This window comes from Phodopus roborovskii, unplaced genomic scaffold, assembly GCF_943737965.1.
Source record: "Phodopus roborovskii unplaced genomic scaffold, PHOROB, whole genome shotgun sequence".
Lineage (NCBI taxonomy): Eukaryota > Metazoa > Chordata > Mammalia > Rodentia > Cricetidae > Phodopus > Phodopus roborovskii.
In genome coordinates this window covers 5,135,565-5,207,653 of record NW_026126638.1, presented here as the reverse complement: position 1 = coordinate 5,207,653, position 72,089 = coordinate 5,135,565, and the positions used below count along the sequence as shown (strand labels likewise).

The window sequence follows — 72,089 nt, the reverse complement described above, 5'->3', positions numbered from 1 at the left end:
CTAAATATTTTGAGACCATGTGGGAAGATTCACTAAATACAGCAAAGTAACATTTGGATCTGTTCAAGAAAAGCAAAAACAAAAACAAAAACAAAAAAAACACAGATAAAATTTGTGCTATATTTTCTGCTTCTTTTACTTTGCTTTACAAATTTGTTTTCACATTTTCATATATATGGTTTTCATTTCATACTCTTTCCTTCCAATGAAAACATTTTTCCAGTACAAATAATATCCCAAATGTAACTTTTATGAGATGCATTGCAACAAAATTTAAGCACTTCTTATGGAATTTATGAATTTTTTTTTTTATTGCTTTACTTTCCCCCAGTTCTGGTGATCAAACCTGGCCTTCAAGTGCTAGGCAAGTTCTTACCACCAAGCCAAATTCCCACCCATTATTCCTAACCTGTAATCTCTGTAAGGTAAAAATCTAAGTCTTAATTGAGCTTATTTGTTTAGTAGATAAGGTTTTAGGGTAATTGTAGCTCAAAAGATCGGCACATCCCTGTTTCTCTTTGATCCACTGTGGTTCTTTCTCTGGAGCTCTGGAGTTTCAGGAGTGATCCTCTAGCTCTGATAACCTGGTTTTAGAGTTGTCTGTTATTATTATTAATATTATTTTTAATGCCTGCTTCTGTCTGGAAAGAGGGGATATATTTGTTTTTCTCATTAGTACTAATTAACTCAGAAGAAAAAAATTTTTTTTCTGTTGATTCAGATCAGATTCTTTCCTTGCTTTCTGGAGAAGAGAGCTTATTTTATCCATTGTTAGACATGTGACTTGCACGAGTTAAGTACAGAAAAAGAAGAATATTTTTGAATATATGCTTACCTATACAAACTAAGGAATGTCAATAATTGGCTGTCTTATCTAGGCAATACTGTTTGGATTCCTTGAGGTCCAGTTTCCCCATCTACAAAGCAGTTGTAGATGTACAAAGAGTTGCCATCACTGTGTTTGTTGTTAGAATTATAGTCAGAGCAGTTCTCTTGGTTGCTTAGCCTTAGGTGGCATGATTTCCTATTTTTATCATGCTGTAAGACAAGAACCATAAAGTCCAGTGATTACAAAATTAACAAGATAGGAAAATGAAAGTAGGCTTGATACAATGCAGTAACAAAATTCATATAAGAGTGTGCCTTTGCTAAAAGTGATTCATACAAAGTCTACTATTGTTGCCATTGGGGCTAATTCAAACATTTAGTGATCAGATAGAATTTTTCAACACAATATGTAAACCCCAGTTTCTGGAAATGATGTACATCAATTTCTAAACTTTAGCAACCAATGGAATTAAATTGTCAGATAGCTTAAGATAACATATTTGATAACTGTCACAGACCATAACAATTATGTTAAATTTCTGGTCTAAGGTATCACAGAAAAATTTTAAAAACATCATTTAGGTTCATGGAGAAATTCACTTTCGTCTTGTTACTCAGCTCTCTATTGCTTCATGATACATGTTCCCATTATTAATTGGGTTAATTATACCTTGTGAAACACTGGTAAGAATGTTTGTTGTGTTCCTGCTTGCAGCCATCAAAAATGAGGGAGGAAAGAAAGGCATATGCAGAGCTGACATCATCCCTTAAGAGTAAGGACAAAAACCAGACAATTAACATAAAAAGAGGTAACACTTTTCTGCCTTGTATGTGTGTGTGTTGAAAACACAATATTAAATATGGAAAACGTGAACTCGTAATTACATTAATAAATATTTGATATCATATATGTTATGTGTCTGGCTATTTCTATTATTTAAAATATATTTCTGGGTAAATAGCCAATGGGTTGACTGACCTTAATTTTAACCTCAGGCATAAAGATCCATTTTTCTCTAATTATGAGGTTTTCCTATGTTTGTTATGTATCTTGCCTTTTGATCTTATGTAGACACCCCATGGCATATGACTGCTGTGATCCTGGGAACAGTATGTCTTTGTCTTCTGATGTCAAATGCAGTCTTGGGATATCTGTGTGAATATGATATACAATACTTTATGGCAACAATGAGGTATAAATAACATTACAACTGCTGAACCTTTGTGAGCTTTGACATTCCTAGACATCCTAGTGATTATGGGAATTAGTGATAATGGTGATGATGATAAAGAATTTATTATCTTAAATTTCTGCTTTTATGACACATAAAACATTATACTGCTATAATTATACAGAAATAAATAATGAGTATAATACAGATCAATATATAAAAAAATAAGTATTGCATGAACACATTTGCTTATAATCAGTGAGTTGAGAGTACTTGTATATCCTTACTAAACTCTTTTAAGTGAAAATACCTGTTATCGTATCATGTAGTAAACACAAAGATGCATGTAGTCAAATTCTCCTAGATGTAGTCATCAACTTAAAATAAGCACAGAACTGAAATCCGTATGCAGTCTCATTGTGTAAAATTTCGGTGGGCTTAGATTAGGTAGATTGCTCTTTTTGTTTCTGTATTTATAATTTGGACATTGTTTAAATTAATTTCCAAACACTTGAGACTCATACAAGAGGCTGGAGAGATGGCTCAGTAGTTAAGAGCATTTGTTCTTGCTGTGGTAACAGAGCAGAGCTCTTGCAGAACCTGCGTTCAGTTCACAGAACCCACATGGTAGCTCACAACCCTCTGTAACTCTAGTTTCAGGGGGTTGGGTCAACACCATCTTCTGGCCTCCAAACTCACTGAATTCACATGGTACACATACATACATTCAGGCAAGACACTCATACACATAAAATGAATATTTTAAAGAGTCATGCAAATGTTTAACAAAAATCTCCATTAGGCAGGATATACATTTGTATGGCAAATTGACAATCTAGTAAGTAAGTGTGCTATTCATATGCACTTCAAGTACTTAGCTTCCTTTGTTACTGCTGGAACCACAAAAGAGAATAACCATGACCTCTTTGCTCCATGAATACAACAGCATTTATCAGTTTTGATACAACTTTCTATTTTTGGTTTTTCGAGGCAGGGTTTCTCTGTAGCTTTGGAGGCTATCCTGAAACTTGCTCAGTAGACCAGGCTGGCCTTGACAGTTTTGATGCATTTCTAATCGATTAGTTTTATTATTTACTTAGTTCATTTGGTTATTGTTTAATACTAGGTCCTGTTTTGTAGGCCTAGCTAGACTGGAATTCACTGAGATCTACCTGCCTCTGACCCTCCTACCCCAGTGCTAGGATTGAAGGCTGGCTGAAGTTGTTTCTTAATTACTTAACCCCCTGCCTTCACCTCCTAGTGCTGAAATTACAGATCTGCAGTGATACACCTGGCTCTAACAGATCCGAAAACTTGCACCGGATTATTTCTATCAGTAGCCTTGTCCTGTTTGTTTAAAAATATTTTGGGTTAAATTAAACTATTTGATTCATTGATTCAATAAACAACTTTGGTTGTCTCCCATGGGTCAAAAACTATGCATAGCATCAAGATCTCAGAAATTTAAAGGGGAAAAATGCTTTTAATGAGTTCACTTGAAAAAAAGAATACATGAGAGAGGAATAGTTTTAAAAATAAAATGAATGCAATGAAATAAGGTTATATGGGTGACACAACATCCTTGCTGAGGTTGAGACAGCAATTGAGGTTAAATAAGACAAAGTAAGAATTAGGACACAGGTGGAGAAAACCCATTTAAGTTGAGTGGGCAGTGTGAGAATGGAACAGATTTAGAGAGTCACAGACAGGTCCTGCATAATGAAAGAATAATCTAGATATAAGTTTGGGCAGATGATACTAATTAATAAAGATAGCTCCCATCGTTCCAGCAAGTTTAGAGTTCATATGAAAGCAAAATGAAATAAAAAAAATAATTATCTGGTGATTGTAAATTGAACAGTCCTATGACTCACATCATATGGACAGGTAAGGCCTTTGGAAGGGGCATGCTCAGCAGACTGGAAATAAATATGCATGTGCATAGAAGTGATGGTGATTGTCTAGATTAGCATCATGATAGAAGTCATGAGATCATGCAGGGAAACATGGGAGGCGTGGGTGAGCTGCAGAAAGGCTAGCGCATGTATTCAGCTGAGGAGGAGAGGAGAAGGCATCAGTGATCCCATTTCATGGCAGGCTCATATATATCTTTGTAGGCAAAATCGTATTAAATGTTAAACAAAGTAGGAGAACACTAAGCTAAGGTGTGTGTGTGTCTGTGTGCTCCTGAGAGAGACAGAGAGAAAGAGAGAGAGAGAGAGGGAGGGAGGGAGAGAGAGAGAGAGAGAAGATTCAGCAGTATGTGGCACAACAGTGGACATACCCACAAAATTTAGGTTATTTCTTCATAGTTGTGGTTGGGAATAGATTCAGAGTATCAGTACACACACGAGCTCAAGGCAGATATCTAGATTAGGTATACAAAATATGTTTAACTACACTCAATTAATACAGCAAATTACTTGAGAACACGAGAAAAGGAGATGGGAGGCAGCTCATACAGAAACCTTTCTAAACCAGTCAGGTTACCACGTTAGAAGACAAGAATCCTTAGAGTAAATTAACATAAAATTATGCGCATATGATTGAGGGTAATAGAAATGGAAATCTGATTAGTGGAAACATGGCCATCTGGCATCAGGCACAGTGTACTAAGGATAGCCAGTGCTGAAGTGAAATAACAGTATAAATACAAAGAACTTTGATCAAGAGGAAGACCACTAAAACTTCTTGCTGGTGTAGATTTGGTAGAATGATAAATGATCCAAACTAGGTTGCAATGGCTGAAATTTGGGAAGATTGTTAATAACTGAGCATGGAAAATTGTATTATTTAAACTATGGTTAAACAAGTGTTGAAAGTGTGTAGATTTACATGATCTCTTAGATGGAGTCACAAAATGGAATTTTTGCAGTAGTGAAAAAAATGAACTACAGGGATATGAAACAAAAAAGTGGCCATTTTTTTTCCATGTCACGATACACTTTTATAAGATCATAGCTTTAAAGGAACAAAGTAAGAACAATTATAAGGAACAAGAGACTCTAAAAGTAGCTGTAAACTGAACCAAGTGAATAATATGTAAATAGATACATATGATGAGTAAGATTCTAGTAACAGTTTGGACAAACACTAAGTAGGGTAACTAAATAAACAAAAGAAAATTCATGGAGCAATGATGAGAATGTCCTATATACAAAGAGTTACAAACAATGAATTGTTCTAAGTACCTATGACAAGAAAAGAATTATAAATGAGGAAACACAGTTGCTTGCTTCATGCTCTCCAGTTCTCCAGTTTTTGGAAAGCATCTTGTTTCCTTTATTTTTTTAAATTTTTATTTAAATTAGAAAACAATCTTATTTTACATACTAACCCTAGTACTCTTTCCCTCCTGTCCTCCCATTTCCCCTAACACCTCCCCATCCCAACCCCCATCCACTCCTCAGGGAGGATGTGGTCTCCCGTGGAGATCATCAAAGTCTGTCCCATCATTAGGGGCAGGACCTAGGCCCTCCCCCTAGGATCCCTCCATAGGGAATTGGCCCCCAAAGCCCATTCCTGCACTAGGGATTAATACTGGTTCCACTGCCAACTGCCCCATAGACAGCCCAAGTCACCCAATTTACCATCATAAGACCCACATTCATTCAGGGTCATGTTCTGGTTCCTCAGCTGTCGGTTTGGACTCCCTGAGCTCCCACTTGCTCAAATCAGCTGTTGCTGTGAGTTTCTCCAAGCCTATTTTACATGGCAATCCCAGTTCCTTCTCCCTCCCCTCCTCTCCTGTCCTCCCAACCTATCCCATTCCCTTTCAGCTCCCAGGGAAGATGAGGCCTTCCATGGAGGATCGTAAGAGCCTCTGTCATATCATTTGGAGCAGAGCCTAGGCCCTCCCAGTGTGTCTTGGCTGAGACAGTATCATCTATGTGGAATGGACTCCCAAAGTCCATTCATATACTAGGGATAAATACTGATCCACTACCAGAAGCCCCATAGACTGCCCAGTCCTCCTAACTGACATCCACATTCAGGGGGTATGGGTTGGTCCTATGCTGGTTTCCTAGCTATCAGCCTGGGGGGTCCATGAGCTCCCCCTTTTTTAGGTCAGCTGTTTCTGTGGGTTTCTCCAGCCTGGTCTTGACCCCTTTGTTCATCCCTCCTCCCTGTTTGCAACTGGATTCCAGGAGTTCAGCTCAGTGATCAGCTGTGGGCATCTGCCTCTGCTTCCATCAGCTACTAGATGAAGGCTCCAGGATGGCAAATAAGGTAGTCATCAATCTCATTACCAGGAAAGGGCATTTAACATAGCCTCTCCACTATTGCTTAGATTGTTAGTTGGGGTTGTCCTTGTAGGTCTCTGGGCATTTCTGTAGTGTGAGATTTCTCTTTAAACCTATAATGGCTCCCTCTATTATGGTATCTCTTTTCTTGTTTTTTTTTTTTTTTTTTTTTTTCTATTCTTCTCCTGACTCAATCTTCCAGCTCCCTCATGTTCTCCTGCCCCTCCCAATATACTCAGGATATCTTGTCCCTTTCCTCTTCTGTGAGGGACAATGTATGTCTCTCTTAGGATCCTCCTTGTTTCCTAGCTTCTCTGGTGGTGTGGATTGTAGGCTGGTGATCCTTTGCTCTATGTCTAAAATACATATATGAGTGAGAACACACCATGTTCATCTTTTTGTGACTGGGTTACTTCACTCAGAATAGTTTCTTCTAGTTCCATCCATTTGCATGAGAATTTCAAGATTCCATTACCCCCCCCCCCGCCACCCCCCCGCCACTGAGTAGTAATCCATTGTGTAAGTGTTCCACATTTCTTTATCCATTCTTCAGTCGTGGGACATCTAGTCTGCTTCCAAGTTCTGGCTATGACAAACAATGCTGTTATGAACCTAGTTGAACAGATGTCTTTGTTGCATGAATGTACATCTTTTGGTTTTGTGCCTAAGAGTGGAATTGCTGCATCTTGTAGATTGATTCCCATTTTCCTGATGAACAGCCATGCAGATTTCCAAAGTGGGTGTACAAGTTTTCACTCCCACCAGCAGTGGAGGAGTGTTCCCTTCTCTCCTCATCCTCTCCAGCCTAAACTGTCTTTGGTGTTTTTTATTTTAGCCATTCTGACAAAAGTAAGAAGGTATCTTAGAGTTGTTTTGATTTGAGTTTCCATGATGGCTAAGGATGTTGAGCACTTTCTGAATTGTCATTCAGCCATTTTAGATTTCTCTATTGAGAGTTCTCTATTTAGTTCTGTACTCTACTTTTTAACTGGATTTTTTGGTGTTTTGGTAACTAGCCTCTTGAGTTCTTTGTATGTTTTGGAGATCAATCCTCTATCAGGTATAGGGTTGGTGAAGATCTTTTCCCATTCTGTGGGCTGCCATTTTGTCTTATTGACTGTGTTCTTTGTCTTACAGAAGCTTCTCAGTTTCAGGTGGACCCATTTATTAATTGTCATCTCAGTGTCTCTACTACTGGTGTTATGTTCAGGAAGTGGTCTCCTGTACTAATTAGTTTAAAATATTTCCCAGTTTTTCCTGTAAGAGGTTCAGTGTGGCTGGATTTATGTTGAAGTCTTTGATCCATTTGGACTTAAGTTTGTGCATGGTGATAGATATGGATCTGTCTGAAGTCTTCTATATGCCAGCATCCAGTTATGCCAGCACCATTTGTTGAGGATGCTTTCTATTTCCCATTGTATCATTTTAGTTTTTGTCAAAAATCAGGTGTTTGCAGGTGTGTGTGTTAATATCATGGTTTTCAATTCAATTCCATTGGTCTACCTGTCTAATTTTGTGCCAGAATCAAGCTGTTTTCAGGACTACAGCTCTATAATAGAGCTTGAAGTCAAGGATAATGACGCCTCCAGAAGTTCCTTTATTGTACAGGGTTTTTTGGCTATCCTGGGTTTTTTGTTTTTCCATATAAAGTTGAGTATTATTCTTCCAGGGTCTGTGAAGAATTGTGCTGGTATTTTGATGGAGATTACATTGAATCTGTAGATTGCTTTTGGCAATCTGTAGATTGCCATTTTTACTATGTTGATCCTACCTATCTAAGAGCATGTGAGATCTGTTTTCTGATATCTTTAATTTCTTTCTTTAAGGACTGAAAGTTCTTGCTATACAGGTCTTTCACTTGCTTGGTTAGCATTGCCCCAAGATATTTTATGTTGTTTGTGGCTATTTTAAAGAATGATGTGTCTCTGATTTCTTTCTCATCCCCTTTACCATCTGTATATACTAGGCATTTTACAAAATTAAACATAATAACTTCAATGAAAAAAATCTTTTAAATAACTACAAGCATCTCCAAATTTGAGGCTTGTTTTAACATACTTTATAAAGTTCATTTGATACTGTGACATTATAAATTTAGTGTATCTTGACTTTGAACCTTATGTATAATATCTTATATGATATTATTGGTACTATAAGGAATACTAAAATGCTATTTTTTTCCACAGAACTTTATTCAGTCACAACTGAATTACAGCTATTGGGTTGGATTATGTAACACTGGAAATAAATTTCAGTGGGTGAACCAGAAGGACAAAAGTCCTTCTTTAGACTTGTAAGTTTTTATTTCATGAACTTTCTTAAAAACTGATTCATTTCCTATAAGAGAAGATCCTTGTGAACTAGATCATGTTGTTAGTTTACTACTATAGCTTTTCATGCACAGAACCTCATGGGAAATTAAGACTTAATTATATCAGAACAAAGCAGTATTTCTCTCCATATTTCTTATTTTTTTACTTGTTATTTTATTATTTTTTAAAATACATATGCATGTTTCACATGTGTCTGTTTACCATGTGCATGCCTGATGTACTCACCGTCCAGACAAGGACATTGGAATGCCTAGAACTGCAGTTACAGATCATTGTAAGCAGTCATGTTGGTGCTGGGAATTGAAACAGTCCTCTCTGGAAGAGCAGTAAGCGCTGTTAACTGCTTGACCATCTCTCTAAACCCTCCATTAAGAAACGGACTCTAAATCCCCATACTAGGCCTTATCATTTACAGCTTTTTCTTAGGTTGTGGTGCCCACTGAAATAATCACATTTGTGTATTTTTATATTGTGATAAGAGTTTTGCTTAATGAGTGATTTGTCTTAAGTAAACTTTTTTTTTTTGGACACAGGGATTTTCACAGAACACATCCAACACCTGCAGATTGTGGATACATCAAGCCAATGTACCTCAGCAATGGTGTATGTAGTAGGTATTTCCATTACATTTGTGAAAAAAACTTTACCTGCCTTGTTACTTCAAAGAATCGGTAAAAATCAAGTTTTCCTGTTTTTGTTCCTTGGTGATATTAGTTAAATAAAATGCAATGCTTAGAATATTGACCCAAATCAGTAAACTCTACATGATTAAAGAAGCTTTATTGTCTTAAAGCAAGGATAAAGCAAAGATTTTTAGGCAGTAAATGAAATAAACTCAAGAAGTACATGTATATTTTAAAATGACAAGAATTAGTGAATGGAAAAACATGAAATGCTTAGTTTGTTTGGGAAGATTTTTTATTTATTTCTTCTAATCATTTAGGAAGCTTTATTTCAATAAATAAGTGATATATTTATATTGAATGGAATATAAGAGAAAGGCAAATTGAACCGTAAAACTGCTCATTCTTTCCTTGTATTCCAAGAACCATTTATCAGACTCCAACAACTAGATGTTAGATATCATCCCAAGGATATCATATGGCGATGCATTCTACTTATAAAGCAAATTTTGCAAATGCATAAAGTGCAGTATAGATTTTTCATTTTTGAGGGTGGGTTTTATATGATGCCTCACACTGTAGTTGTGGTTGGAACTCATGTAGCACAGGCTAACTTGAAAGTGGTGGAAGTCCTCTCACCCTGGGCCTCCAGGACGTCAGGACTGTGAGAATGCACCACCAGCCTCAGTTTTGCTTTCCAATATTTAGACATCTCAGACTATTTCTTGTCCAAATATAAAGGAGATGTATTCTTTTCGGAGCATCTTTAAGCATGTGATAGTAAGAGATGTACCAAAATGTGCTTGTCCAATCTTATTGCAATGGGTATTTGGGTGTATTCTAGAATTTACAATTGCACAAAACCTGGAGTGAGCGATACTTTACACAAATTCATGTAGCATGGAGAATAGCTCCATGATAAACCTCTGCTACTGTAATTTCTATGTCAAAGTTCCATATTTTAGCAGATATTCAACAAATATCATTCACATTGATTGTGTCTTTATCTTTCTCCAAATAATAGTTTTCACCAATACTTTATTCTGCACGTTTTTTTTTTTTTTAACACAAGTATGCTGCCAATAGATTTTATTTGGTTAAGAAAGTGTTCTCCAAAAGAGATACCATTCATTATTTAAATTAATAATTCATCATTAATTTGTGGTACTTAACCTGTTTTGTTTAAGTAGTTCATGTGTGTCTGTACAAATTCTTTTTGGAACAAAAATATTTTCAATATTAAAGCTTTTCGGTAGTTTTAAGTTCAAATGCAATTTATAAAGCAACACATTACTTCTACATATTTATGGGTAGTAGTTAATTCGATCCCTATTATGATGTACAACAACCAACCCAGTTATTACTACTTGCCATGTCTATGTCTTAGAACACCTTAGAATCTTCAGTTTACAAACATAATTTTGAGTGGAAGGAAACAGACTCAACATGGATCATCTTCTAGACTTTCACTCACCAATAAATGTCACTGGGTGACTTTTAATTCATGACATTAGAAATTAGGGAAATGCTTTCTTATTGCAGCATGGGTTGAGCACTGGGTAATGGGACCAAAGGGTAACTGTGGGAGGTCACACAGTAATCTTCCAAAACCTGTGCTTTTTAAAAAACTCTTTGGGGGCCCAGTAAACAAATGAATGAAGACTTATTCTTGCTTATAAAGGGCTGGGGTTGGCTTGTTTCTAGCCAGCTTTTCTAACTCAACTTATCCCGTTTCTCTTTAACTATATTTTGCCTCTGGGATTTTTTACCTTGTTTTATTATTATTATTCTATATATGTCTATGTCCTTCTTACTGCATGGCTGATTCTGTGGCTGGGTGCCTTGTGTCTGGCCCCTGGCATCCTCCTTGCTCCCCCCCCCTTCACACTTCCTTCTTTTTCTTCTTCTCTAGCCTAGATTTCTATTCCTGTTCATTCTCTCTGACTACCAACTCTGCCTGTCCTTTCTCCTGCCTGGCTATTGACCATTTATCTCTTTATTCGATCAATAAGGTCTTTCGGGCAGGAAAAGTAACACAGCTTTACAGAGTTAAACAAATGCAACATAAAAGAATGCAGCACACCTTTACATCATTAAGTAAACATTCCACAGCATAAATCGATGCAACGCATCTTCAATTAATATTCCACAACACCATGCATTCTTTGGATTTAAGATAGATAAAATCCTCAGCAAGCATGCTCACCAGAACCATGAGACCTGGGAAGTTCAGCCTTTCATGGCTGTATGTTTTATAAGCCAGGCCCTTTCAGATATGAAACTTAGCTTCAAACTCTAGGCTAAGTACCACAACATGCTACGCCCACTTTATTAACTGTAGCCTCTGACATCTTTAATAGCTGGGAAGAGACTCTGAGATCCAGAGGGACAAAGAGAGGAAGTAGGAGAAAGAGACAGTAGGCAAACGCTATATGTCTGTGGCACTTACATCCCCATCTCAGGGAACACTAGAGCTCCATCTGGTGACCACCAGTCCAGTCAAAGTCATCTAACCCAGGCTTAGATTAAGAATCCTTTTGAGTGGTTATTGTGGTCAGCCAGGACATTATAGCCAAGAGTCCTGTCAGATATAGGCCTATAAACCCCCTCTGCGCCATGTCCAAGCTACAAAGCAATGGTCAGTGGAAGTAGGAATGTCCCCTCCATGACCCCTCATGAAGGAAGCCCAACCTCCATTCAAGGAGGATTTCACAGTCATTTCAAACCTGAAGATGAGTAAATACCCTGGATTTTTTTCCTGGAATGTAAGAAGCACAAGGAAAAAAAAAAAAAAAAAAAAAAAAGGACCCTTTTTGTGAGAGGCAGCGGAAGCCTGAATCTATACTGAGGCTCACTACGGCCGACTCTCTCCTAGCCAGATGCAGCAGGAATAAAATTGCAGTCCTTACAACACCAAGCAATACTTTTTATCCTGACTTCTTTCGCTGATTCAACTCTGCAGTCCTGAATGCCACTTACTGATATTTTTGGCAAGCCTGAAGGCCCTGCTTTAAAATTCTCTTAAACTGATCATCTTTTCATTTATTCTGGTCTCATCCTTCCAAGATACCCCCATCCCTGCTGGGAAGGGAAATCATATGTAAACTTCAGAACACAAAAAGAAAAGCAAACATTAGCAACCCAATCCTGAGTGCTTGGATTTTGTCTCTGGTGATCTGTGATGTCTTACACAGACTCCTCAGGGTCAAGGGCACTCGACCCCAGTTGGTCATTCTCAAGATACACAATCAGTGCTGTTTTTTACTTATCAAGATAGAAGTTTGTCTACTCATCTACCCATATGTGGATCCACAGAAATAGCTAATGGTGGATTTGTTCTCTCTGGAGCAGATTTCTGTGATGACTTTTTTAAATACCTGTTCTAATCTGGTAAATATTTTTATCTCTTTTATCTTCAGCTTCACAGGGACTAAGATGGAATTTATGCTTTTATTTTTGGTGTTTTTGTTTCTATGTTTTTCCAGTGACAGATCAGCAAGGTCAGAATGTATCAAGGAATACATGTCATTTTTCTGGAGGTTTGTCAGATAGTCCCTGACTCTTGGGTAGAGCATAGTCATTCCAAATCATGTGAGTTCTGTTTTCCACCAAGACACAGAGATGCCCTCCTTCTTTTACTGCATATCCATGATTGCTACATTTTTGCAGGGCAAGAAGATTCAACACAATAAGTAGTTCTGGCTGTTTTTGAACTCGCTGTGTAGACCAGGCTGACCTAGAACTCAGAGAGACCCATCTCCCTCTGCTTCCTGAGTGCTGGGATTGAAGGCAGGTGCTACCATGCACAGCTTTGAACGCTACATAATTCATCTTTCCCTTGTTGCTCATTTTCATAGTATTTGTATCGTGTACTAAAATATAATACTTAGACAATTTCCATCATTTAAAATGTGTCTTAAATATTTCATGAAGTCTTTTCCTGCAGAATCACATCACACTACGAGTCCATTTTTTCATGGTAGTCATATTACTGCCTGGAATTATGCTGTGTGGTACTTTCTCCATGTCACAATCCCTGCACACTCTTTGGGACATACGACACTCAGTGGATATGTCCATTTACTACATTAGGAATCACACATCATGGAATCCCAAACTGAGCTCTATTCCCTTATAAGCCTTAAGGATGATTATCTGTGTAGAAAATGCAGTTCAGTTGGCTTAGATAGGAGTGGCCGCTACTTCCCATTTGTTTAAAAAGTTTCTACTTTCCAACACCTATGTGTGTAAGAAACATTCGCTAAGCATAGCAAGTACAGGGAACCCCACACTGACATTTTTACCCATAGAGGGAGATTTTTAAAACCTTCAAATTACAGACGAATAAGAAAAAGATATTTTGAAGAGTCCACGGCACAAGCGTGGACAAGTTTCAGGAATCAATCAGTACGGGACGTGCGGATCACTCAGGTCATCAGGTATGAAGGCTCCTCTACCTGCTGGGAAGTCTCACCTCTCTGCTCCTATTTAACGTTTTAGGATTAATTTATCCTCTTTTTTAAATCTCTGTATTGTGTGAGGAATTTATTCTTATTAGCAAAGAGTACTGTATTGATTTTATTCATTGCTTCAGAAATAACTGTGAAACTGCTGTACAATCTTTTCCTACGTTTTATGGTGGATCTGTTCTAAGCAAAGAATATTATGCATATTATGGTTATACATCTCCACATAAGCAGTGTCTTTTTGTTATTAGTAGTTACTTCGATGGATGTTCAGTACATTTTACTGTGAATCTAATTTACATTTCTTGGATGGTTGACTGCATTGACCATTTTCCATGCATGTGGGCATTTGGTTTTCAGACATGTCTAATAAGGCCCTTGACCACATTTAAATTTATTTATTTTTTGCTAATGAGTTGTAGGAATTCTTATTGTATTTTGGTTCTTATCCCATAACCAAAATTATGTGCAAATATGTCCCACTACAGGTGTTCATTCTACACACTTGGCTGTTCCCTGTTATCTACACGAGGTCACATTTGTCTGATTTAACTTTTGCTGCCAAGTTAAGTGTACCTAATAGTAACATATCCATTCTCAAAAAGTCTATAATTGTGAAACAAATCCTACAACTTTTCTACAAGAACAAAAATATATAAAACCTAAATTTATATGGAGCCTCAAAAGATCCCAAATAATAAGGTACAGCTGTCAAATTTGTTAATTTGAAAATATATTAAAAATCAACAGCAATAAAATCAGTGTGGTACTGGGTTAAAAACAGATATACAGACACACAGAATAGAGACTCTAGAAACAGGTGTGCTCAAGTAAGTAAAACAATTTTATTAATTCTTGGAGAAGTTCATGCAATATATTCAATCATATTGACCTCCCTCAACTCCTCTCTTATATATACCATGCCTTACTTTGTATCCTTTTTCTTTTTTTGGAATAACCCATTGAGCTCAGTTTGTGGGGCCATCTACTGGAGAGCTGTTGACCTACCAAAGGTAGGAAAACTGATTTCCCTCCCAGAAGCCATCAGCTGTCCACAGATGCTCCTCAGTTAAGGGTGGGAGCTTGTGAGCCCCACACTCCCCACCCTGTAGTAGAAGGTTGGCTGCCTTGAACTTGTGCAGACGACCACAGCTGCTGTGAGTTCATGAGTGGAAGTGTTACGTCACAGTCAGAAGACACCGTTAAACTGCAACCCTCCTGCCCTCTGGTTATTATCGTCTTTCTGCCCTCTCTTCTGTGATGGTCTCTGAGCCTTGGGGAGGAGGGTAATACAGATATCCCTTTTGTTGTTATTGTCCACTCCACAGACACTTATTTTTCTTAAAAAGTAATAGTAATTGTACATATAACTATGTAAAATGAGAAGAAATGCAGTTGAAATCTGTTCAGTAAAGAAGGAGAAAAGACGACACATCAGTGTGTACAGAGGGGGAGGGAGGGAGGAAAGCATCAGAAAAAAATCACACACAAACACATGACCTCTGTGAATGCACACACACACACACACACACACACACACACACACACACGCACACACACACGCATGCACACACGCACACAGACACGCACTCACACACGCATGCACACACGCACACACACACATGCACACACACACATACACATGTGCACACACACGTGCACACACAATTGTCTTTTTCCTCAGTCCGTTCAAGAGGATGCATTGCACTACTTTGACAGAAGAGGATGCTCTTGGCAAAGGAACCCAACAGAGTTCCCCAGACATCCTTGGCCATTAAAAGAAAGAATTTTATGTTTGAAGTTTATGAAGTTTATGAAGTTATGAAGTTATGAAAGAAGTTTATGTTTGAATTTGAAGTTACTATGAGAACAGAGAAAACAAAACTATTTATTCATTTATCTATTTGTTATTATACAGGGTTACATAAGAAAAATTTCACATGAGTGTATAATGTACTTTGAACACATTTCTTCTCTACCCAACTCAAAACATTTAAATTGATAACAAGTCACACACACATACATGCATGCATGAATGTGCACACAACACACAACCCCCCCCCGCAAAAATCTCTAAAACCTAGCAAACAAAAAAGAAAATGTAGCATAGTACTACAAACTGCCTTAAGTGTCCCCCCCCCAAGTAGAAAATACACACAGACCAAAAGTTTGCAAGGATCAAAGTATACAAACTAGAAGGAAACGTGACTCTTTCTTCCCCCTTGCCCACCTTCTATGTGGAGGTTCTTTTTTCATCCACAGAATAGATTTTGTAGCTAGAAATGTATTTCAGTCCTTTTCAGCATCAGCTTTTCTCACATAAATATTTACTAAATACATGTCCATCATCAAACAAAATTTTCTAAATACATAAACATTAAATCATTTCCCAACTCAATAAGCTCTCTCTTCATGGGCTTCAGTTACGTTCATCATGTTCCATGTAATGACTAAGTCCTTCTAAACAGCATCTTTTTTTCTGGCTTGTGCTTTCTTTCTGTGTGGTAACATTATTCCTGGCATCTGTACACCCACCCTGCAATCTATAAAAGCTAACAATTTCTAAGTTATTTCAGTCCTACTTGTCAAAGCTGAGAAAAAAAAAAAAGCAGATTGACAAAACGGAAAATGTTCATAATCAAATGACCAAGATTATACATGCATGTCTAACTGAGCATAGTAATTATATGCTGTGATCCCAGAACTCAGGAATCTGAAGCGGAAGGATTGTGTGGTTGTGGCCATTTTGGGGTACATAGTGAAGAGGGGTCTCAAATAGTGACATCACTTACACGCAGCTTGGTAAGCAAGAGTAGAAACCGAGAATGTGGCACTGAGAGGCGAGGCGATGTTTCTAGTGCAGGGTTTGACAGAAGATCAACACCGTTCCAGAAGTTCCTCATCCTTGTCGCTTGCTTTGACAATAGCGGCGCAATACTGCAGCATTGTCATTTTTCCTTTGTAAAATCATAATTCTTCGTTTATGAGATACCTTGTCTTCATCACACTTAACCTCCTCCAAAAGATGGTATGTATACAGACAGGATCACAGTTTCTTCCATGAGAATATTATTTTTTCAGGCTGGAAGTGTAGCTGCTGTTTAAGTCTTTCACTGATGATAAAATCTGACAAATTAAATATTCAATACTGTATTGAATCTCTTGAACATGTTACTCATACTGATGGCTTCAGATGTTAATGAATATTCTCAGTTCAGAGGTAAGTTCATGTAGATGGAGTCTCTGTTCTGCCAAGTCCCACAGCCATTTTGGTCCCAAATAAACACACAGAGGCGTGTATTAATTATAAATCGCTTGGTGGATGGCTCGGGATTCTTATTTGATTAGCTCTCCCTTAATTATTAATCCATTCCTATTAATCATTTACCTCCACTTTGTCTTGGCTTACCAGTGATGCCAGGCCCTCTTGCTCCCTTGGCAGCTACATGGCATCTCCCTGGCAGCTCCTCTCTGCCTTCCTCTTCCCAGCCTTCTCCTAGTCTGGTAGCCCTGCCTATACTTCCTGCCTGGTGACTGAAAACTAGAGTTTTATCAAACTAATAAAAGGAGCTCTTAATTGGGTTTAGATGTCTAGTCTGTTATCATCATGGAAGAAAGCATGGTGGCATGCAGGCAGACATGCTGCTGGAGGACGAGCTGGGAGTTCTACTTCTAGACTGGCTGGCGGCAAGAAGAGAGAGTGGCAATGGGCCTGGGATGAGCATGGTAAAATGCAAAGTTCACCTTCAGTGACACACCTTCTCTAACAAGGCCACACCTCAGGCAAGGCCCGATATCCCAGTACTACCACTCCTTGGCAACAAAGCATGGGGGACCACTCCCCTTCAAACCACCACAAATAACCCTTGGGGGTAGTTTAGGTAGTATTCAATTTACAACTTGCCTGTTGGCTGCCCTTAAAGCGGTAAATTATGAAAAAAATCCAAGAGGTCACCCAGGACAAAATGAAAGTCCATCTCAGTCCCTAACTGCCTTACAAAGGTCCTCTTATAGCAAACCAATACACATCTTGAAACCTCTTCGAAAACAACTTCTCATGACATAGTTCTCTCAGAGATTTCCTGACATTAGGGCTAAACTTAATCATCTGGAGAGGGGCCCCCTGACCCCACAGGCAGAAATCATAGGTGGCCTTTAAGGTATACCATTGGGAGAGATGAAAGGGCCTGGGAACAAAAATACCAAATGCTGGGTCAGGCCTTACAGCCAGCCACAGCAACTGCCTGGGCTCTCTGGCTTCCCAAAGCCTGAGATCCCCTGGGTGCCTGCTTCAAATTTGCTTAAGAGGGTCACTGGATCCAGGAATGCCTGAACCCTTGGACCATATCTGAGGTGCCACTGTGCTGTTGAATGTCTTCATGTCCCTTACAATGTGGGGCTATCAGAACCATATCTTTCTTCAGCTGACCTCCATGGACAGCTGAGAGGGTTTTCTCCCTTGGCCTGGCTACCACCATCTCTGATAGGGAGCTCTGGGTAGTTATTGCAATATCAGGACAATCTGTCCATCTCCTTCCTGATGCCAGGACCACTTACTCATTCCCGACCAACTTTTGGGGATTCACCTTTCCTTCCCAGTCCACTGTTGTTAGGTTAGATGACTGCCTTATTAACCTCACCAGACTCCACCACTCAGCTGTATCTTTAGGGGTATTCTTCTTACCCATTCCTTCCTAGTGGTCCTGTCTTACTTAGGGTTTTATTGATACACCATGACAAAAAAATTAAATTGGGGCTGACTTACAGTTTCAGAGGTTTAGTCCATTATCATCATGGTGGTGTGCAGGCAGACATGGTGTTAGAAAAGGAGCTGAGAGTTCTACATCTGCATCCGTAGGCAGCTGGATGAGTGTGCCACACTCACTGGGCATGATTTGAACTTCTGAGACTTGAAAGTCCAACCCTTAGTGACACACCACCAACAAAACCAAATCTGCTCCAACAACTCCTAATGGTGCCACTCCCTATGGGCAAGCATTTAAACCTAAGAGTCTTTGGGGGCCGTTCCTATTCAAACCACCATAGGCACCAACCTGTCCCATCTACTTGCTGATAAGGGACCTCCTAGCCAAAGTGGGAGCTTCTATTTCCTTCATGTCTCCCATCCACTTGACCCTATGCTGTACATTCCCCTCCCTTTTCTCTGCCAAACCAAGATATATATCACAGCAGCCAACTGTGTCTATACTTTCTAGTTTTGTGAGTTACTAGCTTTTTATGCACTTCTTGTTTACTCTGGTAATATTTTATTCTTTTCAGGTGTTTGATGAGGTTGAAAACTAGTTATCGTTTTACAGTTTTCTTTTTACCAAATTCAAAAAAAGAAATTCACAAAACAGTAATAAAGCTTATAAAGGTTAAGAATCACAAAAGCTTAAATTATTTAAGAAAATATTTTAAGGTATAAAAAGACATCTAGGAACTTGCAATACATGAATGAGAATTCAGTAGGAATATGTCCACCCTGGGTTCAGGGTATAACACTATTTGAAGTGACCTCACCCAGGTGGGTGGTGAGTCAAGAAGTTACAAAGTAGCTTTTTGAGCTATTTAACATTGAAGCAACTGTAAATGGAAAACAAATATATCAAATAAGACACTGAGTTCAAAGATGTACTATTTTCTATCCAGTGTTTTCCATATGCTCCAGAAAAGCAACATCATCAACTACGTATTTTTTTTTTTCACTCTTAGAGTTTGTGCAGAATTAAATTAAATAAGGAAGTATGAGTCCTTACTTGTTTGGGAAACAGAACTGAAAAAACAAAGAATTCATTGAAATGTGTAAAAACCAAACATGGTACATGCAGGCCCAAATGTCAACAGAAAAGTAGCACATACTCTTGATATTTCTTCTCGCATCTGGCAACACACAACAAGAGAGCTCATTGTGGCCAGGGATGTGGTGGAATCTGTGGCTTCCAAAGGAAGTGAAATGCTGCTCATGATGTCAACATGGTCAGAGGTGCCATTCTGTTTGGCTAAAATATGGCCTGAGTTATGTGGGAACTACTGCACCTACGATTTGTGTATCCTTCTCTCTCTCTCTCTGTGTGTACACAATAGCGCAAATGTCCTCCTCAGAGGCCAGTAGAAGATGTTGGATCCCCTTATCCTTCAGTTACAGGTAGCTATGAGCAGGCTGTCATGCTGGGACGTGAAGTCAGGTCCTCTGGAAGAACAAAAATCACTCTTAACGACTGACCCATTTCTAGTCCTTTATTCCAAATATCAAATAGTGTACTGCAATTGGTATTTTCTTAACTATTTGTTTAAATATATGATGTCTATATTCACATTGTTGGCCTTCCATTATGTATAAAATTTGTGTTGTCATACACTTGGGTTTTGAAAATACTAAAATGCTTCAAATTTTTTTTTTTAAATGTGTCTCTTTTCCTGGTTGAAATAACCTTTAAAATAATTTGTGAATTAAAATTTCAACTAGTTATAGAATAAAGTAATTATGCTTTATAAACTTGAAGTATCTTATATACAAAAGTACAGATTTTGTTTGTTTGTTTTGAGACAGGGTTTCTCTGTAGCTTAGGAACCTATCCTGGAACTCACACTGTAGACATTAAGGTTGGCCTTAAACTCACAGAGATCTGCTTGTACCTGCCTCTGGAGTGCTGGGATAAAAGACATGTACCATCATCACCTGGCCTAAAGGTAAGATTTAGTAGATATTAACACAAAATATAATTTGAAGACTGTTTCTTTAAATGCTGTGTTTAATGTTTTGCTCTGATTTTTTGCTTCTAATTTTTTATGAAAAAAATACAGAAAGTTCTTTTTTCTTGATCTATAGGAGGGCCTTTTGTAAGTCAAACACAAAATTAACTAGAGATGGAGTTAGAAAGGAAAGGGGACACACAAAATTGAAGTCCTGAAGTGCATGGCTGCCAAGATTTTCATAATTACTGGGATTCTCCTACAAAATATAATGACCAGAGACTGGTGGATATTTGAAGCCAGCCTGGTCTACATAGCAAGTTCAAGGCTTCCCAAAACTACATAGTGATACCCTGTCTCAAACAAACAAATAAAGTCAAGTAGTATTGTTAAAAGTCAAAGAGTTTTAAATATAACAGGAGAAAAGAGATTCTTCTCACCTAAGGGAAATCTTATAACACTATCAGTACATTTCTCTGCAGAAATTTTAAGTGACAGAAAAGAACTAGATGGTATATTTTTATTTTTTTGTGTTTCTTTTTGTTTCGTTTTGAGACAATGTATCTCTACATAGCCCTGGCTATTCTGGAACTTACTATATAGACCAGGCTTGAATTTATGAAGATCCCCCTGGTGTCTGCCTCCAGAATGCTGGGATTAAATGCACATATACCATTCCCAAATAGACAATATTTTTAAAATGAGGAAACAATTAAGTGTAATATCCATATAAAATGTGGGTGTGGCACTTGTAAAGTGACCATTTTTTTATTTTTGCAAAAAATAAGTTAATGAGCATATGTAGGTGAGGGGAAATAGAAACAGATTTGTAGGCTGGAGAGATGAATCAGTGTTTGAGAACACTGGTTGCTCTTGGAGAGGACCTGGTTTCCATTCTAAGCACCCACATGGAAGCTCACAACTGTCTGTAACTCCATTTCCAGGGAATAAAATGAACTCTTCTGAACTTCAAGGGCACCAGCACGCACATGAAATACAGACATACATGTACACAAAACAGTCATACACATAAAATAAATATATCTAAAACACCCAGAATTGTATGTAGCTAATGTTTAAATGACAAAAAGACTCCAGTAACAGTTTTAAGTTTTACCCAAGTCTTATCAGATAAGTAATTTGGTGTAACATGAAAAATAAAAACCCAGAGGTAGATATTGGGGTCAGATAAGCAGCCAACCACTAGCTCCTACCTCTACCTCAGACTGAAAGGGTGGTCCTGACTCCACAAATCCTCAGAGTGCAATGCGATGCTATCTTCAAATCCTCAGAGACATTGGCTTTCCCTGTCTGGAAACTGGATCTCCACAGGAGACCCTTTGATTCTTCCTTTTATACCTCTAGTTCTGGAAATAAAGGCATGTGATCCCAAGTGCTGAGGTCGCCATTGTGTGAGCTGTTTCTCTTTTAGACTGAATCAATTTCTTGTAGCTCAGTGTGGCCTTAACTAACAGAGATCTGTCTGCCTGTTTCTAGAGTCCTGGGATTTAAAGGTGTATACCACTACTGCCCGACTTTTATAGTTTGTGGCAGGCTTTGCATCCTGAACACTCAGTCAAGATTTAATAAATCATAAATAATATATATTCATAATTTGGTGCCTAAGAATCATACTATTTTATTTTCTCTTAATATTATTATCATTATTACTTAAATATTTTACTTTTTATGTTATAGTTCTAAGGGGCTGGACTCGGAAATTTATTGAGCAAATGTTCTTTAAGTAAACTACACCCCAAGGCCTCTGGTTACCTCTTGGGGTACTGAGTTTGTATAGGGAATAGTTGGGGTCTTCAGAGAAGTTAATTGCTGTGACACCATGTGTGAGCTAAAGGCTAAAGGAAAAATGCCCTTGGAATGCATATATCTATAAACACCGATTAGGCTACTTATTGTGACATTAGCCTGGAAGAAGAGGCCAAGAATATAGAAAACAAGTCATGTAGTACAGAAAAGGGGGGGGACAGTGTATTATGCTGCCTCAGCCCCTGTAAAAGAGAACAGAAAGGTCCATTGAGTGAGTGATAGGTCATGTGGGAGGGAAAAGAATTGAGGACCTGGAGTGGCAAGGCAGAGGCTGGACTGCAATGAATTGAGAGTGAGAGCGAATCTAGACAGAAGAGCACTGGGAGGTGATGACAGCTGCAGGCTTACTCCAGTGCTGAGAACAGCCCAGTTAGGCAGGGCTAGAGATTAGAAAACTTTTTAATGTGTAACCTAAAACCTTGCTCAGCATCTTTTAGTTGTGAGCTTAGCCTATAAGGGCTGAGAATTCTCTCTGGCCCTTACCTGGTTATTTTTAAATGAGAGATTAGAAAAATTTCTTCGTCCAGCACAAGTGTTGATCATACACAAGACCTCATAAAATGTCCAGCTTACAGCTGCTTTTACCCAGCTCTTCTTTTGCGTCCCAGATACCTGTCATTTGGGATGTTAATTCACATCTCAACATAATTGATCGTAAGTGGAAGCTAGGGAGAAATAATTTTTGTGAAAGCATGGAATGGAATTACTCTGTAAATAGAGTTATGATTGCTGATATACTATCATTTTTCTTGGTTTTTATACTGGTTCGATCAGTAGGGAACACATACGGTTTAGCTTTCTGTACTTACAATTCATTTGCTGATTTTGTGATCTTAAGTTATTTCTGAACATTTTACATTGAATGTAGGTTTCATCTAAAACTTTACTTTTGTAAATTTTATTAGAAGTGGGACGTGAGATTGCACAAATGCAGTCTCACACCTTGAAGACGGAGGCAGAAGGATTGTGAATTTGAGTCCAGACTGGGCTATATTAAACCTTGTTTAATAACTAAATGTGCACATGCTGAGATGATTGAGTGGGTAAAGGTGTTTGCCACTCAGCCTGATGACCTGAGTTTAATTCCTCAGACCCATAAGGTAGAGAGAACCGATCCTCTAAGTTGTCCCCTGACCTTCTAAAGAATATTCACACCCTACACACACACAAACACACACACACACACACACACACACACACAAATCAATGTAAAAATCAATGGTAACAGGAGTGTGAAAATGTACTACTTAAAATATATCAGTGTGGAAATTACTGCCCCTGTAACAATTCCTATTGTCATTAGTTAAACAAAGTTAGCAAACCTTTTCTCAGTAAGGCATTCTCATCTTGTTTCCTCTACGTCTGGCTGGTGACCTTGTCTCTGCCTCGTCTCTTCCCAGAATCCTCCTAGTCTAGTGGCCCACCTATACTTCCTGTCCGGGTACTGGCCAGTGTGTTTTTAAACCAATACAAGTGGCAAATCTTTACAGTGAACAAGAGCATTATCCCACATCAGTACATTGCATTTAATAATTGTTGAAGACTTGAACTGAAACTCCCCCAAGTATTTATGGGTGCTCTAGAAGCACCAGAATTACAAATTGGAAAAATATATTCTAGGAGCCACTGACACGACTCAGTAAGAGTGTTCACCATGCAAGACTGATGATCTGGGTTCAATCCCCGGAATCCACTGAAAGTTTTAAGGAAAGAAGTGACTCGGAATGTCCTCTGAACACCACACGTGCATTGCTGCACTGCAGTGTATGTACTTACATGTTCGCTCCCAGAATATGCACAGTGGACTAATTGTTTCCTTTGTAGTACTCCAGACTGAAAACAAACTCAGCAATCATATGTAAATGAATGGATAAAGAGCAGGTGCCACTCTTGTATGTTGAAAGAATACTTAGCACAAAAACGTAGTGAACGATTGGTCTGTACCATAAGAGGATCCCAGGTCAATCAAGCATGTTCTCCTCTATGGACATTGTTAAAAGCTGAAGTCATTTTCTAGACAGGTCCCTGAATATCATTTCAAAATCTGTACCCCAAAGTATTTTCTTTTAAATCAATAAAATTGGGTAAACCCACTAAAAACCTTGTAGGAGAACATTAGTGATCACAGTAGAAAGTTAATGTTGCAGCATATTACTTTTGACAAATGGATTTTTATTTATTTATTTATTTTATATAACCAAGTCCATTTAAATAAAAACAAACATTTATAGACAATATTTGGGAATTTGGGTGTCGTTCTTTCCAAACTACTTCCTGCTGGTAAGGGGCGCTGTCATGGGGTATTCAAAGAAGATGCAGAAATCCTGGCTGTAGTCTGTAAGGCTGCTTTGTCCAGCTGTTTTGAATGTAGGATCACTTGGTACTCTGTTTCAGGTGGTCTGGCTTGATCAAACCACATTAGTCTGGAAGGAATCCACAGCTTTTCATTTTCTGTAGAAACAAAACTAGAAATCCTTTTCCCCAGTAACTTGTCCTTGAAGTTAAATTTTGGAGTCAAAGCATTTTTTTTATTTAATTATTATTTTACATGTCGATCCCAGTTCCCTCTCCCTGCCTCCCTCCCTCCTTCCCTCTTTCCCTCCTTCCCTCCCTCTTACCCTCTCTGCCCTCTCACATGCACCCTAACCACCCTCCCCTCCCATCCCCCTACCCCAATTCCATATGTAGGGGAATGCTATCCAGTTGGGGTCATGTAGATCTGACAGGTCATGTGAAGTAGGGACTAGGGCTTCTCTCCTGCTGTTTAACTTCAGCTGCGCCAAATAAACAATCACAAATTCAATGAGCAGTAGTGGTTTTTATACAGTTCTTCACTTTCCATTTGCTTTTTAGGCTCCACCATTGTTGTTAATGTGTTGCCATCTAGTCTGGGTTATTATAACAAAATATCTGGTGATAACAGCATTTAAAGAAGTGAAACTTGTTTCATTGACCACTTTGATGTCTGAAGACTGCCACCATCACATCTGGCAAGGGTCAACAGTCCTGCATCACAAAACAGGTGACAAAGCAGAGGGAGAAAAGGCAGGCAGTGTTGTGTGTCCGTCTTTATATAAAGTATGATCACACTTAGTATTTGAGCTAAGATGATCCTGAAGTCTCGTGTGTGTGTGTGTGTGTGTGTGTGTGTGTGTGTGTGTGTGTGTGTGTGTTTTACTATGCTTTTTCTTTGGTGCAGGGGAGATATCTAGTTCTTCACACATTAGCCAGTTCTTTGATGATGAGCTGTATTGCTAACATTTCCTTGTGTTTCTAGAATAATGGGAATACCTGAACACTGCACACAAAGGGGGAAAGATACCATTATTCCATGGCAGGAAGTCATGGACCCAAGCATCGGTGAAACTGGGTTTCATCAGAGTGTAAGAAATACCCCATTCTCTGGCAACAGAATCAAGCTAGAGGGTCACACAAAGGAAGAGAGCTCAGAGATTTCAGAGTGACAGTCTTCCAACTCTTTGTAATTTTCTCTTTTTTATAGTAAGGAAGATACTGAACCATGAAGAATTTGACAAGAGTGGAGAATGTGTAGCTGGGTAGTGGTGGTGCATACCTTTAATTCCAGCACTCAGGAGGCAGAAGCAGCTGGATCTCTGTAAATCTGAGGCCAGCTTGATCTATAGAGTGACTTCCAGGACAGCCAAGGCTACATAACAAAACCCTATCTTTAAAAAAGAGATAGAGATAGAGAGAGAATATGCACTAAAATATACCATGCATGTGAAAGAGTAGCAGGTGACATGAGAAAGAGAGGGAGAGGGAGGGAGAGAGAGAGAGAGAGAGAGAGAGAGAGAGAGAGAGAGAGAGAGAGAGAGAATATGCAATGAAATATACCATGTATGTGAAAGAGTAGCAGGTGACACCAGAAAGTAGAACAGGACTCTTGTCAGTTTCAAGGCAACCTCATTTTGGCGATCTTGAACTTTATCTTTTTCATTCTTTGAGAGTTTCATACAACATGTTTTGATCACATTCACCCCTCCCCCTTCCCCAGCTCTTTCAAGATCCACTCCCAACTTCTACTTGTACAACTTTCTGTGTTTTGCTTCTATGACCCTCAATATGAGTATGTGCTTCCTGAATATTCTTCAGTGTGTGATCTTACACTATCTCACCTACGAAGCAGGGGAATACTCAGAGTTAGGGAGACACTGGACGTTCAATCAAGCAACTGGCTCTGATGCACCAACAGGTTGAGTGGCATCATCACTGATCAAGAAGTGAATTCTTGGTGGAGATTATCATGATGAGAGAAGGAAAACAGCTTAAAGAGACTCACCTACAGTGTAGTAGGAGTGCATGTTATGTAGCTGGGACCAGATACATCCAAGGAGAAAAATCGGAAGAAAATGTGTTATTAATTTTTATATCTAGAAGCTTAGGATCATTAATATTATGACAAAACTTTAAAGTACATATATATTGACCTTGTAAATTTTTATGTAAATATAATATTTATGCCTTGAAAAAAAACTGTTAAAAGTCAATATGAAACCAAAGGGTTGAGATATTAGTAGCAATAAAATAGTTCTTAAATATCTGTTTTCCTTCTGTTGCATATCAGGTGGCTCCCCTGATATGAGACAGAGAATTTTGATTTTTCTTCAACAAGCATGCTTGGGTTTAGAGAAGGAGAAAGCCACACTCCAACACCAACGTCAACTTTAATCTTTAATTGGAGTGAGACTAGAAAAGAATCATTTGCATTGTGTCTGTACAAAAAAAAATCAGAAAAAATATTTTGGGAAGATTTATGAAATTTTATCCTGTTGGAGATGTGATATACCAATAGACAGACTTATTTCTTTCTTAGAACATTTTTTCTGGATTATATATCCCTTTTCATCAGATGTCTCAATTGTCCAGTGGTCTCTGGATTCCTTAGCTGGGTACTTTTATTCTCCTGAAAAGACAAAAATAAAACCCTTCCCTAACCCTAAATTTTTGGGGAGATTCTCCTTTGGCAAGGCATATCTGATCAGATGAAAAGCACTTGTTAGTTTTATAGGTTAGTTTACATTAAACAACCATACTATTTGATGAACCATCATTTCTTCTAATTAAGAAGTATCTTGTTCAAATCAAATGTTTATCAATTTTGATGGTATCCACAGTTTTCACCTGTGGAAACAAAAGCAAAACCTCTTACCCAACGTTAACACATCTCCTAGTTTTCATTCAGAGGTTGAGGCATCTTTAAAGAATATTGGCTGTCTTAATTCCAGAGATTTTTCTGTTATCCAATGTCTCTCCACAGCTATTGTTCCTTTCTCATTAGCATTCAGAAAATTCAAAGTTAGTAAAGCACTATGAAATATATTTTAGGGCTCTTTATCTTCCCTTTAAGTTTATGTAGCACATCTGTTAGAGTTTGATTTGATCTTTCTGTAACTTCCTGCCCTGTAGGGTTGTGTGGTATACCTTGTTATATTATACCAAGCAAAAAAAAAAAAAAAAAAAAAAAAAAAACTGTTTCATTTTCTTAGAGACATATGATGGAGCATTGTCTGTCTTTATTTGTGCAGGTATACCAAAAAAGGTCATAACTTCTAGCAAACGTTTGATTACCAAATCAGCCTTTTCTGAACTTACAGTAGTTACCATAGAAAACCTGAATAGTTATCAATGGTGTGTGCTATACATATTTTAGTTTTCCAAATTCTACAAAATGGAACACACTCGTCTCCCAGATTCCATTTCTTTGAGTACCCTTTGGGTTACTTCCTGCATGTAGTAGAGTTTGTTACATAAAGAACAAGTAGGACATTTCCTTACACTTTCCTTGGCTTGTTGCAGTGTGATGGAAAAGTCTTTTTTCAAGCCTTTATTATTGACATGTTTGGGTTTTTTTTAATGAAATTCTGAGGCCTTTAGCACATTTCCTACCTATAATGTTAGAGGAGATGGCAGATCCATATGGGGTCTGATATAGGATGATTCCTATTTCTGATTATGTCTTGTAGCTGAATAAATAATGAAGTCAATTCTGGATCATCTGGAATACATTCAGTGGTCTCAATGTGCAAAACAACTGTTTCTGCATATTGTGAATCAGTAATCATGTTGAGGGGTTCTTTCTGATCCATTAACACAGTGAGAATAACATACAATTCAGACTTTTAAAAAGAATTATAAGGACTTACATCCACTTTACTTAAATGTTCTGATTTGAATCCTGAATATTGCTGTTTTCCATACAATACAAGAATGGTCCCAGTTAATTCTCTTTCTAAGTTGAATTATCTGCTTTTGGGATAATTGTTGTTAACCTCTCCCTAGAAAAGTCATTATAAGCTCTTTGCCAGGGTTCACTGTCTACCCATAATTGTCAATATCATCATTAGTAAAAGGTATTATAATTACTGCTGGGTCTATTCCTAATAAATGAAGAAATCTGAGTTTTCCTTTTAGAATCAAGTCAGAGATATTTTCCACATAAGTTTTTAATGTTTTTGCTTGGTTTATATTGTTATTTTAAGATAGTATCTTCCCCCTGTGTTGAAATTCCTGTAGGGGACTCTTTAGAGACTAATATGACTAAAGTGCATTAAAGCTTAGGATCCACATGATCCACATATGAAATATGTAATTTGTCTTCCATTAACACCAATTCTCTTTCAGCTATTAATTCCCTGGAACTACTTAAGTCCTTGTCACCGCTTAAACTTTTGTTTAAATTAATCCATTGAAAATCATTAAGTGTCTTCAATAGGTCTCTCCTAATTTGAAACTTTTGGGTTCTAACATTTTATAAAACTATTTTATAGCCTAAATATTTAAGAGAATCTCCACTTTGTATTTTTCAGGAGCAATTTGTAATCCATAGCCAGGAAAAACTTTTCTTTACTCTTCAAGCATTCTTCCTAAATCATCTACATTTGAATCAGATAATAAAATGTCATCCACGTATTATTTCCAATGGGTGCCAGACAAAATATTAGCACAGTGTAGGGATAGTTAACCTTCCCTGTGGGAGAACCTTCCAATGATACCTTTTAGCAGGCTAAAAATTATTATAAGTTGGTACTGTGAAAGCAAAATTTTCTCTGATTTTTTTCTTGTAACAGTACAGTAAAGAAACATTTATTTTTTAAATCAATAGCCATGGGAGTTCATCCTTTAAGCAATAAAGAATTTCAAATTGTAAAGAGCCTTTAGACTGAATCACCTTATTAACAGCCCTTACATCTATTACCATTCTCCATTCTCCGTTTTCCTGATGTCTTTTTAATAACAAATATAGGAGAATTCTAAGGCCTGGTTGAACATTTAGTTGCTCCTATACTAGCTCTTTAAAAGCCTGCATTTTCTCTGTTGCTAAAGACCATTGGGCAACCCATACAGGTTCTTCTGTTAGCCATTTGGAAGCCAAGATTCTTGTGATGTAATTGTTACATCTGTATCTGTGTCTACTAAATGTTCAATAATAACATAATTTATACTTTTAATGTTGGTCTTGGCTCATTTATAGAAGTCTGCCATTATACTTGTTTTGTGGTTATTTCTGACTTTTTTGTTCTCTCTTTTATATCTCTTCTATAATCCAGAGCAGCATGTTTTTTTACAATAGGTATTAGGCTCTTAAAATGATCTGGGAATTGGTTTTCCATGCCCCTCAAGGCATTTCCCAAGGGCAAAGTATTGCCTTGATAATCTGTTGTTTACTTACATTCTTTCTCCCAGTGCCTGCCTTTGCCACACCTTCTGCATAATCCAGAAGGGAAGGGTCTTCTGTTTGGATTATAATTATAAAAAGAATTGCTTCTAGAAATGCCCTGTTTACAATCCCTTTTCAAGTGACCTTGTCTGACACAATCAAAATATTTAACATTTCGATTTTTTTTTAACTTCTTGAAATTATGTTTCCTATCCATCTATCATCATCATGGTCATGATTTTCAATATAAATTGTATCTCAGATTTAATCTTCCAAAAATGCTGATCTTGTCTAAAAGCCTAATTATCCTTTTGCATTGGGCATTAGCACTTTCAAAAATCCATATTTTCAGTTGGTAATTTTCTAGCTTCTGAACCTGATATCATTCTATTTACTGGTGATGACAGTCCTTGTATGAAATCCATGAATGCTTCCTTTGAGCCCTGTATAACTTTTGTACATGATTCAATTTTCTTTCCTGCTTCTCCAATTCATTCCCAAGCATTCATAGTTGCTGAATGGCATAAACCCAAGAGGTGATCATCATACTGACATTGCTTTTCTAAAATAATATAATCTCTTTCTCTAAGTATTTGATCTTGGGAGATATCCATTCATATCTCTTGCGTTAGTATTTTGTTCAATATCTTTAGCCTCTTCTCTGAACCAGGAAGCCCATTATAGTTGTGGTCTAGGCTCTAGGACAACTCTAGTCAAATCTATCCAATCTAAAGAGATAACCATATTACAAACTGACCATGTGTGTATCATCTGCTTCACAAATGGAGACTAGATGCCATATGAGACTACAGCTTCCTTGAATTTCCCTAAATCTACCATTGTCACAGGCTTCCAAGTAGCTCTTATAGAATTTTCTTCATTTGACACTTCCTGGAAGGTTACTGGATATATTAATGGTGGTTCTCTTAAGTCTTAGCGAGTGTTCCTCTTTAATCTTAAAATGCAATGCTGGATTCGGTAATTGATTCTCCATGTAATTCTTCATTCTAGGTTTAAATATCTTTATCATGTGTTTTAATAAGTTTTTCTAAGGCCTGAATCTTGGCACTTATATCAACTAATGTTTTTAGAGATAAATCAAGAATTATCAAAATGACAAGAAAGATTATCAAAATGATAATTAACAGTATGTCATTCCCAGTCAAGTTGTTTATCCCTTCATTTAATTGTTTCATCTTTAAACCATCCATAATGTAATCACATGCAGACCTAATTTTCTCTATTGTAGCAGTGTTTTCCCTTTTTTTAGTGTAGGGGAAAAAAAACCCTCTTTTTTTTTTTTTTTTTTTTTTTTTTTACTAATCCCTTCCTATAAGAATTTCCAACTGCCTTACCAAATCTGCTGAAAATGTCAGTGAACAGTGAGTCATAGTATGTCTGAATCAGAGAACTAGCTTTTGGCTGTGAGCTGTGTCAGCCCAAGAAGAGAGGCTCTAGGAAAAGCCTTGAAAGCCTTCCAAGTTTGAGTGGCAACTGTAGACTGCTTAGAAATGCTATAACAAAACAAAACAAAACACATACAAAGATTTGAGTAGAAAACAAAAGAAAACCTACCTGATAGGTCAGGGACTCAGAGAAGAGGGACTCAGGAGGGACTCCTTCTGCAGCTCAGGCTTGAGCCTGGGCAAGTGGCCTCTAAGAGGCTTTTTAATGAATTTGTACTGTAATGGTGGGCATCAGTTGTAGCATGATAAATGAAAGATCCAGAAGCATATATTGGGGTTCAAACTTCAAGGTGACGATCAGAGAATAAAGCAGCTAAACTGGTAGATCTTACCTCTACCCAGCTGAAATGGCAATCCTCTCTTCACAAATCCTCAGAGGCAAAAGGCTCTCAGATCCTTTCTTCTCCTCCTTATATCCCCTTTTCTGCTCATCCAGCCATATACTTCTGTCTCCATCTCTCTCGTGCTGGGATTAAAGGTGTGTGATCTCAGGTACTGAAATCACCATTGTGTGTGAGCTATTTCTTTTAGGACTGGATCATTTTCACGTAGTCAGTGTGGCCCTGAACTAACAGATATCTGTCTATCTCTTAATCCTGAGTGCTGAGAATAAAGGTATGTGTCACCACTACCTGAGCTCTATAGCTTGAGACTGCATTTGCTTTCTGAATCTTCAGGCAAGATTCAATAAATAAATAATATATCACTACATATTCACATTTTTCTTTACTCAAATCCTTCATTTAATTTTAAATTATAAAATTATTGTATCATAGCAGTGTATAGTGTAATATACTTTTGCAATAAAACATGCAAACACTATGTAATTTGCCACTGGAAAGTATACATTTCAATTTATACAAAATGCTAAAAACAAAAAACAAAAAAAAAATAATCATAGTTTTTACTTTAACAACTCCACCCATTATTTATTCTGTGGAACTCTCCTTCCTTGCCATCCTGGCTCACTCTTTTTCTTTAATTCCTTACACTTGATATATTCCTACTCAAGAACTTTTACATGTAGCATTCCCGTGCACATACTTAAAAGGAATGAACCAAGATGCATGAAATACTCTACAAAGTAAACTCAATGGAAAACAAGACTCACACTCTCTTCTTGGAAGGTATCTGGTGGTGGCAGTGCATGATATATGGGCAGTGAAAAAGCACTTCTTTCTTTCTCACAGACTAATTTACAAATACACAATTAGAATTGTCGTGGACACTTGGGTACCTCATCATCTGTTATGCCATTTTATTTATCTAGTGAAGCGCTGTTTAATTCCGGATGCTCTTTGATAAAGTAATCAGACTAGGGTGAGTCACTCTAGGTGAGTACATTGCCTTTATTTTGTCTTTCATGCTGTCAGCATATGCTGCTTTGGGGTGATAGTTTACATCTCAACAAAACTAAAATGTCTGGAGACAAAATAGCTTCTGTGAAATATGCTACATCTCTATTTTTATGCAATAGTATAAAGTGAATCTAGCTATTGTAAGACCCTCAGAATGAGGAGTCTTCCAGGTTCAGTCGATACCCCAAGAACTCAATGTCCAGTCCAGTTGCTGCAAAGCGCAAGAGGCTTTGATGAACAGGCAACGTTTGCGCAAACGGGCTCCTCCAGCATGCAGGCTAGAGAGAAGCCCCCTCTCCTGAGTCCAGGTGTTTTTAAAGGCAAACCCACAAGCTTAGGGAGGGAGTGGGACCCTCTGTCCATTGAGTAGGTGACCCTTGGAGGTCTGATGGTCTGCTATTAGAATCAACAGACCTTAGGGCCTCAGGGTGTGCTAATTAATTTTGTCTGGGCAAACCAGAGTTACAGCTATCTCTTTGTTTCCTAAGGACCCTATTCACCACCTGTTGACTCACAGGAAAGGAGGGGCAGTGTGAATTCTTGTCATCTCAGGGCCTTGTGAGAGGAAGCTAGCAAATTCCAAGGAACAGCTATTGGTTTCCAGGTTAGCCCATCATTAACATTACTTTTTAGGTCTTTCACTATCATTTCTGTATGATTTTTCTTTTGTATTAGATTTTTATTTTGCCAACTGCCTATCTTCTTCCCTCCAATTGAATTAATAAATAAGCCTTTGTTTTCTCACTATCTTAAAGTGTTTAATAAGTGGGTGATTATATCATTTTGGTTTTTATACTTAGTGACAAATTTCTTTTCCAACAGGTAAACAATAGTTTTTTTTTTTTTTTTTTAACCTGAGTGTGTGTGTACCTGTGTGAGGGTGATACCTACACACTTTCATTTTATTTGTACATTCATATGTGTTGCGCAAAGTTTTACTAGTTTTATAGGGGAAAATGGCATGCCACCAATTGTATTTTTGTGAGTAATGGTGAAAGACTTTCTTTTTTTAATGTGTTTCTTTGTGATGAAGTTGGCGTTACATTTACATGTAGTTACATGTAGCATGTAGTTATAGCCGTATCTGCTGTTTCTCTCGCTTTTGTGTGTCTAAAATCATCACTTAGACTTTTTTTTTATTATTTTGCTGGAACTAGTTTATTTTTTTATAATTCTTAATACATTTGTTTGTTGAGTTACATATGCAGTTCTCAGACATTGAGTCATCAAATTTTCTTTTTTTCCCTTTCTTCCATTCCCCTCATTTCCTAAACACCTCCCTTCCATTTGGATCCACTCCTTTTCTGTTCTCATTAGAAAACAAACAGGCTTCTTCACACTGTCCGCTGAGCCTTAGGTGTGGGAGTGTTTGTAAGAGTATCCAGTGGGACTGCACTTCACAGCTCTGTGTTTTGATCGTGAAACACAGCACTCGTAATATCTTACTAGGCCTTTAAAGTGAATGCATATGTGTACCAACACTTGTGGGTGTGTAATTCAACCACTTTTTAGATAAAATTTGAAAAAAAAAACGATAAAAACAGACACAAAATTCTCAACGTAAAGGAGGTTTTATTACCCCATAGGGAACAAAACGGGGGGGGGGGGGGATCAGGATCAGGCAAAGACAGCAGCTGTTGTTTCTGCAATTCTGCAGGTGGGGTTTTTAGGAGAACAGGGGAAAGTCTGTGTTAGGCTGAATTGGCACGTCCTGAATATGAATTTTGATTGATGGACCTTGGTATTTCGAGAGCTGAACCTTGGTGCTGCTCAGCCTTAGGAATGAATTAGGCATAAGAAAGTGGACAAATGAGGGAATGGACCCTCGCGGCTAGCTCTAGGAAAGCACTCTAATGATGTAGTAAGGAAGAGGGAACCGGGAGAGAGCATGAACTGATAATACTATGTTTGCAATGCTTGAACCTATTAAAGAGTCCTTTGTTCACAAATTTTTGTTTTTATTGTTTGGGTTGCCAGGAGTCAGGTAATTGGGTGTCATTCTTCTGGCTACTTCCTGCTGATCAAGGACAGAGATTAAGAAAAAGGGGGTTATCTCTAAAAGGCCTGAGGGTGGGGCTGGTGAGGGAGGAGGGAAGATGAGTAAGAGGCTCAAGAGGAGAGAAAACATTCATTAAGTTTCAGGTTGAGAAGCTGGAATTTGGGGGATGGTTGGTACTCTGTCTGGCTGCTTTTTTGCTGACATTGGGTGTCCTCGGTAGGAAGGCAAGGAAGCTGGGATATTGGCCAAGTCAGAGAAGAACAAGCTGTGTAATTCACTGTCCAGGTTCTGTGGGGTCATCTGGGGCTGGGAAAGTGTAGGCTGTATTGGAGCAATTTGTGAGGCTTGACTGACTGGCGTTAGCTACATTGGAGCTTTCTAGGATGCAGATTCGAAGGGGAACATCTATGCCTGCTCATTTGCTAGAGCAGTTTGTAGTTGATTTAAAATCTTCTATGACAGATAGACAGACAAAAGCTAATGGGCCTTTTTTTTTTTTTGGTTGTCAAATTGACTATATCAGGCACCAACTAAAATACAAAAATGGAAAGCATGCCTGTTAGAGATATTCTGCTTGGTTTGAAGTGGGTGAACCCACTTCTAGTCTAGACCTCAGAGGTAATAAGACACACTTCTAATCTGGATCTTGAGGTGGGAAGGTACATATCTTTAATCCAGATCTTGAAGAAGGAAGACACACCTACTTCTGGGAGCCTGTATAAGGACATGGAAAAGGAAGGTTTGGTGTTTTGTTGTTGTTGTTTTGTTTGTTTGTTTGTTTGTTTTTTTGTTTTTTTAACCTGCTTGCCCTCACCTTGCTGGTACATCTTTTCTTTCACTGGCGTTAGAGCCTACTGAGACCCCCAGCCTAGATTGTTCTTTCCTTTTACTTCTCACCACTGTTGGAGTGATTGGACTACAGTTGGTAAGCCATTCATATACATATACATATACATATACATATACATATATATATATATATGTATATACATATATGATTCATTCCACAATTCCTGTTACACAAGAGAATCCTGACCAATAAAAGCAATTTAGAGAAAAAAAATTCATTTTGGTTATATATTTGAACTCATAGCTTCTTTAGCAGTTGGAGGAGATGGAAGAAAGGAGTCACAAGACCAGGGAAATGGGGAGAGATGTCACTTTCAGGAATAGGCAGGCAGATAAAACTTAGGCTGTTAGTTTACAGGAATATGTATCTGGAGTCTACTTGCCCTATGATATGTGCATCTAAGTAGATTTCTTGAAGCCTAAAAGGAATTTTTTAAGTTCATAAAATGATATAAAAGTCTCACCAAGTACCTGCACTGTAATCTACATTGTAGAGAAAGCTGTGTACATGCCTTTGAGTCATAGTAAAAGATTTGGAACCCAAAAATTATTTTGGCTTAACACATTTTCCAGAGGGCAAGATATAGAAATTGAACAGAGATATTGGCAGCATGATGAGAAGCATTTTTGAGTCTGTTTTTAGAAGATAACAACAACAACAAGAAGATAAACTTGTGATTCTGATAATAGTAGCAGTACTTTATAAGGGCTAGATTGATAGCTTATCAGAACTTCATTAATTAACGTTAAAACTCTGAACTTTTGAAGTATTAATATATCAATAGCATAGCGAAATGGAAAGGAATCCAAATTATTTTTTTAGACATTTAGAACTTGTATTTGGTGGGTGGGGATCACACTGTGGAGATGGAGTCAGTCTGTTGATACACATCACAGGTTGTGTAGAAAGGTCTGCCAGAGGGAAGTCAGAGAGCCAGGTGATGCTGGAGAGGAGCAGAGTGAAATGTGTGGTGTAGGTGGTGACTAATGCACTCTGTTGGTGTGGATGTTTTAGGGTAAAGAGGTGGGACATTGAAACTGTTTGGATAAAGAGGTTGAATGATGGATTTTGAGGCAGGTTAAAGGTGGGAGTATTGTGGTTTTGAGATGTAGGCAGGAGGATCTTTAGGTGAAATATAGAAGGGTTTATGATGCTCAGCACAGGAAGGAAAAGTGGTACCCCATGAAGTGGAAATAACTAAAGAACAGAGTAGAAGGCAAGAGAGGTTTTGGGAATCTGGAGAGTGAGCAAGTGGACAAATGGAGGCTGAAGAAATGAGCAGGAGGGACACAGAAATGTCTTGGAAGCTGTAGTCAGGGAAGAGGTGACATTTATGCCAATTTGGAAGAGGGTATCTCTTTCTAGTAAGGGAATAGGGCATGGTGGTATGAGCAGAAAGGAGTGAGAAAACAAGTAGCCTTTAATAAAGGGGCAAGCTATGGGAGTAGGTATGGATGACTGGCCGTCTACTCTGATGGAGAAGGGAAAGGGATGAGTGGGACCCAGAATTCTCTATGGACTGAAAAAAATGGCCCAGGTACCTAAGAGAAGTGTGATATGTCAACTTGACATAAGAGGTGAGACCCAAGCCGGGCTTTGGTGGTGCATGCCTTTAATTCCAGCACTCAGGAGGCAGAAGCAGGTGGATTTCTGTGAGTTTGAGGCCAGCCTGGTCTACAGAGCTAGTTCCAGGACAGGCTCCAAATCAATACAGAAAGCAGTACAGAGAAATCCTGTCTCAAAAAATCAAACAAAGAAGTGAGACCCTAGGCTCTGGAGAGTGGTGTGGGTTTAATCAAATCATCAGAGATCTGAGAAAGATAATTTGTAATAAAAGGTATAATCCAAATGGCCTATGGATCACTGAAAATGAGAGGCTTTCCCATTACCTAGATGGTTGCCTGAAGCTCTCATGGTCTAAGTGGCTTCATTGGGGGCAGTGGTGGTAGGTCTTCAGCTGTTTTACAGGACAGTATTTTATGTTTAGCTGTCATATAGAGCAGCTTTGGCCTTTGACTGTCAGGCCAAGGTCTGAGAGATCGTTCCTGTAAAGGACGTTGGGAAAGCTGGCTTTATTTTGACCAGGTAGAGTAGGGCAATCAACCCAAAAGTGCCCACAGTTTGAGCAAAGCCCTGGAAGCAGGCAAAGCAGGAGGCAGTTTTGGTTAGTGGTGTGGTTAACATTACCACACTCCAGGTGGAGTCTGGCATGCTTCATCTATCTTCTCTGGAGATCATAGGGTTCCCATTTGGAAGGGGCATTTTTCTCTAAAATGGGAAGCTGAAACATTTTAAATACCATATTCAGCAGATCTCTCAAGAGTAGAAGACCATCTTTTTATTAAGTGTAAACAACTTTAAAAACACAAATAGGAGGTTAAATAGGGTTTATTTCTGTAATTACATTAGTGTTTTGTATGGCAATAAGAGGTTCTGAACATATTAAAGAAATTGATTATTTATAAGGTGACATTGTTAACTTGTATGCTTTAGCTATTTTATTAGTAAGTTAGTAGCTTTTATAAGGTTAAGATTATATGGATCTATCCCTGTTAATTTTGAGCATTGAAATTTTGAGTTGAAGATTTATTTGGATTACCTTTAGCATGGTACACCATTATAGAATATCGTGTGTGTGTGTGTGTGTGTGTGTGTGTGTGTGTGTTTAAATCTAAATAGCAAATTTGAACAAAAACAAAGAAGCTAGATAAAAATTATTGTGAACCTGAGTAGGTCTTAGGAATTTATAAATCCTATGTATCCAATATATGTTTTTATTTATTTAAAATTTTTAGAAGTCTTGTGTTGAATAAGTAGTTAGCTAAATCTCTAAGTCCACTTTTGTTAACCTAAGTAAAATTTTATATAAATCCAAAATACTCTGGAAACATTTTGTTGCTTCTTTAATCTAAGAACCAATACAATGATGAGCTAAGAGCGCAGCATCATTGAGAAATTTTATGATTGTTTTTTATGCCATGTGGTCATCTTAAGATGTTGAAGTCATATGGTATGTACTCTTTAGCATTAGTAAAGATGGCTTCCAACTATTATATATATATATATATATATATATATATATATATCAAGAGTTGAATTTAAGTTATATATATAGTAAGTAGATCTATTTTTTGAAAAAGAGTTGAATCACATAGAGCAAGTTAAGATTTAACTTCTTGTTACAAGTTTTAAGGTAATTTTTTTTGTTACAGATTTTATATGTTTTAAACCATATCCAATGAACTTACAAATCCCAAGATAGAGTTTACAGCATAATCTTAAGAGATTTTTTAGAGCAGAGTATAGAGAATTTTTAGAGATAAAAATAACAGTGGGAGTAAAGAAGAGTAAGTTTAGATATAAGAGGTGTTGTGAGCATGCATTTGTGTAGTAGCAGGTGAGAGAATTTGATAATACAGAGGCCATGCTGCTTGTAGTAACACAACTTGAGTCTGTGGAAGAAGAGAGTAAGGACTGAAAAACAAAACTCTGTTGGAGGGAAATTCTATAAGCTCCAAGAAGAAGCTGAGAGAAAGTGTAGGTGGCTCAGGCATAGAGAAGCTTTGGGGGAGGGGAAGGCCTAGGAGTTCTTAAGGAAGAGACTTAACAGGCATCTCTGAGGAGAAAGTGCAACATGAACAGGAAATGACCAGAGACAGACGCTGGGGTTCAAACTTCAGGCTGAAGATTAGAAAAGCAAAGTAGTGAGCCACTAGCTCTTATTGCTACCTCAGGCTGAATGGGCTGATCCTGCTGCTTCTCCTCAGCATGGCTGGAGAATCCTGAGACTGAATGCCTTCATATCCTCAGTGTGACTCCAGAATGAATCCTCTTCTCAATGTGACTGGAAAGTGAATCCTTGTGGCTGGAGAATGAATGCTCAGTACTGATCTTACTCCTGCCTTACATACCTCCCTAAAGCTGGGATTAAGGGCTTGTGATGGAAGGTGCTGAGATCATCTTTGTGTGAGCTGTTCTCCTTAGGATTGGGTCAATCTTGTGTAGATCTGGGTGGACTTGAACTCACAGAGATCTGTTTATCTCTTAATCCTGAGTCCTAGAATTACAGGTGAGTGACTGGCTTCTACGTCTTTTGTCTGACTTTGCTTTCTGAATCATCAGGCAAGCTTTAATAAATCGTAAGTAATATATCACCACAAGAAAGGGAGAACTTTGACAGGGATCTGAGACAAGAAGGTGTGGGACTGCCGAGGGAGCTGAGAGACAAGAGAACAGGACCACACAGGCCTGGGCAGGCTTAAGGAAACTGCAGAATTTTGGGCAGCTCCTAGTTGGAGGAGAGGAAAGGGGTTGCGGGGGTTGCAGTATATTGTGTGTGGGGGGTGTGTGTGAGAGAAGATAGAGCCACAAAGTATCACAGGAGACAAAAAAATGTAGAGAAGTGGCTGGAGAAAGGAAGGGATTGTAAGTGACAGGCAGGGTCACAGCTGGAGAGACAGCATAGTGAGACAGCAGATAGGGTTGCAGTTCCTAGGGGGAGAAGACCAGGAAGGCACAATGACAGATAGAATAGGGAGCTCCAAGTAGGAAGAAGCAAGGAAAAGGGTCCCAGGCTGCTGTGGGGAGGGTTTCAACTCCTGATGGGAAGTGAGAGACAGCTAGAGAGAGACGGAGAGAGCAGGGGAAAAGGAGATGTCCATGTGGGTATAGCAGGCTAGAGGCGTAACAGACTGTAGGAGCCAGAGAAACATGTGCAGAGTGTAGAGATGTCCAAATGGAGGACATAGTAGGCTAGCGGAGATAGAGGGAAGGAGGAGATGAAGAATTGGGCTCTAGAATTTGGAATTAAAATATGTGGGTGGCGGGAGCCAGCAGAAATAAATGATCTGTATGTACCTTAGGAGAGTCAGATCAGAAGCTTGGTTCAGAGAGAACAGGTTCTTATAGATAAAAGGGAGAGAGCATAGTCAGAATCAGGGATATCAAGGAGAGTCCAGAGTAAACATGAACCTGAGCTGAGCCATGTGAGGAGACAGACTGGGGCCAGAGGGGGATCCACCAAGAAGGATGGCCTGGGCCAAGATGAGGGGCAGAGGTAAGGGAGAAGGGACTGGAGGGGATGTGGCTGATGAAGAGGGAGAGGATAACAGTAGGGAGGATCAAAGATGAAAAGTTTGGCTTCAGTTTAGGTAGAGAGATGATGGTTGTGGTGGCAGGAGGTTCCAGAGGTGGGTTGCAGCTGCAGACTCCTGAAGTGACACAGCCTGGACAGCTGCTGTGGGCTCCTAGAGCTGCGTGGCCATTGTATCAGTGGCAGTGACAAAGTTTTGATGGCCAGTAGGACAGTAGACAAGTGTGAGCTGAAGGCTTAGGCTAGAGGTAAAGAGGACATAGACATAGGAAGTCTCGGAAGAAGGGGAGTGAGGAGGGAGGAGAGTAAAAGAGGATCTACTCTCATCATTCCATGCACCCACAAATATTTTAAATGTTGCCACTGTGTTTGATTATCTAGGCAGGTATAAGGGCCATTCTTGAGTGCTAAAATGCAATATCTATTCTGAGTTGGGTCTTTAGGAGATATCCCAGAGAAAAGTCAAGTCAGGATGAAGGGAGTGGATCTCGTTGCTAATAACAGCCAATGAGCAAAGTTCAAGAACCAAGGGCCATCCGTAAGGGTCTCAAATGGCCAATAAGGAGATCTCTGGGAGGGAGGGTTGTCACCCAAGCTACATCACCAAAAGAGGGATGCAATGGTCCAAGGACTGTCAACAGGATTTTCATATGGTTAGGAATGGAGAATGGCCACCAAAAGTGAAAGGAACATCACCAACCAAGCCAAAGTGAATGAAATGTGTCTGACAGTCTTCTGATAGAGTTCACTATTGCCTCTGAAGGTCAGGTGAAGTGCATTCTTCCCATCCCTACAAGTGCAGGGATGTTGGATACTCAATGACCATCACATGCTATCCTGAGAAATGTTAAGAATGTCAGCAAGGGAAACCTCATGAATTAGCTGACGATGAGTGGAGGAAGCAGGTGCCAATGGCCGAGAAGGTTCAAGAACAGGGTCAAGAGTCCTGTAGACCCATTCAAGTCATGATCTCAGTTACAGAAACCAAATAAAGAAGCCACAGAGTTAGCACAGAGCATACCCAGACACCAAATTCTCGACAGAATGGAGATATTATTCCCATAGAGGTAAGAAGACGTGGTGTTACCTCTTGATGGGGCAAAGACAGCAGCAAGTGTCCCTGAAGGAGTAGGTATAAGGAGAGAAAGGGGAAGTCTATTGAATGAGCTTGCTTCGCCAGCACATATTCTAAAATTGGAATGATACAGAGAAGATTAACATGGCCTCTGAGCAAGGAGTTGGTAAATTCTCATCAGAAGTTAGTGAATGTACCCAAAATATGAATTTGACCTTGCTATTTTGAGAGCTGGACCTTGGTGATTGGCTTCAGGAATGAGTTAGGCACAAGGAAGTTGCCAAATAAGGGAATGGAACTTGGTGGTTAACTTTGGAATATAATCTAATGCTTTAGCAAGGGAGAAGGAAGGGGAAGGTCAAGCCTTCTACTGTCATATTTGCAATACTTAGGCCTGTTATAGAGTCCGTCATCAAGAATAACTGTGAGCATCAGTGGTTCACCCAGTACTCTAGTGTCTCAGGTACTGTAACTTACTCATTTCCTTACTCAGGATCATTTTCCATGATAATCACTATATTATCAATAAGCGTCCCTCTATATTTACTAGGTAAAATACAATGGTGACAAAACCTAGCACTACATAACTTCAACTCCCATTTAACATATAGATGAGCTAAAATATTCAAATTGAGAGTCAAGAGTTGGCAACAGTTATTAATATATTGATAAGCAACTTCAAGGAATTTCCATCACTTACTACTCATGGGTAGCTATTTTTCTTTTAATTTGCATGACTTCATTTCTAATTTGTGATTTTGTGCTTATGATGGGTTCATAGGTCTGGTTTCATTAATTTGATGACTCATATGTATGGGCCTCTGTGCATGGTGTGTGAGTGTGTGTGTGTGTGTGTGTGTGTGTGTGTGTGTGTGTGTGCGTGTGTGTGTGTGTGTATTAAATAATTGTGAACTTCTTAGATAGAAACTGATCTTGGGTAAAGATACTGGTATTCTTCTAGCAAAATGTGGAATTTACCAAGTTTCTGAGAAAAATCTACTTTCTCCCTCATGGTATTAGACTCCACCAAATAATAATTTATTTCACAAATACATTTTATAGACACCTATTTTAAGTTGTCATTAATTTAAGTTTCTAATTGTTATTAATATAGTGGTATTTCAGCAAGTTTTATTATTATGGACTTTAACCATTGTACATGGGATGCTAAGAAGGAATCCTGTATATATTTCCAGAATGAAACCTCTAAAAACAGGCTCAGAGAGGGAAAATGGCTGTGAGCTTTGTAAGAGATCGTAGAACCATTCTTCTTAATCTGTAAAAGTATTATGTTCAGCGATGGATTTGTACTTTTATTTCCTCCATTTCACCCACCAATTTCATAAGCAAATATTCCCACCTGAGAGCTAAAGCTCAGAGCGGCTTCAGCAATGAAGCCTGAAAGTGTTCCTTTGTTACAGACATACTCCAGAACAAGGGCAGCCAAGACTGGTGTGAAGCAGAAGGAAATGCCTCCCAGTAAACACCATGAACATACAGGAAACAACCAGGACATTACTTATACGGAGATGAAGATGACTAAGTTTTCACAGAAGCAAAGCATACCTAAAGCCAAGCAGAGCCCTGTAATGCTAAGCGAAGACCAGTTAAACTATGCAGCACTGATATTCCACAGAACGCCTCAGCCCCTGCCCCCAAAGCGGGTTGTCAGAGGGAAGAGACAAGGTACAGTGATGTGTCTATTCTGCAATTGACAGATCTCAACACCAGAGTTTATATTGCAGCTCTCAATACCCTGCTATGGCCACCTTTAATTGCCAATGTGTCACGACATAGAATCAACTGGGGAAAGTCTTCCTAAGGGACTGTCCAGATCAGACCAGCCTGTGAGCCTGTCTTGATGTCAATTGTCTTGATGCCCTGACTAATGTGGGAAAACCACATGCAAGCACAAGGCACCATTCCCGGGTTGGGGCTCTGGACTGTGTAACAGCAGAGAAGGCTAGGCAAGCTCCAAGCATGAGTGTGTTCACGTCTCTCTGCTCTTGACTGTGCATGTGACTAGCTGCTACAAGCTCCTGCACTGATGGAACTTCTGTGAACTCTAAATGAGAATCTTAAAATCAACAGCCCCCTCTCACATCTAATGTAGCATATTTCAGGGTATTTTGTCACAGCAACAGAATGAAAATGAAATATAACCATGCCAAATTAGTCCCAATACATTAATTATAGATCTTTGTAACAACCTCCCCCCACCCCAGTTAGTCTTGGATACTATCTTAGAATAAGTTTTCTTTCAATCTGTTTTTCTCAAGCATCATTGAAGCAGGTTCCAACAGTTTTTTTTAAGTTTTATTAATTATGTACACATGGTTAGGGACCAGACTAGTGTGGGGATGAATGGGATGTGGACAGAATGAAATGACTCATAAAGGGGGACATTTGGGGCACAAGAGAAAGTCCCAGGAGTCTACAAGGATGACCCCACCTAAGACGCTGCAATATCAGACGTGTAGCCTGAACTGGCCATCTTCTGTAACCAGATTGGTAACTACTCCAAATATCATCAGAGATGCTTCACCCAGCAACCTGATAGAAACAGAGACTGAGACCCATAGCCACACATTAGGCAGAGCTTGAGGAATTCTGCTGAAGAGAAGGAGAAGGGATTATAGGAGCCATAGGGGTCAAGTGCGTCACAAGAAAACCAACAGAATCAACCAACCTGGGCTCATAGGAGCTCAGAGAATCTGAACAGACCACCAGGGAGCCTTCATGAGACTGAATAGACCTTCTTCATATATAGTACAGGTGTATAGCTTGGTCTTCTTGTGGGACTCCTAACAGGGAGAAGGGGCTGTCTCTCTTTTCCTAGCTTTTGGGGTCCTACTCTTCATACTGGGTCACCTTGCCCTGCCTTAATACAAGGGGAGGTTCTTAGTCTTATTACAACTTGATATACCCTATTTTGTTGATATTTCATATGAATCTTTCCCCTTTCTGAACAGAAAAGGAAGAAGCCTGAATGTGGGAAGCAGGAGGAGAGAGAAGGGACTTGGAGGAGGCAGGGGCAACTGTGGTCAGGGTGCAAAATAAATAAATAGATTTAAAATTTTTTAAATATTTTATTTCTCCCCTCCCTCATTTTTATGATATAGGGCTCTATTCTGTATTTCACATAGGCTTGAATTCAAAGCAGTCCTTTTACTTTAGGCTCCTAAAATTGTAGAAATGCAGGTGTGAACAAACATGACTGGCTTCATTTCCTGCTGTTGTGAAAATAGCTATTGATGTCACCTTTAACCAGTTCAACCTAATTCAGTCTCAATTAGTCTGCTCTGGAGAAATAGCCACCAGATTGAAAGAAATATCATACTGTAGTGTCACAGGTATAATGGATTGTAGAGAAATACTTTCTATAATATTTTGGAGGTAAAATTATAATATTATATTTAACCAGATAACAGAAGTGAAATTAAGAAGTTAAATGTAATTTTAAAAACATAACCTTATTTCTGTCTTTTGTTTCTTTATAGATGTCTCAGGATGGAGAGATGATAGGAGATAGATAGATAGACAGACAGATGATAAATAAAGATGATAGATAAATGAAGATGATACATAGATGATAGATAAAGATGATAGACAGACAGACATACAGATGAATAGAGGGAGTCTGTTCTCTGCTTTCACCTTGCTTTGAAGTTTGAAGCAGGCTCTTTTAGTTTCTGAAGCCCATTTCTATTAATCTGTGTATCTCCATGAGCTCTTGGCTTACCCAGTGATGCCTCGACCCCTTCCTTTCTCAGCTGCTACATGGTGTCTCTCCAGCAGCTCTCTCCCTATGTGCTCTCCTTAAAATTCTTCTTGTCTGGCCACAATGCCTGTAATTCCTGTCTGGCTACTGGACAATTAGTATTCTATTCACCAACCAATAAGATAAACATATACATACATACATACATACATACATATATATATATCCCCCATTAACAAGGTAGTCAGGAAAACAGGTTGTCATGAAAAGACAGTCATAGGTGGTCATATAACCCGTTAAAACAAAAGTAGGTTTGCAAGATAGTTATAAACAACTTTTAAAACCAAGATATGATTGCCAATCACGAAAAAGGCAGTACTGTCCTATTTGTAGTTACAGTTATAGACAAGCAACAGCCCAATCTTTGAGAAACAGGTTTATTCATAAACAGCAATGAACCTAGTTTGTCTTTACTATAAGACGGCTTTTAATCCTATAATGGAGGCGGGCTGTTCTTCACTACATTCCTGAAAGTTAGAAACTCAGTCATTGTCACTGTCTATCTTTCTTTTGAGGTCCCAGAAGAACAGTGTGGAGGATGGTAGCAGGCACCCTTGGAGCCTTGTGTGTGGTGCTGATGACGGCCGTGGGGATCTTATTTCCAAAATGTAAGCAATTATGGGATTGCCTCACTCCTGCAGCAGTTATGCTTTCAGCAACTGATGATAGCTCGACTTCCTATGGAGACTGTATTTCACAGCATCCACGTGATCGTATCCTAAACACTACTGATTACTGCCTCAAATTTTACCCTAGTATTTTCTAACCAAGAAGAACAAAGCAGAAAATGCTCGCTTCAGGCTCACCTGTGTCCTAAGGAGGATAGTAAGTATTAACTCTAAGCACGTTGGTGAGTATTAACTCTATAGGGTATTCTTCCAGGACTTTTCATTATTGGGCCAAATAATCTTCCTGTTTCCATAAACATTGATCAATCATGATAGACAAATGCAGTGTTGTTCATTTAGTGCCTTACTGGGGAATAACTCACATGGCTCTAAAACCAAGAAAGGAGAATCTGAAAAACAAAATCCACAAAAACTACAAGTATATATGGGTTTTTTTTTTTAAATCTTATTAGGATGAAAATGAAATTTAAATATGTTGATTACTAAATATGAGGTGCTCATATTTCTGTTGCTTGAAAATAAAAATCTGTGAATAGAAAGTAATCCTAGGAAATATATACCAATGTGTGTTTATTCCTAGTATAAAGAATGATGATTCTGTAGAGAAAGCAGTCCTGGTACACATTCTCATGAATTCTCCAACTATACTTATTAACAAGGGGAAAGAAAACCATCTCCTCAAATGACTGTATACATATATTTCTAAGCATTTCGTCATAATAATAAACCTTAACTAAGCATTCAAAACAGCTGTCACTAAGCTGATGGTTGACAAATGCGTTGACTATTATTGGTTGTCAAATTGACTACATCTGAAATTAACTAACGCCCAAAGAGCTAGGTATATGTCTTGGCTGCGGGATTTTTCTTAATTAAATCATTTGAAATGGGAAGAAACTACTTTAATCCAGATATTTTTGAGGTGGGAAGATCCACCTTTAATCGAGGGAAAAACTTGTGGTGGCAGCATATAGCCAGGGCATGAGAGAAGGAAGCTTTTGCTCTTTGTCTGCTTGCCCTCACTCTTGCTGACAAGTCCATCCCTTCACTGACATTAGAGCCTACTTCTTCAGTATTCCGGTACACAATGAAGATCATTGAGACATCAAGTCTTGTGGACTGTTCTACTGAATTCTTAGAAATTCTGTTGGAAGACAGTCAGTTTGGGGGGGGTGATGTACCACAACCTGTAAGCCATTCTAACAAATTATACATATAAATATAGTTATCTTATCTGTTCTATTTCTCTAGAGAACACTAAGACAAAAGTGGTACAAGGTAGTGATATATTACTGTGATAGGCCTGACCATGAAGCTTGTCAGGAAAATGTGGACTAGGGGAATTTGGATTAGGGAAGCAGCTGAATGTCTTAAAAGCTTAATGGGCCATGCTATTAGGAACATGGACAGTGGTGCTGAGTGAACACCGGCGGCCAAGAACAAGAAGTATCAGAGGGGCAGAATATTAGTAAATGACTTAGGATGCATTTTTATGATATTTTTGGAAAGAGTGTGACTGCTTTCTGCCCTTGTCCTAAAATCTTCTGGGGACTACATTGAAGAGTTTTAGATTAATGGCATTAGCAATGCTTAATATTGACAGTGTCTTGCGGTTATTAGTAATCCATCTTATGCAAATCTACAGTAAAAATAGCAAACCAGTAGGCAGCACTCCTCCATGGCCTCTGCATCAGCTCCTGCCTCCAGGTTCTTTCACTGTTTGAGTTCCTGTGCTGACTTTCTTAGATGAGGAAAAGCATATGAAACCATTTTTTTCAAGTTGTTGTGGTCAGAGTATTTCATCACAGCAATAGCAATACTGATTAAGACAGGGTATTATTTCATGAGGCCATGGGGTATGAATCAACAATAAACAAATTAGTTGCTTTTACAATGTGGATATGCTGAAAAACATGCTGAATGGAACAAATGATGCAATGAAAATCAGCCTGTGCAAAACCATGTATCTACTGTTTAGGGAAGCAACAGAAATAGGCAGTGTTATGCATTTGAGCCATGTTTGCCTAAGGTGTTGAGGAGGCCTTAAGCAGCTTCTACTGGGAAGAATGTGAGAGGGCCTGGGAGCAAGAGAAACCTCCAACTCCAACAGGAAACAGCTCCAAGAGTTTAATGAACTCTTCAAACCAACTGTTAAAAATAATAGTACACAATGAAATAATTTAAAGTAATGAGGTATCTTTTCTGTTCTTATTACTTGTTGTTGCTCTGGAGAAGTTTCAAATGTTCCTACCTATAAGTTTTCTTCAACACCTTTATGTTTCCATATCCTGTGTTCTCCCCACCATTTGTTAAGCTATTCATTTTAGATAGTTTGAGGTATTTCCTTGTCATAATCAACATGGACACAATGGGTGTGGCTCACCATTCTCCTCTCCCACTTTGTCTCCATGGACCATGGTGACATAATGACCATTCTCCTCAAACCCTTTGGTCTTCAGCTCAAATCTGGATGCACTGCACTTAACCACTGTAGCCTTCTGAGGTCCTTTTACTGGGTTATTTTCCTTGCATGAATATTTTCATCTTCTGTAGTCTCATGGTTGATCTTCACTAGAGGGTACAGTAGCTGACATTCCCTAATACTGTACCAACAGTTATTGTATTCTTGATGTCTATTGCTGCAGGCTACACAGGCAACTGTTTTGTTGTGAGCAATATCCTCATCCCATGACCATCAAGCACCAAAGGTTAGTTTCTAGAAAATACACCATCTAGAACATAGTAGGTTATTTTTGTTGGAGGGAGTACAGACTTGAATGTTGCTGTTCTAGAACACAGTTCTTCAAAGCACCGCAGTTACCAAAGTACACATAGGACGAAGTTACACAGAGGACATATAGTCGTGCTGTAACCTCTCTATACCCTTTAGGCTTGTACTTCACTTGTCCAGCACCCTGGGGTCTTACACCAGCTGATCTCAGTGCCTCAAATAATTAAGCTCTGTTTTTCTTAAAGATTAAGGGAATGACAGTGTAGATGGGATAGGGATATGGACAAAAACATTTCTGAGCAGGCACTCCATGCCTTGGTTATGTCTCTGGCATAAGCTTGTCCTCCATGGTATTTTATAACTATGTCTTCTCCAAATGTTCCAAATACCAAATAATCTTGTTTATCAGATTCTACACATTTAAATGGATTTTTATTTGAATGTCTTTTTTTATTTTTTGAGAGCTTAATACACGAGTACTGTATTTATACAATATCCACTCCTCTATTTCTTCCTTCAACTTCTCAATTCCCCCAAGGGCCCTCAAATTCACATCTCTAATTATTATTGCTACCTAATACACAAGCTACTGAGTCTATTTAGTGCTATTCCTATGTATATGTGTTTAGAGCAGGTCATTTGAGTTTGAATGACTTTTCAGGAGGTTCATCCTTAGTGAAGACTGATTCTCTTTCAGCGGCCTTTTATTACTTATAGTATTTCATGTGGAGGTAGGGCCTTGTGAAATTCCACTTATCCATGTTGACATGTTGATTGGTGTTGATTGGTGGTCTTGTTCAGATGGCCATAATGTTGAGATTTCATGGGCACAGCTGATAGACAGCACCTTACACCAGATGTCCTGATCCTCTGGCTCTTACAATCTTTATGGCTCCTCGTCTAAAATTTTCCGATGACATCTTAGATAGATCAGTTAGGGTTGGGCACCACCCAGTCACTTCTTCGATACATTTTGATACATTTGTTGTTGGACTCTGGAAAAATCTCCATTACATAAGAAGAAATTTATTTGATGAGGTGTGAAAGCTGTGCTAATCTGTGGGTAGCAGAATAAACATTTAGATTACAGCTTGAAATTATATGGACTTATGAACATGGCAGTGGTAGGTTTTCCTTTTAGGTCCATGACAACTCCAGGCACAGGTAGCTGGCTAACTTATGGACATAAATTCCCTCCCACTGAGTTGGCCTCAAGCTCATTTAAATGGTAGGCAGAAATATTCCATGCTGCTTTACTTTCCAGTTTTCCACATTCTTCTCCCTTCATTCTCTTCCGTTTGTTTTTCTTGTTACTTTTTATTCCTTTGCTCTGATAGCTGCATAGGTAACCTTGACATTAATAGACACAAGTCAATCTGCCCTAGCCTAGGAGAGCAGAGGATGCTAGGAGGAGCTGTGAGCCAGACCTGCTACTGAATGACCCCAGCTCAGGCATCACTGTATTTTCAAATGAAGCTCAGCCTCGCTCATCTCAGATGTTTTGAAAATGACAAAATATAAAGTTAATCTTTGACTCACTCTTTGAAGTAATTGAGCCTGTCTGAAAACCTTAAGAATACTTCGGTATGGAGAGACAAGCTTCCAAGTCAGTGAGGGGAAACTAGGACAGACAGAGGTACTGGTTCAGTTTTGTCAACTTGAAACAAACACAGATAAACCTGGAAATAGGAAATCCCAACTGAGGAACTGCCTCCATTAGATTGGCCTGAGGGCCTGTCTGTGAGGCATTTTCTTGATTGCTAAATGGTATAGATGGGCCCAGCTCCTCTGAGGTGGTACTTTCCCTAAGTAGATGAGCCAGGGTGCATAGCTGATTGTGTGTCTTGAAGTAAGCCAGCAAGGAACTTCCCAACATGAACTCAGCTTCAGCTCCTGCCTCCAAGTTCCTGCCTTGAGCTCCTTCACTGGCTTCCTTGATGGTGCCCTGCAATCTGCAAGCCAAATAAACTCTTTGCTCCCCAAGCTACTTTTTGTCATGGTGTTTATCACGGTAATGAAGAAACAAAGTAAGACTGGAGGAGCACAGAAGTAAAAGTGTGCTGGTTATTCAGAAAGGGCAGTAGATGTTTAAAATAGTTAAGAGTTTGGAAAAGTCTTCATGGGAAATGAATGTATTTGGGTATTCCAGGGATGAAAGGAAGAAAGTAGGGGGAAACGAAACAATTTGTGGAATGAAAATATGGGTACAGACTAGAAATAAGTCAACCATGAAGGAGAAAGTCAAATTACAAAGATTTATATAAAAGTATTTGGTAAGCTACAGTTTGGAGGAAATAAAAAGATGTATCTGTGATGTATTTTACAAAGTGGGTTAATTGATAGAAACACTATGATTTTGGAGAGTCAGAATATTACAGATCCAGAACCAAATTATCTGGGGGCTATCTTTAGTCTCTTTTATAGCCTTCACTTCCCTTCTCTGTGTCTGACTTAACCTTTCAACTATCATGTAAACTTTTAGAGGGCACTAATATTTTCTAAAGCTGCTTCTGCCTGAAATGTAGTATTTACTACAACTAGTTGTGACCACTCATACTTGGCTTAGAATAAATTATTTTTTCATTTGAGTTGAGAGCTGTGTTCTGCCTTGACATGTGTAAGCTAATTAGCAATTACAAATGATTTTGCTTTAATTATGCACTATTTCAAACCTAGAAAACTGATGTGTTTCTAAAGTAGGAAACATTAAGTGTGAGAGAAATAAAGTGGTAAAGAGTAAGATACTCTTGATAAAATTGTGATGTACACACTTAACATATGCCTTTTTATACTTCAAAATACACTTTCAGAATCTCTTATAGAGACAAACTGTGAAATCTTAATAGGATGCTTGCATAGTACTCATTTAAATGCTCAAAATGTATTTTTATATTAGGCCTAAAATTAAAACTGAGGAATTTGTGATATATATGTGCTATCTTAGAAAACATCAGCCTTATCAATTTTTATTAACTAGATATTTTCTCCAGCCCAATCAATTTCCCCTCCCTTCCTTCTCTCCTCCAGGTCCCTACTCACAATTTTCCCATCCACTGTTCCTCCTTTTCCTTCAGAAAAGGTTAGTCCTCCAAAGTATATCAGGCATCCATAGTTTATCAAGTTGCAGTGACACTGGGCACCTTATCTCCTACTAAGGCTGGACAAGGTGACCCAGTTTAGGGGAAAGGGAACCAAAATCAGGCAACAGAGTCAGAGACAGTCCCTGCTCCCACTGTTAGGAATCCTACAAGAAGGCAAAGCTACTCAACTGTAACAATATGAATAGAGCCTAGTCAGACCCATGCAAGCGCTCCTTGGCAGGTCAGTCTCTGGGAGCTGTCATGAGCCCAGCTTAGTTGATTCTGTGGCTTTTCTTGGCCCCTCTGACTCCCTTAATTCCTTCGTCCCCCTCTTTCACAGGATTACCCTAGGTCTACCCAATGTTTGGCTGTGGTTTCTGCATCTGCTTCCATCAGTTGCTAGGTGAAGCTTCTCTAATGAGTTTAGTTAGGCAACAATCTATGAGTATTGCAGAATGTCATTAGGAATCATTTCATTGACTTTTTTCCCCACTCACTTTTTGGTTCTATCCCAGGTCTCTAGCCTGTCCAGCCTCTGGGTTCTGGCCCTCCATGCAGTGTGAGGGTTGAACCTCCTTTCAGGGTATGGTTTTCAGCGGGACCAGTCATTGATTGGCCACTTCCATAATTTCTTTGCAATCTTGACCCCAGCGTATCTTGTAGGCAGGGCAAATTGTAGGTTATATGGCTGGGTTGGGGGCCCAATCCCTGCACTGGAAGTCTTGTCTGGTTATAGATGACTGGTAGAGGCACTATTTCTGCTATTTCTAGGAGTCTTAACTAGGATCATCCTCAAAGATTCCTAGAAGTAACCATTGCATTAGGTTTCTATCTCTTCTCAGAGATGCCCCCAGATTCCATTTGTCTTTCTCAATATTCTCTCCATTCTACCCCCACCTTCTCTCCATTCTACCCCCACCTTCTTGCTCCTCCTCCACTTCCCCAGCCCAACCCAGCTGCATACCCTCCATCCACCTCTGATGTCTATTTTACCTTTACATTGAGGTTCACTTGTCCCCGCTGAGTCGTCCTGGTTACTTAGCCTCTCTGGGTTTGTGGGTTATATCATGGTTATCCTTTACTTTACATCTGATATCCACTTATAAGTGATGTTTGCTTTTCTGAGTCTGAGTTACCTCACTCAGGGTGATCTCTTCTAGTTCTATCTATGTGTTAGTACAATGCATGGTGTCATTGTTTAGTGTCCCAGACTTCTTAGTTGTTTTATGTTAGGGATTTATTTTAGATTAATCATTTTCTTTGATAGATGAAACTGTTTCTTTTAACTTATCTGCACTGCCTGAGATTAACTCTTCAATTTCTTATATTCTATTGGTGGCACTTGCATCTGTAGTTCTTATTCACTCACCCAGATTTTCCATTTCCAGGGTTCCCTCCATTTGTGTTTTTTTGTTTGTTTGTTTTTGTTTTTTGTTTGTTTTTTCTTCCTTTTTATTGCTTTTGTTTCCTTTTTTGGGTTTTGAACAGTTTCCTTTACCTTCTTGTTTATTTTTTCTTGACTTTCTTAATATCATTTAAAGAATTTATTGACTTTTTTCAATTTTTTTGTCCTTTCCTGAAATTTTTATAGTGTTTTCTTTTTTCATTTCCTATTTGAGGGCCCTTATCATCTCCATAAAGTTGGTTTTATGGTCATTTTCTAGTGCATCAGCTGCACCAGAATGCTCATGTCTTGCTGTTCTAGGATAGCTGGGCTCTTGTGGTACCATATGGCCTTTTCTGTTGTTGATTGTGTTCTTACACTGGCATTTACACATCTGGGTTTGGAATGAATATCGGTCTCCGTGTTGATTTCTGAGTTTGTCTGTGATAGATGGTTTTCTTCCTTAGTTTCTGTTTCCCTCTGGTCTTCCGGCTAAGAGTTCTGGTGACTAGCAAGTCTTTAGGTTCAGTCGATGTCTCCATCTGGGTTATTTCAGCCTGCATGACTTCTGGAGCTTGGAATACCAATGTTGGCTCTGAGGTTCCAAGTACCTACGTGGCCTCTGAGGTTCTGGGTTAATGCCGGCTCTCGTGTATTCCAGTATGGTGTTGCCTCCCATGCAGCAAAAGTTTTCTGCTGAGATTGTGGCCAGCTTTAAGGAGTGTTAACTGGCTATGGGCAGTGTTTTGCCTTGAGTCCCTAGAACTTGTCTGACCTCAGGCAACACAGAAGTCTTCTGCTGAAGTTGTGGCCAGAATATGGACCCCAGAGGAGGGGGTGCAATCTGGGGCTGTTGCACAGGTTTAAAGGAGTGTTAGTGGGTGGTGGGTAATGCCTGTTGTCTTATCTGGGAGCTTTATTAGCTTTTACATACTTTCCTTGACATATATTACCTGTAAAATATTTTTGAGTGGGAACAATGCTATTTCAATAAACGAACAGAATAAAAAAATTTGTTTCATAAATACATACTGCTATGGAAATAACCATATGACATGAGAGACAGAGAAGTAATTGTCCTCATTATTCTGAGGAGATATGTAACTAATTGGACCTTGGATGACTATAAATGTTATAGAAATTAAATATGAAAAATACACATCTTAAATACTGAGAATACCAGTTTAAACCTACCTATATATTTTAATTTTGTGTATTCAGAGCTGTTCTTCATAAAAACAACTGCAGATAGAGAATGATTTCATAACTGCTTTTTTCCTATTCATATAATTATGTCACTTACATTTACATATTTATACTCATTATGACAAAAATAATATTTATACTTGTTTTCCTTGCAGGGATCAGTTTATATTGATTTCTATGTAAAAAATTTAAATCAAAAATATGTCATCGATGTTATCAGATAAGGATTGTGTAAATAGTACTCATCATTTTTAGGCAGTGTATGGGACTAGAGTGTAGCTCATGGACGGGGCTGGATGAGCATTTCTGGGGCTTTGATCAACCTGCAGCACCAGCAAAGAGATTAATGAAACTTTACTCTCAGTGCAGTATACTTGAATCTCATAAAAGCTGTATTAATAATGGCCATTCTAATGCCGACCACTCATTTTACACATGTGCCTTTCCTAGATGGCATCTGTGATCTTTGTTCACAAAACTGGACTGCCTTTGGAAACAGTTTCTATCATGTTTTTCGTGAAATCAAAACCTGGGAGGACAGTCAATCTTCCTGTAAGGAGCTGAGGTCTCATGTTGTGAAGATAGACTCCAAAGCAGAGCTGGTAGGTCACACACTCCTGTTTTCTTGCTTCTTTGTAACTGCTTGCAGTGAAAGCCCTGGTCATGAAGACTTCGGTCTAGCAAACTGAAAGTTCTAGAAGGCCTGTGACAGCTTCTTATGGCGATTTACTATTATTCTCACTTAGAAAACAGGACAGACTCTGCGGCATTGGCTTGTTCTCCTCAGCAGGCCTGTGCAAGCCCTTGCTAAAGATGCTATTTAGTAAAGAAGGATCAGATCACCCAGCTTAGTAACTCATCCCTGTAAGGGCAGCACTTGAGCTGCTGATATAGGAGGACCACTATGAGTTTGAAGCCATTTGGCTTATACAGTGAGTTTCCAGGCCACCTGGGGATGAAATTCTGTCTCGATTTTAAAAACGTATGAATTTAAAAACATTTTTAGGAAGCGAAAGAAAAGAAAAAGTACTAGGATTTTACACTTAGTTGTGGGCTGTGATTTTTCTGTACTCAACAGGAAAACCTGCTAGTGTTTCAAATCCATGGGTGGATTCTTCTCAAAACAAATGAAACTGTTGGGTTCTCGTCATGGATTAATGACATTAAAACAGAGCAAAATCCGTAAGTATAATGTTTGGATAAAGTGGGCTCTGCTGAGGGTGGTAAGATTGTTACACACACGTTTCCTGTCTGTGTGTGGCACAGGAGCATTCAGAAGTAAGGAATGAACATGGGTCTCAGTTAGAAGGCCTGGGCAGTCTAAGGGACCTCTGACAGTGGAACCAGGACGTATCCCTGGTGTACGAAGGACTTTGGGAACACATGCACCATGGAGAGATACTCGTTTAGCCTAGAGGCAGGAGGGAGGGCCTAGACCCTACTCCAAATGACTTGACAGATTTAGATGATGCCTCCTGGAAGGGACCACCCTCCCTGTGGAGTCAGGGGTGGGGTCAGGAGGCATGGGTGGGAGAAAGAGAGGGAGGGAGGGGGAGCTGGGATCGCTATGTAAAATAAGAAACGTGTGTGTGTGTGTGTGTGTGTGTGTGTGTGTGTGCGTGCGTGCGTGTGTGTGTGTGTGTGTGTGTGTGTATGTAAAGAGCTCTCATATGGAAGGGGCACTCTATGGGGAATACCATAGAGTATTGGGAGCTTTTGTGTGTTTATTTCCCAGACTCCCTGCAGACACCCCCACACATCATTTTAGGAAGTTTGTATCTCTAAAGCCTTTCACCACTTCCTTGTTTCACCACTCGAATCGCTACCCTGCTTTCTTCGACACTGTAGGACTGGCTTGTGCTTGATGTTTTCAGTCAATGTTTTGTGATGACATGTTACCTCCTTACCCTCTTCCCCATGGCTCTGTGTTTTCTTCCTGTACTAACATATTTTTCTTCCCTTTGGCCTATGCTTGTTTTAGCTAATTCTAACTTTGAAATTAAAAAAAAAAAAATGCTATCTGCAGTTACCATCTCAAGATTTCTGATCTTGTAATTGTTTTTACACAGAATTAATGATTCAGAGAAGAAGAATCATAATTGTCTTTATGTAAGTAAAAATCAATTTTATCCTGAAGACTGTTCATCTAAGAAACCATACATCTGTGAGTTCAATATACTGTGACACCTATTTCACTACCACAATTTTTATTAAACTACAAATAAAAAACATGTCTGGTATTTACTGGCTCCATACTTTTACACACGCACTTCGCTAAAAGGTTACTAAGTGATGATTTTTAGATTCTGAACACTTTTTATTGAATTGAGAAAACGTTGATTAATATTTTTACTTTATATATTGTATTGACAGTGAGTATAATTTATCTTGAGGGTGATCACTTCTCTGCACAATTTATATTTCTTTGAATAAGTTAAATGGCAAATAACATTGTTATTCAGCAACTCTGCAAAATCCAGGAGACTAAGAGTAATAAAGGGTTACCACATTAGTTAAGTGGAGTTTTAAAACGTGGTTTGTGTGTTATTCCTGTATAACTAGCAGAAGGTGCCACCGTGTACTTGTGAAGGTCAGATGACAACTTGGTAGAACTGGTTCTTTCCTTCCACATTTATGTGGACTCCAGGGATCAAACTCAGGTCCCTGGGCTTGCGTGACAAGTACTGCTTCCCCAGGGAGCTACGTTGCTGCTTGTTTTTTATTCTGTTTTGTTTTTGGAGTATGCTTATACTACGTTGTTCAGCCTAGTCTGTATTCCCAGGGCTCAAACTATTTTCAAGTCTCTGTGTATCTGGTAGGTAGACCAGAGATGCAGCCCACCTCATACGATGTAAGATCCCTAAGCAGCATATACCTTTTGAGATTGTTCAAGAGATATATTGATGATTCTGCTTGAGGCAGCAAGAACAGATTCCAAGGGAGGGGGGAACAACAATAAATAACAAATGCAACTCAGGTTGAAAAGTTAAGAAGCTCAGAGTCTGGAGCTGGAACGATGGCCCACAGGTTAAGAGTGTTTACTGCTTCTTAAGAGGCCACGAGTTCAATTCTCCGCACCCATATCCATCTCACAGAAGTCTGTAATCTGACTCCACTGGATCAGACACCCTCTTCTGATCTCCCAAGCTCCTGCATGCACATGACACACATACAAACTCACATAAGCATTCACAGATATACTGAAGTGACTAAAGTAACACAATATGGTCTTGACTCCTGTTTGCTAAAACAGTCCTTATCTCTCTATGCACCAACATAGACCTTAGAAAGACAATGAAGATTTCCATGGCCTGGGTGTATTAACCAAGATAATTAATGTTTATACAAATGTAACGTAAGTTAAAATAACTGAAGAAAGAATGATGCAAAAATAACTGTCATCCTGTATCTAATGTAATTACTGCGCTCTTCCAAAAGTGAACATTTCAAGGTTACTCTGACCCTCATCTAACATTAATGTAAATTATGCTCTTTGTGGTTTTTGCCTTTCACAAAGCTGTAACCCTGTTTCTTCAGCATCAAGAGATGTTGACTCATATGCCTATTCTTTGTTGCCCGCTAATAAAGGACTCATATTTTTTTAACTTGTCTTAATCACCATGATGTTCTATATCTTCCTTGTGTGAGTTATCATAATATAAAATAATGAATCAATAAATAGAAAAAGAAGCCCAGAGTCTGGCCGCAGTTGTAAGACATTACCTTTCCTAGAGAGCAGCTAGCACTGAACCTTCAGGCGTTTAAAATGGGACTTGGAGATGATGAGCGAACAGATGAGATAGTCGCAGAGGAACAAAAACCACAAAGGGAAAACAAAACAAAGTTCTTGGGCTACAGATTCTATAATTGGAAGCATAAAATTGTAAGTTTTCAAATCTGTGAAGAAACAACGGCTAACAGTTCTCCACGCAGAGTTCCAGAGCGTATTGTTTGCATTAAAATACAATGAACTGTGAAAACATAAAGAACAGTTTTAGAAAGGAAAACCCCAGCTGTGAGCTCCATTGTCCTACAACTGAGCACATCAGCCTTTCCAACAGTCCTAAACAACCAGTCACTCTATCTTCTCCTTGAAGTCCTATAGTGTCCCTGGCCCTTAAAGGGCTACTGGGGCAGCCTCCCCACGTCTTGTCCCTGCCTCCCCACCACTTGTAACAGTTATGCTACTTCAGTATCCCCTCCCTCATTCCCCAAAGACCCTTCTTTTCAGCCCAGTGATGCTCCAGCTCCCTTCCTAAAGTGAAATTCTTCACTGTTGATAACTCAGGAAACTACCATACAATTTACAGCCTTGCAAATTACCTCCTCGTCACTGTCACTTCTCCAACTTAATCCTGACACTGTCTACAATATAAACAGTTAAAATACAAGTTATTATGTTACCTCATAAATAATTATATTCTTTAAAATGTTCACAACTGTACTTAAAGTCATGATTTATTACAGAAATAAACTTCATTTAGCCTTATACATACACACATACATACATATATATATATACACTATTTAAACCTTTGAAACAAGTAACTACAAACAAAGCTTGTATAGTCCAGGCACACTTAATAGGCAATGGTCCTCAAACCCTCAGAAATTTGCTAAATATGGCATTTAAAATATTTGTTAAAAACAAAGTTCTTTATATAATAGAAAGGCATGCCTGGTAGCACCCCCAAACTCCTCCAAAGATGATGGGCACAGAAGAACTCTACCTGGAGCTTGCTTTAAATGTGGCAGAGCCAGCCACTGGGGGGAAACTAACTTCACCTCGACTGCTGCCCTGACCCTGTCCAAATTGTGGTCAAGCAAGACACTGGAGAGATGATTGCCCTGCCTTGCCTAGACAAGGAAGACCAGTTGCCCCAAATCCCTACTCCATAGGGAAATCTTTCTGATATTCTGAGCCTGGTAGCCAAAGGCTGATGCTGCCTTGAGACCTCTGCCCCCAACAACCACAGAGGAACCTTGGGTGACTGTCCAGGTAACCAATATATCTCTACCATTTTAATTAATACAACACCATTTAAATTATACTTTGTACTCAGATTTATCATTCACAGGTCTTGGAGGACATTGATGACTAACTATAGCTTTAACAACAGCAAACACAAAGCAGCCTGGTCAGTCCATTTCAAATGTATAGTTTGCCTTGTTGGCAGGCTTCACACTAATAAAAACTTAAAGTTTCTGAGGGTTTTACAAAAGAGACAAGTTATATAGTCCAAGGAAAATGAATGCTACAAAATCTAAGATTTAAACTTATGACAGCCTAAACATAAGATATGACTTTATATCTCTATGACTAGAGATATAAAAGTTTGAAAAATGTTATTTATGGGTTTAAAAATTAATGTAAGGTATATAAAACATTGTTTCATATCTCTCCCCTTCTCTCTATGCTAACACCTCTCTCTCAGCCATATTCAGCATACACAACCAGTCCTCCAGAATTCTCTCCAGACTCCTCCCCTAGCTTTCTCCTTTCAAGGTTTTTTTTGCCCTTACTCCTCCATTTCTTATTCCCTCATTATAAAAGGATGTCCTCTCCAGAACTGACATAAAGTTTGCCCTTTATCCTAACAAAAGCTCCTAACACATTCCTGCATCCCTCCTCCTCTCCTCAGTTTCCATCAGGTCCTTCTTCATGCTGTGATTATGTGTGTTGCTCTCACTGGTTGATAATAAAACTGTTTGGCCAATGGCATGCAAGGCAAGATAAGGTTAAGAGGTACAATCAAACAGAGGACAAAGATAAAATAAGGTGGAGTCAGGGCAGATAATGTAAGCCACCCAAGAAGCAAGATGGGAAAGTACCAGTAAGCCACAGGCCATGTGATGATTTATAGATTAATATAAATGTGTTTATTTATACATAAGAGCTAGTTAATGCTAAGCCGGAACCATCAGCCAAGCATTTATAAGTATCATTAAGCCTCTGAGTCATTATTTGGAAACTGGCAGGCAGGAAAGAACCATCTATTTATTTGTAGACTCTCTCCAAAATTCTAAACATCTCTTTTTTTTCATCTCTAAATCTAACAAACTAGCTCTGGGGTCCCTGCTCATAATCTATTGATTCCTTCTTATAATCTATTCCCACCAATACCTCCCTGAATTCCAATGTCTGACACTATCTCAGATTTTATCCTTCCAAACATCTTGTTATCAAAAATTCATCTCTCACATTTCTTACCTGCCCTCCCCTCAATCCTACTACACTTATCCCCTTGTCTCAACATTCCCCAGATCCTCTCTTCTCTTGTCGCAATCTCTCAAGACCTCCTACACCATCTCTCTCATAAAAAGGAAGTCCTCTAGCTATTTTGGACTACATTTTTTATTTGGATGACAGCTCCTTCTGGTCAGCTGCCCACATCAGACTAAACCCTCCATATTAATTCTCCTCTTTCAGTTTCTGCTCTCTCAAGATCACCTTTCCCCACAAATCCCATCTTTCTTCTTATACTCCTACTTTTCTTGTGCCTAAATAATTGTCAAACTCCACCAACAACTGGCTACCTCAAATTCATTAACTGTCCATACATCCTCAGACATCACACACTTTAAAGAAATCCTACACTCCCAATTAGAAAATACAGTTTAACCCAAGACATCTCCCCTCCCCCCCCTCTCTCTCTCTCTCACACACACACACACACACACACACACACACACACACATGACCAAGCCCTCACTCAGGTCAAAGTCATCCAACACACTCTCTCCTCAACTTCACTGATACCTCCTTCAATGTCTCCCACTGCTTCTAGGTGACTTCCTTCAATATGCTCCCCCCTCACCTACCACATTTCTGCCTGCAGGCAATGTTCTAGTCACAAAGGCCCAACTGACCACTATTGACCACTTGTTCCTAGACATCTGAACTCCTCTTTGCCAGCCAAAGACAGATTCTCTCAAGCTCTCTATCCAATCCCCAATGTCTGTTTGACAAAAGCTCTCAAATTGTCTTCTCCTCTACACAACCAGACCCTGAATTCAGATAACAGTTGTTTCCCAATTAACCTTGTATAGCCAATCTAAATGGTCCTGGTTCCTCTCAAAGCTCTCAGACTCCAGATAAGTACTCCTGCCAACAGACTGCCTAAGTTTCCTGGGCTATTGCTTTTTCATCAAAGCAAGATCTCTTACCCTTTCCCTGGGACTCCAACTGCCAGGACTATGAGTCTAACACTTTCAAATGTACATCCCAGAGAATTTTCTTCTCAACTTACCTCTGTCCCTATCTATCTATTCCAACAGATTTCAAATCAACTACAGAGTACTCCAGCAGCTCCACTACAAGCACCAGCTGTTTTCTGTGAAATCTACACCCTGGTCCAACCTCACATACTACACTTCCCTAGCCTCAAATGGTCCTGCAGAACATAGACATTAACTTACATAGCCTGCACTTCCCTTCCTTGACCAACAACCCAGCATCCTTGTGTCCCATAACAAAAATGACCCAATGTCAGCAGGACACAGCCAGAGGGAAAAAAAAAATCCCACTTACCCAACAGCCAGGCACTCCATAATAAAACATAAAGCTGGGAAGTGACACTCCCCCACTCAAGCACATGGCTCTGGCAGCCCTTGCCCGTCTCACTATTCTCTCGGCCTTGCTAATAAACCAGTAGATTACATTCTTAAAGCTAGCAGCCATGGTCTGTTCCCTTACTTGACGAATCCTTCCTCCTGAGGCTGACTACCGAAGTCTAGCAACCCAAAGTGCCCTTTGGCACACTAAACTAACATGCCTAATTAAAATTAAACACCTTATCCTAACACAGGTTTTCTCCCTTGAGATTGAAATTCGCCCATGCGCCTTGCCTGCCCCACCCCCTCCATCCAGAGGCAGTCCCTTATAGGCCCCTTTCTTTGCCCCTCCCCCTTCTCTCCCTGTCCCTTTCCCCTTTTCCACTGCGTCTTAGCCCGGTCGAACACAGACCTCCCCTTCTTCTCCTCTTAAAATTACACCTGCAAGGTCCTTTGCTGCTGCTTTGTGACTCACTAACTTTTCTTCCCCACTTCATAAAGAATAGCTCTGGAAAAACGGGTGTTTGGGTGTGATTTGTGACTAATCCAGGGTCCAGGAGGAAGGCCCCCACTGGGTGGAGAGGGGTCTCTTTCAGCCAGCGCTTGGACTCATTAACTCACTACAGCCGTGGTTAGCAAAGCTCCCTCCAGCTTTGATGTGTCTCTATGTGTGCGCAACTCACAGAGTCTGATTTGGGCTGCTAACATAATTATTTTGGAATATTGGCAAGTTATCCGTGGCCACACCGCTAAAGAAAATGATACATCCTACTCCCGCACCCCTTCACTTCCCACAGTCTGCAGTGAGATGTGGGAACTTATGACGAGAACACCAGAAGGCTGTCACCAGAGTGAACCAGAGCTGCCATCTACAGTGAGAATTAAACATTTTTCATTTGTGTTTACAAATAATCCTGATTAGGATGCTCTATTGAGTCAAGCGGGCTTAAATGCTGCACTAGTAAACCAAACAATAACTGAAGCTTGCTGTACAAGGGATACAAACAAGAATGAGGGAAAGCTCAAGAGCGCTCAGTCTTAATGGCTGCCTTGCTTTCATAGGTGCCACAGTGAAGTCTGGAAAATAAATCCCAACATTCTTGTAGAATGGAAGGTTTGCCAGCCTGAGGTTCCTCCACTCTCTTTCTCCTCCTCTTCCCTTTCTTTACCCTTTTCTTGTTTTCTTTTTTCTTCCCTCCATTCTTTCTCCCCCCCTTCCCCCCCCCCCTCTACCTACCCTCTCTTTTTCCTTTCTTCTCTAGCACCTTAGCTCCTGCTCTGGAGAAATTTCCATCCTGCAGGGAATCTCATTAAGACATGAAGGAAACAATGCAATTAGCTTCTGGAAGTCCCCCCACCCTGACCAGATTGGCTAACAGGTGCACACTGCTCCTGCTAGAGTATTTAAGCAGTAAGGATTGGTGAGAATCATTCTCAGACCAACTGAGCCACCTGGAAATGACACTCTACAACTGTTGAAGAGTGTGCTTCAGGTTTCCATGGGTGAGCCATCACCCATGAGGGGGTAAGGTTTGCTGACGCAGTTTGGTGTCATTTCTGCCCCTGTAAGTAACCTCAATAGAACCCACTTGTTCACCCAGTTGAACTTTGGTGGTACCCATACTTTGGTCTGCAATCGCTTCCCTATTTGGGGTGAGTAGGAGGTGTTTGCTCACATCATTCTAGGAATAGTGTCACACAATACCTGCACATGCCAGGGTTCCTGAACGTCTTCAGGTATGTTTTGAAACTCTTTATGGGAAATGAGAACTTGAAGTAGACTAAATAAACACACACACAAAAAGAAAAACCAGTATATAACACATTTATATCCAGAAAAAAATTAAACACATAATAACTTCTACACACACACACAGGCACACACACACACACACACACACACACACACACACACACACACACACACCACTAAACACACTGCTCTTACATCATTGGACTGAATTATGCCTCAGGTGTTGCTATTGAATAGACTGACTGTAGGGATCTTGCCTAAACCCATAGTGACTGGCCTCAAAAGCTGTCGTTTGGAATTTAGGTGGAAATCCTCATAACCTCACAGCTCTCTCATTCTACATGCCTGGAAAAAAAAATCAGCATGTGCATGAAGCCAGAGACTCCTGGTAGCTGAAGCAGTGCCAGGCACCGTTCTGAGTGTCCACATGTCCAGATACAGGGAAATGGATTCTGGGTTAACAACTTCTAATATTCTTTGAGAGCTGGACATCCATCCTAAAGCTGGTTTCTAGAGTATTTTGGTGTACCAGATTAAATCTCTTGTCATAAGGAAAAGACAAAATCTTAATAAAGACAGCACCCTTAATTATAGAGGAGCATTAGTCTTGTCTCTTATTAAATGTATATTTGTTTCTTATTTTATGTGTTTGTTTGGCTGTGTGTGTAAAAGCCTGCCCAGCATGGGCTCACATGCATGTTACACAAGTACCTGGTATTGAGAGAAGCCAGAAGATAATGTCTGATTTCTTGGAACCGGAGTTACTAATGGTTGTGGATTACTAAGTGGGTTCTAGGAATTCAATCCAAGTCCTCTGCAAGAGCAGCATGTGCTCTTAATCACTGAGCCCAGTCTCACCAGCCCAATAGTGCACACAGTTTTCCTTATAAAGAATGCAAGTATGGTATCTCCAACATAAACAGTTTTCTTTCTTCTCTACAAAATCTTAAGCCTCCTGCACCTGAACATTAAAGGACAACCTGCATATGTTAAAAAAAAGAAAAAAAAAAAAGAAAGTGAGTGTGGTGTTGAAAGGAAAAAATTCTACAGATCAAACATTCTGTAGTCAACTAAATTATCATTCAATGTGAAAGAGAAAGAAAACTTTTCTCAGAAAACCACAAAAGGAAAAAAATTTGCAGTTAGCTCCATCTTGTAAGACATATGAAATGGCATGCTTCAGAAGGAAAGTGTTAGAGATCTGATGCTGACATTTACATATGGAGGCTCTTCAGGTTCCTTATTTAACCTAACATGATACATGGTCAAATAAGTAGACTCAGTATTGTGCTTGACTGCTGATTATTGTAGCTTAGGGAAAAATAAAACAACTTTTTAGAGTCTAGGCAACCACTAAGAATTAGGAAAGAACAGAAGCAGAAATGATATCCTCAAAAGAAGAGGGGAATATAGGCTATTAAGAAAAGAAGAGATTAAACAAGTTTTAAGAAATCCACAAAATCTATGCAAAGCAGAGAGTAAGGCGTGGTTTCTGAATGGAGTACTATCATTAAATAAAAACATGTACTTTGCATGAAAGCAGTAACAAATATGCCTTGAGGGCTTCTGGGTAATTGGCTGTATTCTACTCCCCATAGGCTTAAGTCTATACAGGTTGTGGCTCATTTGAAAGAGTCCTTTGAGAGGAGAGTTCCATCATGTCTCCTGGTGCTGGGCCCCTTGGCAAAGTTTTTGCCTAAGTACAGCAATTCAGGTGCTCAGACACCAACGCATCTTGACCCTCACCCTTTCTGGAATGCCTGTATTAATTTTGACCTTGTGATACCCTCTCTGGCTGTCCTTTGAAACCTAGTTAGAAGCCTTCAAGACCCCGAAACTGTTTCATTCTGTATTACTGTAAAACCACTATCACGTAGATGTTAAAAGCCCCAGTGTCAGTCCAAACTATAGTTTGTCTCTCTTGGACATCCATGGATGGGGCTGCCAAATCCAGTGTGTTCCACATCACAAGACCATAGTCCAGATGATTAATATGGAAATAAAGGATTTGGTGGTTTCCCCACAGAGTTCTGATCTTGTTTTTTGTTGCTTTCTTAGTTTTCTTCTATTTCTTCTCCCTAAGATTTTCCTGTTCATCACTATAATTTGAACTTGCATTAATTGGTGTCACAGTGTCTTATACCTAGGTTTATACTGCTTTACAAAACTGGGTTTATATTTGTGTTTTCAAGAAGTTTGGGGGTAGTTCAGAGTGTGATGACTTTTGCAGATGAACTGAATACATTTTGTAGTAGGAATTAACATTAGTGTCTGAAGGCCAAGGGTCACACATTGTGATTCAAGGAACCTTTGACAAAAGCTCTTTTAAAGTTTAGGAAACTTCTGGGAAATGTCTACATGTGGCAAATCTGTATTATGACACACTGAACCAAGACGTAAAAGTATCACCAGTTTCCTGTGACTCAGACCACCATGCAGAGGGCACAAAGCTGTACCGCTAATCTCATTTCCAGTGTAGAAGACTATTGTCATTTCTAGCTTGAATTGCTTTCTCCCATCTGAATCTTATATCTTAATATTTTATAAAGCTGAACAGTAATGATAGAGACCATGAACACTACATATGCCAAGTATATAATATATAACAATAAATTGTGAAGTAGAAAGAAGTAAATGTTCCAAAATTATAATTTTCTTTCCAGTGTACATAAACTAGTGGATATAATTAAGACAAACAACTAATAGAAATGATTATCACTGAGGTTGCAAGCCTTAGGCTTATTATATCACTGCTTTGAAACAGTCAATCTGATGGACCCTGTCCCTGTTCTCACCACTATAATATCTTACACAATTAGGTGTCCAAAGGGTCAGCCCTAAGACATCCCAGTCATCATAACTTTTATAGTATTATTGCCTAATAGTATCAATGTCCTTAAAGCACTGGGACAAACTAAATTTGTATCACCACATCAGAACTTCCTAATCTTATATCAAATTGCCTACATAGCATCCCCATACATGTCAGAACACACAATAAACACATCAAGCTCATATCTGAGACTGAAGTTTTGGTATTGCTGACCAGAGCTACTGGTAATGACATCTTTACAGCTGCTGGATACAGATGATTAGAGTTCTCATTCACATTTTCAAACTATGTCCAGATTCTGGTGGCATGACACTGGCACCAAACCATCTAATCATGATGAAACCATGATTATGTGTTCTTCGGATAACTCCCAAAAAACTTGCTAAGTAAACTCCCTGTACTCCAGCCTGAACGTTCTAAAGTCAAGAGAACATTCAAAGGGACCACTTAAATTAAGTAGCCACCTTTTAAAATAGCTCTGCTAAATATCCTCAAATGGTTTATTAACAAAAAAAACAGAGTCTCTCAGTTTCCTTTCTGGTCTCATTCTACATCATTAATTTCCCTACAGAATCCTTGGCTGTTCCTTTAATTTTGTGTCTGAGTTCCTTTTGTACTACTGCAATAAGACACCATAACCAGTGCAATTTATAAAAGAAGACCTCTGACTTCCAGAGGGTTACAATTCATGACCATCTTGACAGGGAGCATGGCAGCAAGCAGGCAGCATGATGCTGGAGCGGCAGGGAAGAGCTTTTGTCTGATTGCCAGGCATTAGGCAGACAGCTAGATAGGAATGAAACCTCAAAGCCCGCCTCCACCTCCTGATCTTTCCCAAATGACTCCACCAACTGAGGACTAAGAATTCAATTATGTGAGCTCATGTGGCTATTGTTATTCAAGCTATTGCTCTTCTCACAACAGGGTGTGAGGCTAGCAGTGTTGGCTCCTTCTAGACTCTGTTCCATCATCTCAGCTCACACATACTATGGGTCCTCTTTAGACAGAAGTTTCCGTCCTTTCCAACCCTGCAGCTGTTTAGTTCCAAGTGAACACAGAGGCTTATATTAGTTCTAAACCATTTGACCTATTGCTCATGTTTCTTATTGGCTAGCTCTTTTTTTAATTATTAACCCATTTCTATTAATTGTGCATCTCCACGTGGTCTCGTGATGATCTGTCCTCTTGGTTCCTGGGCAGCTACTGACTTCGCCCTGACTTCGCCCATGACCTTTTTCTATCCCTGTTTGGATTTCCTGCCTGGCTAAATCCTGTCTGACCCTTGGCTAAAAGAGCTTTATTCACCAACCAATAAGAGAAACATATTCACAGCATACAGACAGACATCTCCCATCAGTCACCTGATTCAACTTATAGTACAGACATTATTGCCCTTACATTTGCTGTTTAAAATATTGGGATCATAAACCTGTACTCCCTGGTTCTGCTGAGAGTAAGGAGCTGCATAAAATCCACAGTATTTATGTCCTTTAATATGGGCACAGTGTTACCTCCTTAGCTAATTGGGCTTGTTGTCATTCATCATCTTATGACTATAACCTTCACTGTGAGAATAAGATATCTTTGTTCATTTAATTAATTGACATAACTTCAGTATATAGTATCATGCATGGCACAAAGTGAGAAGTGAACATACACTAAGTTACATAGCTCACTGACCTCAAAACATCCCCAAAGTACTTAAGTCTACACACACACACACACACACACACACACACACACACACACACACACACACCTACACACACAATGAGTCATTTCCTAGATCTGTTTCTTGAACAACATTGATAACTAATGTGGACATTGCTAATATAAACTGATTTACTAGTTAAAGATATTGCCAAAGCTAGATAAGATTATAGAGGAATAATGTCATAAACATATCGGTGACTAGGATAGAGATGTAGCTCAATGGTAGAGTATTTGTATGCCACAAACAAGGCCCTAGCTGTTCTCCCCAGCACCCCATAATTATCACATTAGAAATCCATAATTACTGGATGGTTTATTCAGATACAGATCTGTCTTAGTTCTGGAGGAAAGCCATGTAGAAACCTATCAGCCTGACTTAAAGGATATAGTTCTTCTTTTATTATATATATTTTTTTCTCCTTGAAATCTCATCTGTCTAAAGAAATATCTTATTTGGTGTTACAATAACAAAATATCTGACTGCATAATAATTAAATGAGTGAAGTCCATTAAATTCCAAATTATAGTAACTGAGCTCTCCAGACAGCATGGTGTGGCCAGAGTCTCCCTGGACCTTGGAAACATCACAATGTAATGAAGAGAAAAACAGAACTGAGTAAGTATATGTGGGTTTTTTTTTTTTTTTTTTTTTTTTTTTTGTGTGTGTGATTCTTCTTCGATTTCATGTTTCACAATGTGTTCTCTGCATTTAAAGTTCAAAGATTAGGATAGGTTTATACGTGATAATATTTGACTTGCATGGAAAAGGAACTTATGGATATTTTATCATGTAAATGAAAAATTTAATTTTCAACAAGAAATAGTAATGTCTTCTAAGAATAAAGGACAAAAATGTAGAAGCAGGAGCTGGGGAAATAAGTCAGTTGCTAGAGACTTTACCTAGCACACACAAAGCCTTTGGTTCAATCCCGAGAACCAGGAACTGAGTATGGTAACCCTGTGTGCTGGCTAGTTTTATGCTAACTTGACACAAGCTAGAGTCATCAAAGAGAAGGGTGCCCCAGTTGAAAAACTGTCTCCATAAGCTATGGCTGTAAACAAGTTTTAGATCATTTTCTTAATTAGTGACTCAGGCTGAGAGGCCAGCCCACCATGGGTGTTCTGGGTCCTATAAGAAAGCAGGTCGAGCAAGCCAGTAAGCAACCACATCTCCCTGGCCTCTACATCAGCTCCTGCCTCCAGGTTCCTGCCCTATTTGAGTTCCCACCTTAGCTTCTTTCAATGACAGAACATGATGTGGAAGTGTCAGTTAAATAAATCCTTTTTTTTTTTTTTTCCCCACAAGTTTTTCTGGTCTTGGCATTTCATTACAGCAATATAAATCCTAACTAAAATGCTATGCCTTGCCTGTAGTCTTAGCACTTGAGAGGTGGAGGCAGGAAGGGGCAATCTGAAGTTTGAGATCATCCATATGAAGCTCGGAAAATAGTGATAAAAATACCCTTCAGTTAAATCCATTGCAAAGAGTTGTAGACAGGACAACACAAACATTACATTCCCTTACATCTTGGCCACAGCAGTAGTTCAAGGTTTTATGCTGTCATAGGAGATTTCAGGCTGAGGGAAATGTAAGGAAAGTTACCAGGCTTTATTCCAGCTGGTGAGAGGGTAAAGGCATGGAGTCAGTACAATGCAAAGAGTGGAGGGCAGACCAAGTCAGGCAGTGGCATGGGCCATTGGAGTTGTAAGTCTTGGTCTACCACATCTCTTCCCTTTGTCCTCCCCCGAGTCAACATGTGGTATTCTCTTTCATAGAATAGGCAGAGGCTTGCCTACAAGCCGTTTCATCCACAGTTCAGCTTGTTGCAGTAAGATGGACAAGATGCAAGACTACGTATAATGTTGTAAGTACCCGCCTTAGTTTCAAGTGTCGTTGTGATAAGATGCCCTGGTAAAAATCAACTTAGGTAGAAGAGTTAATTGGCTCATGATGCCTGATTACAGTCTTTTTATTACAAATTGGCCATGGGAGGAACTTGAAGCCGCTGACTGCACTACATCACACTCTAGAACAAAGAGCAGTGAAGTAATGTGTACATAATTGCACTCAATGGCATTCCTGTTTCCATGCAGTTCAGAGCCTACCCCCTCACACTCACTTTCCACCTCAGTTAGCCCAGTTAAGATAATCCCTTTCTGGTGGGCTCACAAACAGCCCTAATGGACATAGTTTCTCACTGAAAGACCCTTCCAGGGGATTCTGCACTGTGCCAAGTGGATAATGCTAAGCTTCATACTACTAAGTTGAATTGTCTACTAGGGAAAAGGACAACTATGTTGGGTTTTTTAAATTATTTATTTATTATTCATTTAATTTGTGTGCATAAGTGCTTTGTCTGCATATTTTGTCTGTAAACTACATGTGTGCACTATCTTGGAAGGCTAGAAGAGGATATCAGATCTCCCCTGAACAGGAGTTACAGATGGTTATGATTTGCAATGTGGGTGTTGGGAATTGAACCCATGTCCTCTGGAAGAGGAGTTAGTTCTCTTAATGGCTGAGCCAATTGTCTAGCCCTTCAGTAATGTGAATGTATGCCTCGGTTTGAGGTGGTTGCTTCATCGAGCCTGTTGAGACAAGGTTTGCTGTTTGTTTGTTTGTATTTACAGCCCATCCTTCCTTCAATTTTGTCAGTGTATCTATCTCATATCCAGCCACAACCCCTCTCTTATTAATTTTCTTCTATTCCCAACATCACTATTTTAACCCTAGCATTCAGAATTCATAACACTGTGTTACCTTTTCATTTTTGGTATTACTCTAAATAGTTTTTTTTATTTATAAATTAAAATACTACTGAACTTTTATTCCATAACTACACTTTTCACTTAACTTACTTGTTTTCTCCTAAGCTTTTTTTTTTTTTTTTTTTTTTGGTACATTTAAGTTTCTATGCCCAGATCATGTAACATGAAAAGACAGGTGATTTAATTTAAATATTTCTGATGATGACAATTTTCATTTCTTTCTCTTGTCTAAATGCTTTATCTAGGACTTATGTTACTTTGCTAAATTGAGATGATAAGAGGGAATGCTTTTGCCTATTCTTGCAGTTAGAGAGAAAAAAAACTAACTTCTGTGTTGAATATTATGATAATTAAGTTTGTCAAGTAATACACTTGTCATGGATTAGTTGTACCAAGGTATCTTCTTCCTGTATAGAACAACTTGTAAAAAAAAATATCATAAAAAATACTTGAAGGGACTAGAGGGATGGCTCAGCAGTTCAAAGTGCTGGCTGCTCTTCCAGGGGACCCAGGTTCAATTCCCACTACCCACATGGTAGCTCATAACTGTCTGTATCTCCTGTTCCAGAAGACCCAACCCTTACACAGATATGCATGCAGGCAAAACACCAATAAATAAATAAATACATTTATTTAAAAAAGGAAATACTTGAATCCATCAAAACTTCTGCTTTTATTCTTCATTTTGTTAATGTAGTTCACAGTAATTAAAAATTTTTAAATTGAGTGATATTTATATCAAAGAGATATTATACTACACACTCATGTTAATGACTTTTTGATGTGCTGGTTTTCTGATGCTGAGGTAATATACAGACTAACTCTCAGATAATAGCCCAGAGAGGAGGGAGCTGCATTATAGGGCCATTTCATGACCCATAGTGGAACTACATTTAGCAGGTCATATGCTGAGTAGATCTTCTGGGTTCCTGTGTATGTGGATATGCTT

At 39.0% G+C, this 72,089-nt stretch overlaps 1 protein-coding gene and 1 non-coding gene across 2 annotated transcripts; both read left to right on the top strand.

Moving 5' to 3' along the window:
* Nucleotides 1-41,796: 41,796 nt before the first annotated feature.
* LOC127213059 (U6 spliceosomal RNA) lies at nucleotides 41,797-41,903 on the top strand. Its single transcript, XR_007833610.1, has one exon. It is a non-coding gene; the product is annotated as a U6 spliceosomal RNA (small nuclear RNA).
* Nucleotides 41,904-43,148: 1,245 nt separating this feature from the next.
* On the top strand, nucleotides 43,149-56,761 carry LOC127212931 (killer cell lectin-like receptor subfamily I member 1). Its single transcript, XM_051173133.1, has 6 exons — nucleotides 43,149-43,393; nucleotides 46,004-46,096; nucleotides 46,245-46,313; nucleotides 54,969-55,120; nucleotides 55,597-55,700; nucleotides 56,588-56,761. Exons 1-6 carry the CDS (start codon nucleotides 43,177-43,179, stop codon nucleotides 56,700-56,702), a joined length of 750 nt encoding a protein of 249 aa, XP_051029090.1. The 5' UTR covers nucleotides 43,149-43,176; the 3' UTR covers nucleotides 56,703-56,761.
* Nucleotides 56,762-72,089: the final 15,328 nt, after the last annotated feature.

Bases quoted from the DNA above. Each gene is read 5' to 3' on its own strand.
- LOC127212931 (XM_051173133.1), top strand. From the start codon at position 43,177: ATGCCTCCCAGTAAACACCATGAACATACAGGAAACAACCAGGACATT. The intron at 43,394-46,003 runs GTACAGTGATGT...CTTTCTTTTGAG, and splicing joins TGTCAGAGGGAAGAGACAAG to GTCCCAGAAGAACAGTGTGG. The intron at 55,701-56,587 runs GTAAGTATAATG...GTTTTTACACAG, and splicing joins ATTAAAACAGAGCAAAATCC to AATTAATGATTCAGAGAAGA.